Source organism: Macrotis lagotis, chromosome 1, assembly GCF_037893015.1.
Source record: "Macrotis lagotis isolate mMagLag1 chromosome 1, bilby.v1.9.chrom.fasta, whole genome shotgun sequence".
NCBI lineage: Eukaryota > Metazoa > Chordata > Mammalia > Peramelemorphia > Peramelidae > Macrotis > Macrotis lagotis.
The window spans coordinates 831391542-831463630 of record NC_133658.1 but is presented as its reverse complement, the minus strand read 5'-3'; the positions used below and the strand labels follow the sequence as shown (position 1 = coordinate 831463630).

Genomic DNA, 72089 nt, shown 5'->3' with positions numbered 1-72089 from the left:
ACTTAACCCCATTTGCCTTGCAAAAACCTAAAAAGAAATTTAACAATTAGCTCTTCATAAGTTAACTTGGGAACATTAACTTTACCAAGCGTTTTTTGAATTGAATCAGAGTGACTCCCCCCCATTTTTTTTTAGGTTTAGGCAGAAAAATATTTTCTAACCATGACTACTCTGGCTCCCACTGTCTAAAAGATAGCTATGTTACACTTCACCCCTCCCCCAGGACTTTCTGGTACCCCTAAGGGGTTTTCTGAAAATTGGCTGCATCCCTCAATTATATTCTCTCAATTTTAGGGTTCTTTCTTCCCCCAACCTAGTATCACTTAATTAATTAACAGTGAGATTAGTTTTTATTACCTTTATACTCCCAGCACTTAGAATAATGTCTGACACATGGTCAGACACTTAAATGTTTAATGATGGAAAATAGGCACATTGATGAACCTATGGTAGGTATAATCATTCTGGAAAGCAATTTAGAATTATATACAAAAAGTTACTAAACAGTGTTCATCCGTTGATAAAGCTATACCACTAAAAGGTCCATACACAAAAAATGATCAATGAGGAAAAGGTATTTTAAGAACAATATTTATAAAAGCTCATTTTGTTGTTAAAAAAAAGAGGAAATCTGACAATTGAAGAATGACTGAATAAGTTATGGTTATGAATGTGACAAAGTATTATTGTGCTCTGAGGAAAAAAAATAGATGACTTCACAATTCTAGGGGAAATATTGCTAAGATGGTGGGTTAGAGAAACAATTAACTGAACTTTCCCAAATTCCCCTGCAAACAACTCTAAAATAATGCCTCAAATTTTGAAGTGGGAAAAACCAACAAAAAGTCAGGTGAAACAATTTTCCAGTCCAAGATAATTTAGAAGGTTGGCAGGAGAGGTTTGATTCACTAGGGCAATGGTCAGGCTTGGAGGATAGCACAAATCCAAAGCAGAGGTCACACCTCATCATCAGTCACAAGACTTGGAGATGGCTGCATTGGTGGTAGCAGCAGCTTTGGGAACTCTCTGTCCATGAACTGTAGGGAGGGACAGACAACTAGTTGGAAGGAGGTTGCAGGGTACTTTTGGCTGGCACTGGGTTCATGACCTTATTGCATTGCCCATATTCAATTCCTCCAAAAAGAGCAATAGCACTCATAGTCACAGGGAAACATGGTGCCAAGGAAGCAAGGAATACAAAAATAGCTTTTGGCACAATACAACACTTATATCTATTTAAAAATCTAGAAAACATAGTAATAAATTCCTCAAAATGATTAGTAACATCTATCTAGACTGTTCTACCCATGGCCTGCTGGCCACATTTGATCTTCAAAGTTCATTCTTATGTCCTGCATCGCATAATCAGAAAATGAAGGAACATGTGGACACATATGACAACTTTGCAACATCACTGACCAGCTTAACCTTAACTAAAAGGTTCAACTTTTTCATGTAACTAACATTGTGTAGTCTCATATATCACTGGAGTTCTATTTTTGCTTTTTTTTCCTGCAAAAGATATGAATATGAGAATTTATTTTAGAATGCTATATGTCTCATTGAAATTACAAAAGATGGGGGTGGAGCCAAGATGACAGCAGGAGTGCAGCCCCACTTGGGTGCTCTCTCCAAAGTATTTCAAAAACCTTAAAATTATAACTCTAACTAAATTTTTGAGAGACAGAACCCACAGAAATATCCAGTGAGGCAATTCTCTAGCCCAAGGTAACTTGGAAAATAGTGGGAAGGCTCTGTTACATGGAGTTGGAGGGGGCTGGAGCTCACTGGAGACGAACTTCAGCCTCCCAGAAACAGCCCCAGGTAGCCTGGGAATGTCTGCTCCCAGCAGCAGAAGCAGTTTCTTGACCTGCACCCCACAAAACAAGAATAACTTGGAAGATCAGCAGGAAGACCTCTGCCAGAGAGAGCACAAAGCCCAGGCCAGCATGTTCCTCCACTGCCTTCAGCATAGCCCACATCCCAGGAAATCGAAGCAGGTCCATGCTGTGCCTTGAGTGCTCAGCTCATGGAAGGTAAGGGAGTGGAGTGAGTTTGCCGAGGTCTGTCCTCTGTCCATAGGGCAGGACTCTGGAGATTTAACCATATTCAGACCCTGGTCACAGTCTAGGCCCCCCATGAAGCAGTGACCCCCCGCACACACACACAACCCCAGGGAAGAGGGGTGAGTTAGTGGTCATTCAACAGACCAGAGAGAAATCAAAGCCTTTCATAAGACCTTGAAGAAGCTGATGTCCTTGCAGGGGTGTTCCAATAACCACTCAAAAGCTCAGGAAGCACCCCAAAACAAGGCACAGGCTGGGGAAATGAGTAAACAGCAAAAAGGAAACCTGACCATAGATAATTACTTTGATCCCATGGAGGATCAAAATACTCAATCTGAAGATGATTAAGTCCAAGCTTCTGCATCTAAAGACTCCAAGAAATATAGAAGTTGGGCTCAGGTATGACAGAGCTCAAAAAAAGATTATGAAAATCAAGTAAGGGAGATAGAAGAGAAATTGAGAAAAGAAATGAGAGAGATGCAGGAAAAACATGAAAATGAAGTCAGCAGCTTAGTCAAGTAGATCCAAAAAATGCTGAAGAAAATAACATGTTAAAAACCAGCTTAGGTCAAATGGATAAAACAGTTCAAAAAGTTATTGAAGAGAAGAATGCTTTAAAAAGCATAATTGGACAGATGCAAAAGGAGATAAGAAAGCCTCTGAAGAAAACAAATCCTTCAGTTGTAGAATGAAGCTAAAGGAAGCTGATGATTTTGCAAGAATTCATGACACAATAATTCAATACCAAAAGAATGAAAAACTAGAAATGTGAACTATCTCATTGAAAAAAAAACACAATTGATCTAGAAAACAGATCTAGAAAATATAATTTAAAAATTATTGGTCTACCTGAAAGTCATGATCAGGAAAATAGCCTTGATCTCATTTTAAAAGAATTTCTACAGGAAAATTGCCCTGATATCCTAGAAGCAGAGTGTAAAATATAAATTGAGAGAATCCATCAATCTCCCCCGGAAAGAGATCCAAAAAAAAAAAACCCAACCCCCAGGAATATTATAGCAAAGTTCCAGAACTTCCAGATCAAAGAGAAAATATTAGAAGCAGCCAGAAGGACACAATTCAAATATCATGGAGCTGCAGTCAGGATTACCCAGGAATCTGCAGCATTTACATTAAGGGCTCCTAGAGCTTAGAACAATATTCCAGAAGGCATAAAAGCTTGGAATGCAACCAAGAATCAACTACCCAGCAAAACTTAACATCCTTTTCCAGGGGAAAAGATGGACTTCCAGTGCAACAGGGGAATTTCAAATGTTCCTGTTAAAATAACCACAACTGAACAGAAAGTTTGATCTTCAAGTACAGGACTCAGGTGAAGCAGAGAGGGTGGATGAAAAGGGTAAATTATGAGGGACTTAATGATGATGAACTGTGTGAATTCCTGCATGGAAAGATGATCCTGATAATAGTCATATAATCCTTCTCATTTAATAGAGCAAGTAGAAGGAGCTTTTATATAGATGAGGCACAAGAGAGAGCCGAATTTGAAGATATATGGTAAAAATGGGTCAATGGGTGAAAGGGAATTGTACTGGGAGTAAAAGAAAGGAGAGGTAGACTAGGCTAAGATATTTCATATAAAAGATATTTAATATAGATTTTGCAATGATATGGAAAGGGGGAAGGTGAGGGAGAATGAGGGAGTCTGCATTCTCACTGGAAATGGCTCAGAGAGGAAATAGCATACATACTCAATGGGGTATAGAAATATAGAAGAAAAAGGAGAGAAGGGAGATGGGGGAGGGAAGGGGGTGTGTGGTTGATTGAAGAGGGTAGATCATGAGAGAGCATAGTCAAATATAACATATTTCCTTTTTTACTTTTTTGCATGGTGGTGGGATTGGGTGTCCTGTCCGGGACCATGGGGATGGGTGGTTGCTGGGTCTCTGGGGTGGGATGTAGGTTTGGGGCTTTTGGCCCCAGAGCTGGTGCTAGGTCCGCTATGCCACTTGATTTCCCCACAGCACATTTTTGAAGAGTGACAGAGTGAAAGGAGAGAGAGAAAATATAATAGATGGTGGGGGGGGGAGGAATGGAGTGAATTACAATCAGCAACAGCAACTATGGAAAAATATGGAAGTAACTTCTATGATGGACTTATGATAAAGGATGTGATCTACTGGAGACAGAGCTGGTGGTATTAGAACACAGATTGAAACACATTTTTTTCTCTTTTATTTTATTTCTCATGAAGTTTTATAGTTTTTGGGGGGAGTGGGTATTATGTTTATTGTTAAACAAGAATACTTTAGTAATGTGTAAATTTTAAAAAATTAAAAAATTAAATACAGAATAAAAGAAATTACAACAGACAACTTTATTTTATATGGTATCAATTGCTATTTTGTCACAGGACTTTAAGAAAAGAGATCAAGATTTTAGAAAATACCAACTGTATTTCTGTATAACTGCTCCATTCTCAGTTGACATTGACACATTGCCTGAAAAGTTGCAAATAAAATGTAGAGTGGCAGTCAGATATGAAAGTTATAGAAAAATTTATTCAAGTGTCTTTTTTGAACTTTTGTAAGTTGTATCTGCCTGAAGAAAAAAAGCTATTTCTCGAATATGCCCTGGTCAAGACATATCATTTGTGGAGTATGCAAATGCAAGCAACTTTTTTCTCATATGAAGTATACAAAAAGTAAAACTAGAACAAATATTTCAGCTGAGCATCTTGAAAATATTTTCTTCATTACTGCATCCTCCATCAAACCAGATATAGATATAAATAAAAAAGTAGACTCAGTGTTCACATTATTTTTTGTTTAAAATGTATATGGTTTATTATCATATTCATTATTTTTATTATTATACTTTATTAAATTATTCCATTTGATTATTATACTCATCGGTAATGAGTTACATTATAGTCAGATAAATATAAATTCTATTATGTAGCCCTTGACAAGTTTTTGTTGGGCAATGTAGTCCAGAAGAGCTTTAAAGATTGGATATCATGATCCAGACCCATCAATAAACATTATCTAGAAGAAGAATAAATGAAGTTATTCCAATAAGATTAGGGGTGAAGCAAGAATATCCATTATCATTACTATTATTCAGTATAGTTTTAGAAATGTTAGTTATAGAAATAAGTCAAGAAAAAGAAATTGAAGGAATACTACTAAGCAATGAAAGGGAAAACCTATCACTCTTTGTTGATGATATTTTGATGTACTTACAGAATCAATTTTAAAAACTAGTTGAAATAATTAACAACTTCAGAAAAATTGCAGGATTTAAAATACATCCAGATAAATCATCAATATTTCTATATATTATCAATGAAGTCCAGCAGGAAGAGCTTAAAAGAAGAATTCCATTTAAAATAACTCTAGAGCCTATAAAATACAAGGGAGTCTACTTGTCTAGACAAATTCAGGAATTAAACAATCACTTTTCACACAAAGTCAATTCTGGACAACTGGAGAAATAATAATTGCTTATGGGTAGGCCAACTCAATATAAAAAAGTGATAATTCTTTCCAAATTAATTTATTTACTCAGTGCCTTCTAATCTAACTGACAAAAAATGTTATAGAGCTAGGAAGAATATCAACAAAATTCGTTTGAGACAACAAAATTACAAGACAATCAAGGAAATCAATGAAAAAAATTGAAGGAAGGTGGCTTAGCAATACCAGATCTCAAACCATAATATAAAGTAATACACATCAAAATGTTAAGAAATAAAGTGATGGATCAGTAAAATAAGTTAGGCACACAATATACAGTTGTAAATGATCATAGTAATCTAATGTGATAAGCACATAAAATGGTTGTGGAAACCAGAAAACACTTTGGCAGAAACTAGATATATTTATTTCTCACATCATATACCACGATACAGTCGAATCTGATTATCTGTGTGTAGCTCTGGTGACCTGAAGGAATAGGTCATGGTTATGGAGTAGACTGAAGAACTAGGATTTTAGAGTATTTGAGGATATGTAATGTGTATGTATATGCACATGTACATGTTGTGTTGAAATTTCCTGATATATGTGGGCAAGAAATGGTGGTATGCTTGGGGATGGGAAGGATGTGAGGCAGACTCTCCTTAGTAGAGAAGGAAAGAGAATGTCCTGAGAACTTATTGATAATATCTATCAGGATCTGCATGGGGTTAAATTTAGATAACCTATATTTCAAAGGAAGAAAGCTTAATGATGGGGATCAAGGGAGAGTATAGAAATGGCAATGAAAAACAAGGAATAGTCTAATTCTCCTCACAATGAACTGGGGGATATGAGAGAAAGTATAACCAGTACATGAAAGGATAATGAGGGATATGCTATCTTTGAGAGGGAAACCAAAAGGGAACCAGGTTTCAGTGAGGATCAGAAGATGGAAGAAGTGAGGAAAAAAGTTTAAGATAAAAGGAAGTTTGTTAATTAAAACAACATTTCAGAAGGCACTATGGAAAGGCAAGCATACCTTAAGTAGGACAGTGAGAGGGTAAATTTGAGGAGGTTCATAGGTATGAAAGACTATCAAGGCAATGATGGGAAATAGGATTTGTATATTGGTCTCCAGGGGTTCACGTTTACTGAAATAAGAGTGATGAATTTAGGGGGGATGTAATTTAATGATTAAGCATTGAATCTAGGCAGAGTTTTGAAGGTTGGGTATATGTTAATTGAGGCAAATAAAACTATCATGGCATGATCTTTTCTTGAACTCATGAATATCCCCACTATAATTTACCAGAGTTCCATCAAGTGTGTCAGAGGCTGTCATAACTGTGCTTCTTTAGCACAAGAAAGAATATGAGTCACATGTACTGAGCCCACAGAGACATCAACTGCTAGCAAGCCACTTCAGCCAATTTCATGCTTCAATTCAGTTCAGTTTAATTCAATTCAGTTCAATTCAATGAACATTTATTAAACATATGTTATGCCCAGTACAAATTGAAGAGGAATTTCCTATAGATAGTGAGGTCCTTTACATCCTCCTATTTACTTATGAGAGTATGCTGATTGCATTAATTTCTAGAACACTGAAGTGTCACTTGAAAGATCTGCAACTACACAAAGGAATTTTACCTGACCGTCCACACAGGAAAGATCAAATGCATTAAGAATGTCTATTCCCAAATTTATTAAATCATATCAGTGACCTATAAAGCTTTTCCAGCAGTATGCATATCTAAAAAAATAAGAGAACAAATGACCAATAAAATGAACCATTCCATTTCCTTTCTTTTTCATCATTTCCTAAAGAAATGACATTGAACTAAAAAACCTTGTCCATTTGCTTATGCTGAACTTTGCTTGTTTTTGCCATCCAGGATGTGAGGAGATCCTGGGTGAAATGATACTGAAAAGGAACATAAGACCTCAAAGAATCACAGATCACAATCTGGTATTCACACGTGCAAGCATGTAGATTCTCAAATTCAGTGAGATGTGTACCCTGATCAAGTGCAGACCTTACAGGTAATTGTTATTGGATTGATTCACTGGAAGAGTGGAATGGGGAACTTGGTGCAATCAGTGAGTGGTCTGTACTGTGAGCCTACCTCAGTTGGCCCAAGTAAACCATGAGAAGGAAAGTTTGCTAACTTTTGTGCTGGATGAATGAGAAAATAACAGGGAAAAAATGTCTGATCTGAGCATTTCAATATACCAACCAAAGCATGGCAATTGTCCAACAAATCAAGACCAGATGTCCTTAAGTTAGGCCTAGATTCTGAATAAAGGAGAAAAAAGACTTTTATACATTAAAAACAGTAAATCAAATTAAGTTAATTAATTAAAAGGAAACAGTACAACATTAGGTAATCTGATTTCTAATTGGAGGAAAGATTGGGAACTTTTTGCAAGTTGCAAGGGGGAGAGTGAATAGGTATCATTTCCTGAAATCAGAAAAGGAGGTGTCCCACTTCCTCCAAGTGTCTGTTATAAAAAAGTCAAAGAAACATGAAGGTAATAACTGGTTGAGCAGCACAGGATCAGTTTTCAGATAAGATATATGCTTGAAATGTACAATTGTAAGAAAACTCCTTGCATCACTCTTTAACACTAAGGATGTTTCTGGTCAGCATAATGTAGGTCCTTGCTTTAAGTAGCAGGGAAAAGTAATCCAGTTTTCCAAACATACAGTGATAGGTTCATACAATGCCTTGCTCCCAGAGCACAGCATTCTCTCTAATGAGGGCATGCAATGTTAGGCAGTCCTGTGCCAGTGTCTCCCATGTTGCAAAATCAATTCCCAAGTTCTTAAGAGAGATCTTGAAAATGTCCTTGTATAACCTTTTTTCTGACCCTACTATGAGCATTTGCCCTGTGAGTTCTCCATAAAATAAATTTTTTTGGCAAACATTCATTTGGCATTAGTATATCATGGCCAACCCATCATAGCTGCACTCTCTGTAGCAACATTCAAATACTTAGTGGTTTAGGTCCAGACAGGACTTCCTTATCTGGTATCTTATCCTTCCAAGAGGTCTTTATAAACTTCCTGAGACAGTTTAAATGGGAGTGATTCAGTTTTCTGACATGGCCTGATAGACTGTCCAGGTTTCATAGACATATAACAATGACCTCAAGCACAATGACACTGTAGACCTTCAGGTTAGTAATCATTCTAATACCTCTTCTCTCCCACACTTCACTACTGTCCATCTTCCACACAATGTAATTTTTTTTTAAAAATACAGATTTGATTATATCATTCCTTCATCCAACAAACTCCACTGGTTTCCAGTTGTCCAAAGGACTAAATCCTCTTATTTTAAAAAGCCCTTTAAAATCTTATCCCAGTGTAGCTTAGTAATTTAATTATATACTTACCACACTTCATTCAGCAAAACTTATCTTCCTTCTGTTCCTCACACTCAGTTCTCCATCTTCATTCTCCTTGCCTTTATATTTTATTCCCGAGACACACTTTCTCTTCATAGCCACTTCATAGAGTCCTTCATCTCTATTAACACTTAACTCAAACAACATTTTCCACATGGAACATTTTCTGATCCCTTAAACTGCTGGTGTTCTCTTTCCTATCTGTACTTAGTATACACAATGTATTCCATGAATACCTAGAACAGTACTTTAAAACATGTTTTTTTTGGCAAGAGATTGCTGTGATATGGATATGATTTCATCAAGCTGGAAAACCTCTGTGTGGCATTCATCATTCCACATCTTTCCACATTTATTCAGAATCTTCATGTGCTCTTTCCAATAAAATGCCCTGAGGAAGGGAGGTAGAAAAATGCAGAACTCAAAATTTTTCAAAAAGATTAATGTTGAAAACTATCTTTGCATGTAATTGGAAAAATGAAATAATATTAAAATAATAAAATAAAATAAATTAGCAAGTCTTCTACAACTTCTCAGTTTGAAAAGTTGTTTGGTAATACATAGGTAATTTCCCATGGTCAGACATTCAAAATATGGAAAAACTAGGTAATTTGCTCACTTAAGAATTTTTTTGTTGCATTATAATTCATTGAGGGCTTAATATGTCCAGGGTATTCCATACCTCCCTTTCTCATTTGGTTATATGACAGCCTTTTAGGATGAGCTCCTGAAACTACCCCAAGTCTTCTTCCCTGTGAAAAAGTTGATAATGAGTTTGAAGGATCAATGAGCCTGTAATAAAAACCATACATTTAATCAGTCTTTTTCAACTTCATTGATGACTCTCATCAGCTCTCTAAAGATGATACTCATATTTATTGAATCAAAGAAGTGCTCCTGTATAAATTGAATGTCATAGGGAGGGGATGACTTTCAGATCTTATTCATTTGTGGAGTTGCATATCAAAAATAACCATCATTCTGGTGATGTTTAAATTGTACAGACTTATAAGCAGTTTTCAATGGTACAAGAGCAAGTTCTGACTTGATCATAGCCAAAAGACCAATAAGTGACCTCAGTAATATTTGAGAGAGGATAGAAACTCACTAAGGCTTTAACTGGTGGTATTATAATATTTACATGTAGCTATGGTTGTTTCAGTCAGAAATGATATGGATATGCTAAAGAGATAAGGCATCTAGACCATAAGATAATAGAACAATACCCAAGATATCAACATCCACAGATTTATTTTTATCCTTATGATCGTTGAAGGGAAAGAAATAAATAACCCCAGGAATTGGAATCTTAGAATTCAAATATACAGAATAAAAGAAAAACACCACAGCATTAATCACATTTCATAATTCCTGAGATATATCTTAAAATGTACTGCATGCAGATGACAAAGGGTTCTTAATGATATGGATTTTGAAGTAGAGAAAAGTAGAGGGATATGTAGTCCATTCATTAGAAATTTTTGATTGATTTTATACTAAGGATTGTTTTGTCTTAGGTGAACATAAAGCATTCACCTAAAGAAGAAACACATAATGGCTCATATGCCAGATACCAATACACCAGAAAAAGGAAGTACAATATGATGGATAGCTTTTCCCAAATAAGGGTAAAGTCTTAGTAGTATTATGTGGGTTAGTTAACCAACATTTATTAAGCATCTACTATTTCCAGGCCCTGTTCTAAGCATTAAGGATATAAAGAAATTTTTAAAAAATAAATTCTTCAAGGAGCTCACAATCTCATGGGGGAGACAACATATAAATAATTCAATAAATAATAAATCATGATTTATAAAAGATAAATTGGGAATAATCTCAGAAGGAAGGCACAAAGATTATGGATTCTTGGGAAAGACCTCTTTGAGAAGATGGAACTTTGGCTGGGACTTAAAAAAAGTTATGGAAGCTAGGAAGCAGATAGAGGAGGGTAATTTTCTCCCTTGTTCAAGATTACATGGAAGCTTCATGTATTCCATTCCACCCAATCTGAGGAATATTTGCTGAACTATTGCTGAGTTAAAGGCATGGGATATAGATCAATAGAGTTTACAAGATAAATAAAATATATTATTGGCCTTAATGAATTGAAGAAGTCTCATGGACCAATGTCCATAGATACGATTCGTTGGTAAAGTCAATGGAAAACTTCAACCATACAAATCAGGGTTGGGAAATCAAGATTTGAACCCACCATTTCTGATTTCAAATTCAATGGATTTTTTTCTCCTTACTGTACTATGTGACTTCTTATAATCTTATAATTGAAACTATTTCAAACAAATACATAAACAAATTACAGTAATACTTATTAAAATTGAAAGTAAAGATGTAAGAATGAAATCAAAGAAATTATAATTAGTTCCTTGAAAATGATTTTAGAAGGAAATGCTATTTCCATTTCTTAGAAACCAAAATAGAAACTATAGATGTCATAAATTTCCTTATGTTAAAATATCTTAAAATGAATACCTTTTATTATCTTTAAACAATGTTATTTATAAATTCTCTCCATCCAAGGCAAAGATGTGTAAGAGGGCTTTAAGGACAAAGTTCTAAAAAATGGAAATGCTGTGACCAATAGTAATAAGGAGAAAAGGGGGGAAAAGGAGCTAAGATGAATATGAAATATTACTTAGGATGCTTTAAATTATTGTATAGGTCAGGGAAACATGTCAAGTCTTTTTATATCTCTGAGTACAGTGCTTCACATCTGCTAGGAGTTCAATATGTTTGATTAATGAATGAATTAATACCTTCTTTTGTATAGCAGTAATATATTAAATTAAAATAAATCATTGATAATTTGAGAAATGATTTGTCTGTTTTTTTTACCAAAATGATAAATGGATTATAGTTTTTAAAAAGTCTTCTCACTGCTAGGACAACCCTGGGAGACCTGTTGGGGACATCACAATCCATATTCAGAGGGAAAAAACAATTAAAAAAAACCCAGAATCTGAATGGATACTATGTTCACTTTAAAAAAAAAACTATTCATGATTTTCCTGCTTATCCCATTGTTTTTTTTCTTTTACCTTAGTCCTAATTGCTCATACACAAAGTGAATAATATGTAAACATGTTGAAACACAAATATATATGCACAACTTTTACCAGATTGCTTAATAAATGTTGGTTAACTAACTCATATAACAGAAGAGGGGCGTATGAAGGAAGGGTGGTAGAAAAATGTGTAACAAAACTTATACAAGTGGATCAATGTTGAAAAATTTTCATAATATATAACTGGGGAGGAAAAAGTCTTCTCTCTGCTTAAGAGAAATTACTCAGTGTCCAAAGAATAGAAAATAGGGCAGTCTAAGATTCCACTGTCTTTTGGCATGTTTGAGGGTGACCAAAAAAAAAGGCAAAATCCAATTCAATTAAGAATTTATTGGGGAGGCTAGGTGGAACAGTGGATAAAGCACCGGCCCTGGAGTCAGGAGTACCTGGGTTCAAATCCGGTCTCAAACACTTAATAATTACCTAGCTGTGTGGCTTTGGGCAAGCCAATTAACCCCATTTGCCTTGCAAAAACCTAAAAAAAAAGAATTATTCATCTGCTTTATGTTTGACATTATGTTATGTGTTAAAGTAAATATATGATTATGACATTTCCTTAATCTAAGGGACAGATAGATGGCATAAATTGACACAGTAGGGGTGGTGGTGTCTGAAGTCAGAAAGACATATCAGATGGCCTCAGGTATATACTAGCTTTATGACCCTGAAGAACTCATTTAACCTTCCTTGTTTCATTTTCTTCATCTGTAAAATGAGGTGAAAAAGGAAATGGCAAACTAATCCAGTAGCTTTGCCAAGAAGAGAAGACTATGAAGATGAGACTGACAGAACAAAACAATATCCTCATCCTAAAGAAATGACTTGCACATTTAAATAATAAATTAGAAAATAAAAAATAATCAGTAAGTTAAACAAATTAATAAAAATATAAGAATATTGTAGAGAGATCCCTCAAAATTGGGTGAGGAAGAGGGTATGAGTTCCAGTTCTCCTTTATAGCAGTGTCACTCCTATTCCTTTTCACCTCTATTGGTGATGATAGTGGGAGTAGCATTTTAATGATATTGACTAGTATTAAGGGAGCTTTTAATCCTTAACCAAACAAAATAAAACTCCAGCTATTTTCAATGTCCTTTTCAATATATTTTGAAGGGTTGCTTTTTCAAAAATAGATTAATCAGGACAAAGATTATGTTTTCCTCTGATTAGTGTTCTATTTGATAATTGTATCTTCATGGAAGTGAACTATTTGGATCCCAGAAATGCTGTCCTACACACAGTTACTGAATTTTATTTATGGTTATTGCTGGCATAATTAACATTAGGCCCATAAGCAGACATTAAGGGTCCTTCATTTTCACCATCCATTGCTAACCATAATTATATATGTCCAGCTGTTCTAGCTGCAAATTATTCTTATAAATGAGCCTCCATTGGAGTTTTGCCAAATTATCACATACATTTAAAAGAAAAAAATATCTAGAGAGTGGAATTTAGATGGAATTTTCCTAATAAAGAATGAGATTCAAGAAATATCTGCTTCTTAGCATATTGTCACTCACATGAAACTTTTCATTTCAGTTCAACTTAAGCAGTATTTAATGATAATCCACTGTTATCACTTGCTGTGATGCTGTTGATGATACAAAAAACAAAACATAGAATTTGGTCACTAGAATTTAGTCCTCTCTGATCATGCCCAAATTTCTTAAGAAGTTAAAAAAGATTACACTTTTTACTTAGTGATGCCATTCACTATCCCCTGAAACCAATGGAATTTGTTTTCTCCCATACCTAGAGAAAACAGAGAATGGTCCAGTGACCTCTTAATCTTCAAATCCATTGTTTAATACCTTTTTTAAAATTACAAAAACAGTAATTTTGAAGATCTTTACAATCCTGATTATTCTTCACAGGATGCTTTATAATTTATCAATGTGTTTCCTAAAATATGTCATTGAATTGACTGAAGAATTCAGTAGGATTATCAAAGCTCTAGTCCTGTATACTGTCTCTGCAGTCTTCTGTCTTAAACTCTGCAGCTTTTGACCATTTTGACCATTCATTCTACTGAATACTGCATCTTCCTTTGCTTTCTTAAAAGTCATTCTCTATCCTCCTACCTAATTTCTTCTTCTCTTCTCATTTCTTTAACTGGATCTTTAGCTAGTACAGAAGGATGAATCAAGTGAAGGTTTTTTTGAGTATGAAAGAAACATGGGAAAAACTGTAGGTGGCAGGAAAATAACCAATATATGGAGACACTGAAGATCAATGGGAAAGAAGGGGGGGGGATCTGGAGAAGATAGAATATAATGGAATCACTTGTGCAGGTAGAGGGGTTTCTCACTTCTTCATGAGAGATGGGGTAAACAAAGAGATGACTAAAGGCATTTGAATGATGGGGAATGAGCAAAAGAGAAGAAAATATCCTGAGACAAGATTCTCAGATGAGAAGTTGGGGTGACAGGCAGGACTGAGATACATGGGAGGGATGAAAAGGCTTACAAAAGGTGCTATGGTGAATGGGAGAGTGAAATGATTAGAGAATTGTCTTGCCACAGTGTCTACTGGAGGTTATGAAGCATAAAGTCAGTGAAGTCATTCATGATTTCTATGAACTCTGTCAACTGTACACTAGCCTGCACAACTACTACCTGATGATTATTGTTTTGCTCTTCAGTCTCAAGATTCTGTTCACTGAGATATGTTCAGGAAATTATCTTATTCTTCTGTATTACTATAACCTTCTCTCAAACAATAGTTCTGGGCATTGCCATCATAGACATGGTGAATAATATAGTCAGTTCTGTTTCTAATGAGAGTCATGCAAAGGATACTTCAGATGTAGGGGTAATTTATTGGCAGATCTTTTTTCCACCCTTTACTCTCACACCCTCCTTTCCTTCATTTCTTCCTTCTTCCCTTTGTTCCTCCCTCCTTTCCTTAATTTGTTCCTCATCTATCTATGTTTAAATTCTCTCTGAAAATATTTATTACCTATCGAGTTTAATGTGCTCTTCTAGATAACAGAAAATTCACTAAAATATTTGAGGAAAGATACCATGTTGGTATTTAAACTTCAGTAGCTCCTAAAATGTTTACAGTCTAGTATGTGGAGATTAAATATATATTTACATTTAAAGACACTTCCAATTCATATAAAATGAATTCAAATACAAAGTTATGTAATAATGATCATATATACATATATATATATATATATATATAATATAAATAGCACTTTAAATTTGTAAAGAACTTTACATACATACTTACATACTTACTTGAATAATGTATTTAAACTCAAATGGAAAGACCAGTTTTGGGTATGGATTTAAGGGAGAACTTCATTGGCATTTGGACCTGGGAGGGGGAATAGAATGGCAAGTTTAAAGGAAATGGGCATTTCATGATACAGTTAGAAATATAAGAAAAGATCCAGAATAGAAAATGATGGGTTGTGGGTATAATAAATAGTTCATTAGGGCTAGAGTGTTAGATGAGGGAGGGATGTGGTGTAAAGTCAGAAAGGTGTAAAGGAGCCATTGAATTTGAAATTAAGAGATTTGGACTTTATTTTGTAAGCAATGTAAAGTCATTAAATGATTCTCAGCATCAGAATAGCAGAACTCTAGAAAGCTCTAGAGACAGAGCTATTGTAATGGTAAACAAATAAGGAGAAAAAAACATTATATAGACACTGATATGAAAACAAAAGTAACAAAGATTAACTTGTTTTGTTTACATTTTTGCCTGAATTGCATTTACCTATGTTAAGTGAAGTATCAATATAATTTGTACTGTGTACTAATCCCAAAACTATACAATCAACCAATTCATTCCTAAAGGATTCCTACTTGGATGGTCACAATCATTGTATTGTCTGACATGGTGGGGTTTGTTCTGGGAAGATCACTCAAGCCCCAAATCTGATTGTTCTATGATCCACCATCTCACTTATGAACATGTATAAAATATATGGCTCCACAATAAGCTCCGAGGAATAATCTCATAATTTTCAAATTGATTCCTCATAAAAAAAGCAATTAATAAATCACAATCTGCTTAACTGGTACTTGCCTCTGGCCTGCTTTATCATGCATTACAGACTACATGGTAAAAACTTGGTTAAAAGCATCTAGTTTATATTGGGACAGACTGTAATTCAGATTATAGCATCCTTGTTTGACTTTGAATGATTGCTTCCCAAAATAAGATAGAATTTCATGACTATTCACTTCTTGGGAATAGGTAATGACTTATCTAGATGACACAGTGGACGGAATGCTGGACCTCATATATGGAAGATACAAGTGCAAATCCAGCCTGAGAAATTTAAGTTATGTGAGCCTGGGCAAGTAACGACATCTGTTTGCCTCATTTCCTCAAGTGTAAAAAGGAGGTAATAAAAGTACCTATCACATGAGGTTTTTAATGAGGATCAATTGAGACAATATTTATAAGATAGAATTTCATGACTATTCTAGTCATGATATACCTGATGTGTGATTTCTAGTGACTAATCTGGTCATGATATACCTCTAGTATGATAGGCCTGAATTTTTTTTTATTATTTTTTTTACCTAATTTTATTATTTATTTTTACCTAAAAATCTCAATGTTTTGCAATTTAAATATGCTTTACTACCCCTACTCAAGCCTTCCCTCCTTGCCTGCCTTCCCTACTTTCTTACCCAACTCTACCCTACCTGCCAAGGGAAATATATATCTAGATTAGTCTATAGGGAGCTACATTTTCTTTAGCTTATAATGCCACAACTCTATTCCTTGTCTTCCAATCAGGTTTTATGCGTTCCCTCACTGAAATCCAATCCTTGTGCTTGTCATGGCATCACCTGCCCTGATGTCATGGTCTTCTTTGAGGACAATCATCACCATCATGCTTTTTGATGTTCTTAGCTTCTTCTCACACACCCTAGCCTAGCCATATACCTTTTTTATCTTTGGTAAATTGTTGCCTCTCAAATTCAAGTTTTCTTTGCTCCGGATGTCTAAAATTATTCCATACAAAAATGTGACGGAGATCTTGCTTTCAGCCTCTGAGGCTGAAATTCAGCAGAGTCTGAGTCAATGCTCTGCTAATATTGGCCTAACAAGGAACACGGAGGAAACAGAGCTTCTCCGCCACCAAGCCGTCCATCCGCAGGGCCATTGGTTACAGCAAGAGGAGGAATGATGAAACCTGTGGCTAAATGCGCCGCTTTGGCAGTATCCAAGGACGCACACGTGCATCCTAGGCTAGTGTTTGTGAGGCTCCAAGAGGCATGAGGCTGCCCGGCCCCTGCTGTCTGACGCCAGGGAACGGAATCGCTTCCGTTTAAATCGTCTTAAGAAGACTCTGGAAATCATCTGACAAAATGACATTCCAGCTCCTGGGAAAATCAACCGCCAAAGCGCAAGCGGGCCCGGGCTGCCCCGGGACGAGGCGTCTCTCAAGCTCTCTCGGATGGAGGGTGACAATCCAGGCAGCTCTCTAGGGGCCCTGGGCGCCTCAGGTGCCGGGAAAGCAAGCAGGCCTGGTGCTTCCGGAAGGGAGGCGACACCATTGGTCCGGGGGAGGGTCAGAGGACTTGATTGACTTGCCATCAGCCTATAACGGTGCGTGAGTCTCAAGGAACTATGGGATTTCCTCCTTTCTGGTAGGAAAGCTTCCTTCCCCGTCTCTGCATCTTCCGCCTTGGGAGGCGCCAACTGGGGACCCCGCCTCTCTGCGGCCGAGCTCTTGCAGCCTCCTCAGGCGCTGCCTGACCAAAACCAGCCGCGACTTCGTTCATTTGTGGATTATTTTTATCCCGATCCAACCAGGATGCGGATTGCACAATTATGGGGTTATTCGAGTGGCTGTTGCCTCGGGGTAACTTGGAGAAGCCGGATATTTTGGAGCCGCTTGTCACAGGCATTACTGTGGCCAGCCTCCGGAAGCAAAGGTCCTCGAGTGACAGCAGAGGAAGACGTGGACCCTCATTGAGGCTGAAGACTGGGGCGGGCTGAGAGATCCGAGCACCGGGCGGAGATCCCCTTAAAGCCAGCCACGGCCTCACCATGTAAGTGTCGTGACGACTTGCCCCCCACCCCCGACTCCTGGAACTGTTGTCCGGGCAGCCTTCCTCTTAACTCGCCATCTGCTCTCCTTGCAGGTCGAAAGTTTCCTTTAAGATCACTCTGACCTCGGACCCGCGGCTGCCCTACAAAGTGTGAGTGACCTCCCTGCTGGACTGGGCCCTCTCCGGCCCCGAGCCGTGTCGGAGGCGGGGGTGCTCCCTCCTCCGCCTCGGTGTAGCCAGATGTTGGGGGTATCGTAGCCTTGGGCCTCGCAGGGGCCTGCTCGGAGTGTAACTAGTCCGGCTCCCCCGTGGGCCGGGGAAGAAAAATCAACCCCATTCGGGGTTGTCAGTAAGTTTTTATTAAGCACCTATTAGGACTGTGGAGTGAGATGCCATAAACGTGCCCCCCTTAAGACTTAAGACTTTGGGGGGTGCGGTGGAGTCAGGAGGACCTGGGTTCAAATCCGGCCTCAGACACTTAATAATGACCTGGCTGTGTGGCTTTGGGCAAGCCACTTAGCCCCATTGCCTTGCAAAAAAAAAAAAAAAAAAGGAAAAAAAACGAATCAGAGAACCAGCACCTTTTTCATTGATGCTAAGAAGATATTAAGTTACTTCCTTCCAAGTAACATCCTCGGCGATAGTAAATGTAGATGTAAAGATAGATTTCGGACTGTTCTTTAGAGAATCATTTTTTTTTTGCTAAGACTGAAACATAATAGCTATGTAGCCACAGACAAGTCTCCTGGTCTCTCAGACTAAGAAGTTGCTCATCTACAATTTAGAATGCCTAGTATCACTGAAATCACAGCCCTGAGCCATATGTTAAATTCTGCATATACAAAGATTGGTGTTAGTCCCTTATTCTTGAAAAGGATCAATGATATCAGAAAGGTGATGTCTTGGCTTATAAAGTGAACTGGATTAAAGTGAGGCTGATATATCTCCTCTATATTTACACTAGTCCACTGTCTAGGCTCCCATTGGTTGGGAAGCTTACATTTTCCCCACACCAGTACCATCCCAGTCTTTCAGGGCTTTAATCCTTAGCCTTATATAACTTTGACTCTTTTACATTTTACTTTACAAAAGTTAATTGGGTGTCAAACTTTATTTCTACTACCTCAGAGATCTTGATTCTCCTTTCCATTGATACAGTGCCTCTCGGGGTAGTCCATTATTTCTTATCTGGACTGTTAAAGAAAACTCATCTAATTGGTCTCCTTGCTTCCATGATATATATGTAATACATTATGTGCGTGTGTCTGTATATATGTGTGTACATGTATGTATGTATATATGCTAAGCACTTGTCACAGTGCCATTCATATAGTAAATACTTAATAATGCTGACTAAATTGAATTGGTTTCCCCCTTCTATATTGCTGCCTGAGTAATCTTCACATTAAACTACTAGGGTCTTGTCATTCAGGTTCCCAGTTGACCATTGAAATAAAGCAATCCCCCCCCCCCCCAACCAAAACTTTCAGAAGCATCTCTGGGCTACCTGGTCTATCCTACCTATCTACTCTACTTCCTGCTACTGCCTTTAACTTAACCCACATTCCAGAGGAATCAGCCAACTTTCCACCTATTTTTCTTGTTCTATCTTATTCCATTTCCCATCCCTGCCAATCTTCATCTGTAAAAGTCATTCCTTTATGTCAAGGTCAAAATGACAATTCTCCGTGAAATTTTCACTTAAGAATCCAAATGAAAGTAAGAACTTTCTTAATTCTTTAAGTTTCTCATAACACTTTGCTTAGCTCTCTTTTGTTCCCGTCAAATGTTGGTTGTTTTATACATATTTGTTCTGCATACAATATTTGTTCTCCATTATACTACAGGCTCTCTGAGATGAGGGGTTGTACAATTTTTTTTTAATCTTTCTATTTCTATCACCTGCTATAGTTTCTACTATATGTTTAGATAGGTGTTTAATAAATATTTGTTGAACTTAAAGATCCTCTTCCCTAAAGGAAAGCAAAGGATTTCATTTTCAGCCAGACCTCATTCTCCTAAGATATTTTGTTTTGGGCCACACAATATTGTTTCATAGCAAAAAACACTTAATCCAGATCCTAGCTTAATAGTAGGCAGCTATTTAACAAATATCAGATTGAACTATAGAGATATACAGGAAACCCTTGAAGTTTTACTTAGATTCTTATTATATAGAATTGATTATGAGTATATTGTAGGGTTCTAAAATGTGACTTCCTGAAAACATCCATTTGTTATATTATGTTTTACTAAAAATATCTTAATGGTACTACTGATTGCATAAAACATATGTTTTGTCAGATTTGAAAAGTGGTGTTGTCAATTATCAGTAGAGGTGGAATTCTGTGATTCCAATTTTCATCTGTTCTATTTACATTTTTGAGCTGCCTGGCAGAAGATAGGAATATAGTTATTCACTATCAAATAAAACAAAGAAATTGGTTTTAGTGACATTATTTGTACTTTATTCTATTCTTACTAAGAGCCTCAAGGCTTTTGTATGTTTTTTGTTTACTTGTCAGATAATATTTTTTCTATATAAGTTAGGTTGAAATTTTTATACTAAAAAAATGAGATGCCTTTATCTTTTAAGGCCAGAAGTAATGTTGGTTTAGACTATAAACTTATTTGTAAAATTATTTTATTTATTATCTTTTGCTCCGTCTTCCTCCTCTCCTATCACTCATGTTTTCTAAAATTACCTTTTAGCCTGGCTCAGATGTTAAGATGATCTTAATCCTTACTACAAAGGATAACCCCCTCTATCTGCTTAGGTGATTCTGTTCCTTCCTGACTCCCCTAGTTGTCCCTTCTGTCATTCCCACTCAATATCTCATTCTTTTATTTTTTTAACATATATCGTATACAACTTATTTCCATCTTAGCCACATTAGAAAACAAGAAAAATTGAAAAAAATATGTTTCAATCTGCACTCAAAGGTGGATAGTCTCTCTGGGGATGGATAATAATTTTCTTCATGAGTCCTTCAAAATTGTCTTGGATCATTATATTGATTAGAATAATAAAACCTTTCTCAATTGATCATCACAATAGTACACACAATAGTGTGTACAAAGATCTTTTCCTGCTCACTTCACAATGCATCAATTTATATAGTTCTTCCCAGGCTTTTCCGACCATATCCCTTCTCATTTCTTTGGGCAGAATAGTATTTCATCACAACCATATACCATATCTTTGTTCAGCCATTCTCCAATTGATGAGCGTGCCCTCAATTTCCAATTGGCCCTTCTACAATAGGAGCCTCCACCTTTCTCTTCTTTCACTCTTTTTAACCACTAGCAGTCTTGCTTCCAACCTTATCATTCCAAAGTTACTTGCTTCCAACCTTATCATACCAAAGTTACTTAAATGCCAAATCCAGTCACATTTTCTGTATCTTCATTCTCTGAAATCTGCAGCCTTTGACTTTGTTAATCACCCTCTTCTTGATGCCTCTTCTGGAGGGGTTCAAGACAGCAGTCTCTCCTGGTTGTTTTCTGTTTCTGACCATTCTTTCTCAGTTTCCTTTGTTGTCTCCTCCAGTTCACAACCACTAACAATATGTAACCCTCAGAGTTTTGTCCTAGGCTCTCTTCTTTTTTCCTCTATACTACTTCACTTAGTAATCTTAGCTTCTATAAATTTAATTTTCAGCTCTGTTTTGATGATTCTAAAATCTACTTATCATGCCCCAACCTCTCTGCCAAAGTCCAATCTCGCATCTCCAAGTGCCCTTTGGATATCTCACACTGGATTTCCAAGTAGACTTCTTAAATATGTTCAAACCACCTATCTATTACTGTAGGCTCCCAGGATCTCAGAATTGAAACTTAGGAATTATCAACTCACTGTCTCTCACACCCCACCCCCACCCATATCCAGTCTGTTGATAAGTACTGTCAAGTTTACCTCAACATCTCAAAGAAACCTCCTTACCTCTTTTGTCAGTCACTGCTTTGGGGAAGGACCTCATCACTTTATGCATATACTACTGAATTTATCTGCTGGTGGGTCAACCTACTGCAAATCTCTACTCCAGTCCATCTGCCATTCAACCACTAAAATGACCTTGTTAAAGGACAATTATAACCTTGCTATTTCCCATTTAGTAAACTCCACTGATACCCAGTTACCTCCAAGATCCAATGCAAAATCTTTTGTTTGATATTCAAAGCCCTTGATAATAATCCCTCCTCCCTTTCACATACCAACATTAGTTTCACAGATAAAAATTTCATTTGATATAAGTGGCATTTTATAATAGAACATCTCATTTTTAGAGAATACCATTATAAGTGTTAATTCATTGGGACAACAGTGATTTGAGCAAGTTAGTTCTTTTAAATTTGTCTCTGCCCTTCTTCAGCTTATGTCATGATCAATCTCCTGAATTATTTCTTTTCCCTTGGATTTCTTGCTTTTGTTTTTATTTTTTCCTTTATCTTTCCACCTCCAAAATCCTATCTCCTATTCCCATAAACTTAGTGGTTTTAAGTCTCTGTCTTAGCCCTCTGATTACACTTTTCTTTCCACTCTTTTTTCCCACTCACAAGACCTCTACCCTAGTTCAAGGATTGGCCAACTTTAAAAGCCAAATTTGACCTGCTGACTGTTTTTGTATGACCTTACAAGTTAAAAATGTTTTGGTATTTTTAAATAAAATTTTATTGGAGTGCAGCCATGTTCATTCTTTTACATATTTTCTATAGCTGCTTTCATGCTAGAAAGGCAGAGTTGAGTGGTGTGGTGGATAATTAATAATAAGTGAGAAAATAATCCAAGCTTTATGATCTATTAGCATACTAGGCATAATAAGCAGGTCAATGAACTCCCCAACTCATACAAAGAATGTGAATAAATAGATTTTTATGTAAGAAAATAATTTATTAAAAGAAACAACCATATTATAAGCAAGGATACAAAATTAGGTGATCTGATTTCTAATTGGAGGAAAGTTTGAGACTTTGCCTTGATGGGAGGGAGAGAGTGAACAAGTATCTCTGAAATCAGAAAAAAGGAATATCCTACTCCCCCACATTCTGTATCATACACATAAGTAAATAATAACTGCACTTGATCTTAGCCAAGAGGGCAAGAAGCAATGAGTAAATAATGACTGATTGATCAGGACAAAGTCAGTTTTAAATAAGACTTATGGATTGTTTGAGATATATAATTATAAGAAAATTCCTTGTATCAGTCTTTGGGCCTCACTGGATTGCTTACTGGTCTATATAACCAGGTCCTTAGTAATAATAATAATAATAATGTTTGTCTTTCATTTTCAAAGAAGACCACAATATCAGGAAAGATACCATGACAGGTACATGAATTGGATTTGAGTGGGGGAGGCTGTGCTAAGTCACCAGCCTCACTTTCTCCTCTAGAGCCATCTGGGTCCAATGGTCAGATGTAAATCAGGAAGAGTGGAGATAGACCTGAATGCAAGGCAATCAAGGTCACACAACTGGTACGAGTCAGGTATCTGAGACCAGATTCAAACTCCTGTCCTCTGATTCCAAAGCCTATGCTCTATCCACTGTACCACCTAGCTGCCCTAGGACCTTACTTAAAGTTCACTAAGCAATAGGTAGAAGTGGTCCAGCTTCCTAGCCATCCAGGAGTAGGATCAAGCAGTGCAATAAAACTGTCTAACAATTCCCATAATTGAATGAAGTTTTTGTAGGACAGAAGTTGAACTAGAACCATAATCGAACAGAAATAAGCTAGCTCCAGAATTGAATCATAAGGTTGAGTCAGTGTAGTTCACTTAATTCCTTAATTCTCTCCACAACAGAGCCCATATATAGTTCTCTTGATTTTCACTGCTCCTCTGTGCACTACAAATTTAAGTGACACAGTTATAATAGCACTCCATAGCATTTTGAGTGCCACATATATCACTGTATTGTGACATTTTATTTTTCTCTTAGCAGTACATACTCATCACATTGAAACAAGAAGGAAGAAACTTTATTATAATATTTTCAGTTCAAGATTGATTGAAATTTTTCTGAAGATAACTACCTTCAACCACTGTTAGCAAATTTTTAATAGCTTTGGAAATTAACTTGCCAAGGATTTAATAATGTTTCTTAATGAATTAACCTAAAATTAGAAGACAAAATAGCATTTATTTGTGAAACTTATCCTGCAGTAAAGCCAAACAAAAATTAGCATTATTTGAAACCCGAGTAATATCAGCCTATTTTATATGCTTCATTTGCTGTTGAAACTTAAAATAAAGAAGGAACATCTCTATTCCCATTATAAATTTGCAGAGGATTTTTTTTAACTTAGACTACAGTTCCAGGAGAATTTTTCAGATCTTGGTGCAAGTGCAAAAGAAATTTCCATATATTTAACTGTGCAACTGAGGATCTTCCACCTTATTTTCAGTTGAAAGTAATTGATCTACAGTGTAATAACATGCTAAAAGGCATATATCAAGAGAAGACTCTAATAGAGTTCTTTAAATGACTTCTATAGAATGTAAATGTTTAATGATTTTAATTGAACATGATTTTAATGTAATTACATGATTTTAATGTAATTGTGGACTTGACAGTAGTTGTAGGGAAGTATTGTGTAGAAAGATATTTTCAAAGATAATATATAAAATTTTAATATAGTTAATTCTTAATAGATGAGCATTTGCATTTGATTTTGATAACAGGGCATATTAACTTTGGGTCTGAATTTAGCACAATTTTATCCCTTCAAAAAGAAATCCATCCCCCCCCCAATCTTCTTAAATTATGCTTTATTGTTGTTGTTCTCGTTCATCAAGAAAAGATTGGGGAGATGTGTTTGCTTTCTGATAATTTCCAAAGTATTTTCTCTGATTTTTACCCCTTGGCCTATAGTCTAAAATATTTACTATTTGACTCTTGGTAAAAAAAAAAATCTGCTGCCCCTTAACCTAAGTTATTTTTTAAGCTTCCTAATTGGTTTCCTTCTAATAGTCTCTGCCCTATCTAGTCTGTCACCTAGCTGGGAACAAGTCTTAGAAATTGGCCACGTAACTTACCTGATTAAAAACCATCAGTGACTGTTGATGGAACTGTGAATTGGTCCATTCTAGAGAGTATTTTGGAAATATGCTAAGAAAGTCATGGAAATGCTCTTTGACCAGAGATGAGAATTTATGTTAAAAGCCTCAGCTTTATCATGTGAAAACTTTGAATTTTGGAAAACCAGAGTTAACAAATAAAATTGTACAATCATAAATAGAAATGACCAATTACATTAGAACGTACTTTTTTAAAATAGTGCTATAAATAATTTTCAAAATAATGAATTTAGATAAACTTTGGAATATTTCTGTAAACTGACACAAAATAAAGTTGGTAGAATCAGAAAAGTTGCAAAAATTGCAACATTAGAAAAGATCGATTCATTGGATTTATTTTTTCACAAATGCTCTAGCATTGTTTAACCTTCCCCTTGCTGTTTTTTTGATTAGGTTTATGTTCTGCAACAGTAGAGAAGTGAGGATCCTTAATAGACAGTGACCACTGTCCTGACTTCTCAATAAGGCAGGTTGAATTTCATTTATTTATTTATTCATTCATTCATTCATTTATTTATTCATTCAGAGTGAAAGAATAGGGGCAGCTAGTTGTTACAGTGGATAGAATACCAACCTTAGAGTCAGGAGGACTTGAGTTCAATTCCGGCTTCAGCCACTATTAAATTGCCTAAAGTGTGTTCTTGTGCAAGTCACTTAACCCCATTGCCTTAAATAAATAAAATTTTAAAAAAATAAAGTGAAATAATTTTGAGGACAAGTTGGACTATTGAGAGTCATCATTCAAGAGAGCTCCCTGACAATTTATCTGAATATACTGTAACAGCTAAAGTGATCTGTGCATTTTTCCTAATCTTTTGCTTTTTCCTTGCAGACTCAGTGTTCCTGAAAATACTCCTTTCACAGCAGTCTTAAAATTTGCTGCAGAAGAAGTAAGTATAAAATTATTATTAGTAAGCATTAGGTTATTGTCTTCAATTTATGAATTAAGTTAGAGTAAGGGAAAGAGCACTAGATTAGAAAATAAAGATCTATGGGTTCTAGCCCCTGCTGTGCCTATAAGCAAGTCATTTAAACTCTTAAATGTTTCCTCCTTTGTTATATGGCAGTCTTTAAAATTCCTTTCAGCTCCAAAATTCTGGGATAATCAAAGACAATTATTATTAAAGACAACATAGCTAGAGATTGGAAAAGAGGTCATTTTAATTATGTATTTTTTTTTAATTTATATATATATATATATATATCTTTTGACTATATGATATCTTGACCAAAAAATTAACACTTGTTAATATTCTTTTAGAGAAGTTTTGATAATATATTCATTTTCTTACCTAATGAAGAAATAGTCTTACTATATTTATTAAATTTATTAATTTTAACAATAGAAATCTAAGTACTATAATTTATTTTAAATGATAATTTTGTACTTGAGAATATTAACTAGTGCTAACATTTTTTTGTGAAGCAGTGGGTTAAGTGACGTTTCCAATCTCAAAAGCTAGTAAGTGTCAAGTGTCTGAGGCCAGATTTGAACTCAGGATGACCTGACTCCAGGACCAGTTCTCCATTCACTGCATCTCCTAGCTACCCCAATGTGCTTTCAAATAATAGTAAACATATTTGCTTGTTAATGACAAATTTAATTTGGAGTAAAAGGACATTTATTGTTTTCATCCTTTTAATAAAAAAAATACTATAATTTAATTCCTTGAGGACAGAGATTTTTAAGTTTATCCTTTTATCCTTAACACCTAGCATAGTGCCTTGTGCATAATTGGTGCTTAGTAAATGCTAGTTAGATTGTTTTATACAATATGCCCTTTACATTTTCTTCAGTTTGAAATGATTGGTAGTTTTATCATACTGCCATGTTTAGCTTATAGAATATTTACATTTTGGATGTATTGGGACTATTGTCTCTCTAAAAGATACAACTAGGTGGTGTAGTGGATAGCTGGACTTAGAGTCAAGAAGACCTGAATTTTATCCTGCATCAAACACTTCATAGATATGTGACCCTGGAAACTGAATTTTAGTTTCCTCATCTGTAAAATAAGATAATAATAGCACATTCCTCACAGAGTTGTTGTAAATGAGATAATTAGGTAAAACATATAACCCATGTTATTTATGTACATACATATGTGTGTGTGTGTGTGTGTGTGTATATATATATAATATATACATATAAATGTGCCTCATCTATCTGTAGTAGAATATATTGTTATATATGTGAAATTCTTTCACTAATTGACAAACAGCAATAAAACCTGATAAAATTAATTTCATCAACAAATTAAACATGGAATATAGACTGTTAGATACTAGAAAATTAAAAACACTAACATATGAGACCAAATGGTAGAGACTGCTTTTGAAGGTAAACAACATCAGAGTAAATGGGATGCCCTTGGAGAATGGCTTGTATGAAGTGCATTTAAATTCTAGGCAGAACCTCACATTTCCAGTTGTTGGCGATAACTTAATTCCACCAGACATTGAAATCTGATATATAGCAATGTTATTGTGTGCTGCTTCAGTGAGATGGAGGATGTAAGTTTAGTGACCTGAGACTGACAAAGATGAAAATATGGAGGTGTATATAGATTGTCTGACTTCAGAAAACAGGTGATAGAGAAATGTTGATAGAGAAAGCAACTAGTAACTACAGAAAGCAAATCATATGCATAGCCTTCATGGTGGTGTGAGTCACGGATGCGGGACAAATTGGTTACCAGTAGAGTGAATTATAAGCAATGTGGCATCTTTAGCACATTTGAATAAATATTTTATTAAATGCATGGATCAAGTGGGTGAGCTATAATATAGACAGATTTTGTGATAATGGACCCTGGGAGGAATAGAGCTTATTAAAATAGAGGTGATGATTCAGGAAGAGGTGGTTTGGACACATCACAGTATTATAGAGAGTATTGATGGAGATTGGCACAAAAAGCATATTGCTCCTATTGTTCCATGGTACAGTATAAATTAGAAAATAATTTCATCCTCATATGTGTTTCTGCCGATTCCATTTATTCTTTTTTTAATGATCAAAATAAATTTATTTATTGTTGAAATTGACAATTTTTCCCCAAATCTCACTTCCCTCCCCTCACTCCCCACAAAAGGAAGTCTGTTGGTCTTTACATTGTTTCCATGCTATACAATGATCTAAATTGAATGTGTTGAGAGAAAAATCATGTCCTTAAGAAAAAAAATTAAATATAAGAGACAGCAAGATTGCATAATAAGATAACTTTTTTTTAAAATTAAAGGTAGTAGTCTTTGGTCTTTTTTCAAACTCCACAGTTCTTTCTCTGGATACAGATGGTATTCTCCATTACAGATACCCCAAAATTATCCCTGATTGTTGTACTTAATAGCAAGTCCATTAAGGTTGACCATCAACCCCATGTTGCTGTTATGGTATACAGTGGCTTGTGGTTCTGCTCATCTCGCTCAGCATCAGTTCATGGAAATCCCTCCAGGCTTCCCTGAATTCCCATCCCTCCTGGTTTCTAATGGAACAATAGTGTTCTATGACATACATATACCACTGTTCAGCCATTCCTCAATTGATGGACATTCACTCAATTTCCAATTCTTTGCCACCACAAACAGGGCTGCTATAAATATTTTTGTACAAGTGATGTTTTTACCCATTTTTTCATTATCTCTTCAGGGCATAGACCCAGGAGTGGTATTGCTGGTTCAAAGGGTATGCACATTTTTATTGCCCTTTAGTTGTAATTCCAAATTGCTCTCCAACACAGCTCCACCAACAATACATTAGTGTCCCAGATTTCCCATATCCCTTCCAACATTGATCATTGTCGTTTCTGGTCATATTGGCCAGTCTGAGAGGTATGAGGTGGTACAAATTATGATTTAGAGCAATTTTTCATATGACTATATATAGCTTTTATTTCCTCATGTGCCTCCGCATACCCGTTGTGATTCCATTTATTCTTGAGAGTGTTTCTTCAGGTGACAATTGAAGAATTGGCACAGTGGGACAAATAGCTGATCATTTGGAAGTCTTTATGATATTATGAAATCTCAGTCCCAGATGTTTTGTGCCTGTACATTCAATCTTATGAAATTTATAATCAAATACTAAGACTAAGAGAAGTGTTTGGTCAGCCAGAGAAAAGATTCTGGTATCAAGGTAAACTTGAAGGAGAAAGGAAAGAAAAGACCTGAAAAGTGGAGAAGGGAAAGGAGTAGAAGAAGATATCATAAAAATATTATCTATTCAGGATTAAGTTATTTTTTCAAAAGTAGTTATAATGTTTTCTTATTTTTAATTTGACTTTTACTTTCTCATTCCTAAAAAAGAAAAAAGAAGACAATGATTGCTTTCTGTTAAACACTGTAAGGACACATTGTCAAGAACCAGAAACAGCTTCCCACATAGATATGTCTAAGAAATTGAATGACCTTTGCTTAAGATGAATGATTTTAAAAAGTGAGACTTGTTGCTTCTTTTATAATTCAGATTTTGTAAACCCCAAATTGCTATTGAATTTCATTTGAGTATTTGAGCAAATTTCTATGTGACTTTGAAAAGATATTTTGCAAAAACAGTTAAAAGTATTTAAATCATATATTAGATCTATATTAGATTTGACTTTTCCTTTTATATAGTATTTATTGCTTGAAATTTGAGATTTTAAAATGTTATGTTGTAACAAAGAAAAATGTGCAATATTAGAAAATAATTTATATAATATACTGTTCTTTAACACATTTTAAACTTTAATTTACAAAGCAAAAATCTTCATAGCTATAGTTTTTTTTACATGTATACATGTTACTCTTATATCAGCAAATATTAAAACTTTCAGAAATGACAGAAAGAACCTGAAAGTTGCCTGAGCTTTTCCTAATTTTTCTCTAAAGCAATGTTAAATCAAACCTCTAAATGGATTCTGGAGTAACAGAACGCACAAAAAAACCAATTTTCCAGCTTACGATAACTTCTTAAAAGGATTTCAGGAGAAGCCTGTTGCCCTTGAAAGGAGAGCATTTCCCAGTACAGGTGGTATCTAGGCAAGCCAGCTGGAGACTCTTAGCTACAGTACAGATCAGCAACCAAGGTCCCTCAATCCTGACCTCAGCAGGCTATAGAAGAGCAGGAGAGCTGTGAGGCCTCCCCAGTGCTCAAAGAAAACTGACAACTCCTGAACCTGGGGACAAAAGGCATGACCAGACCTCAGCAAAATGGACAAACCACCAGTACCTGAGGACCAGGTGCAGAAAGCCAGTAATCAGTAACCCCCACTGCAACAATATTAAGATACTCGTCTCTGTGCCTCAGGAGCAGAGCTCAACTATAAATGTCAAAAAATAGACTAAATCAGTTATTAAAAAGAAAAATAGAAAAGAGCCCTGACCATAGAAAACTTTGATTGTGGCAGGGGAAATCAGCACAGAAGCTCAAACAAGGACAATAATGTCAAAATGACTGTAGATGAAGCCTCAAAAGGGACTCTCAAGCCCAAAAAAAGCCTTCTTGGAAGAGCTCAAATAGCATTTTTAAAAATCAAATAAGAAATATAGAAGAAAAATTTGGGCGTGTGGAGAAGGTGAGAGGGAACGAGAATATACAAGAATCATCTTGATAAAGAAAGGAGAAAAATGGGTTAAAGAAAATTAGACCTTAAAAATAGAATTGGCCAAATGGAAAAGAAGGTATAAAAGATAACAGAAGAAAATAATTCCTTAAAAATTAGAATTGAGAAACTGGAAACTGATGACTTTGAGACATCAAGAATCAAACAAAATCAAGAGAATTAAAAAAATAGAAGGAAATGTAAAATATCTCTTTGGAAAAACAACTGTTCTGGAAAACAGATCTAGGACAGATAATTTAAGAATTGTTATACTGCCTGAAAGCTGTGATCAAAAGAGAGCCTGGACAGCCTCATTAATAAAATTATCAAAGAAAACTGCCCTCATATCCTAGAACTAGAGGGTAAAATAATCATTGAAAGAAATTATGTAGCTGTGTGGCCTTGGGCAAGCCACTTAACCCCATTTGCCTTGGGAAAAACCTAAAAAAAAAAAATTAACAATTGCCTCCTAAAAGAGATTCCAAAATAAAAACTCTAAATTGTATCCAAATTCCAGAATTATCAGCTCAAGGAAAGAATACTGCAGGCAGCTAGAAAGAAACATTCAAATACCAAGGAACCACAAGCAAGATTAGGCAAGACTTAGCAGCTTTGACATTAAGTAATTGGAATATGATAATCCAGATGACAGGAAGAACTAACCTAGGATCACCTAGCAAAATTGAGCATAATTTTGGGGGGACAAAAGATAGATATTTATAAAATGGAGAGGGAGCAAGGGGACACCTTTCAAACTTCCCTAATGAAAAGACCAGAACTGAATAGAAAATTCAGTCTTCAAATATAATACTCAAGAAATACCAAAAAATAACGAGGAAAGAAAGAACATAATAGGATTAAACTGTTTACGTCCCTACAAACAAAAGTGATACTTGTAACTCTTCAAAATTATTTTTATTAGGACAGTTAATAAGTACATATAGACAAAGGGTATGGTATAAGTTGACTTGGATGTGTTAATGTTAAAAAATGAGTGATAAGAAGGATTGTAATGGGGGTGGCTAGGTGGTGCAGTGGATACAGCATTGACCCTGGAGTCAGGAGGAGCTGAGTTCAAATCCAGCCTCAGACACTTAATAATTGCCTAGCTATGTGTCCTTGGACAAGCCACTTAACCCCATTGCCTTGCAAGAACCTTAAAAAAAAAGGATTGTAATGATAGAAGAGGAAAGGGAGAGGCAGCATGGGGTAAATAACATCACATGAAGAGGCAAAAAAATTTATTGCAGTAAAGAAAAAAAATAGTGTTATTTAAATGATACTCCCCTCAGATTTGGTTAAAAGAGGGAATAACCTACCTACTCAGTTGGGTATAGAAATTTATTTTACCCTGTAGAGAAGTAAAAAAGGGAATTACTAATAGAAGGGAAGATAGAGTGAGAGAGGCAGTAGTCAGGGAAAAAAAATAAACACTGGTGAGGAGGGACAGGGTGAAAGAAGAAAGAAAAGTATAAATGGGGGAGGGGAATAGGATGGAGGGAAATACATAGTAATCATAACTGAATGGGATGTACTCTTCCATAAGATGAAAAGAACTAGCAGAGTATTGATGCAAAAATGAAATATCAGCAAAGAGATTACAGCAATTTATTACTGGAACAATACGCTGTGACCAGGTGAGATTTATACTAAGTTTGCAGGAATGGTACAATATTAGGAAAATAATATAATTGATCATATCACTAACCAAACAAACAGAAATCATAAGATTATCTCTTGTCTTTTGACAAGATACAGCACCCATTTCAGTTAAAAACATTAGAGAGTATAGGAATAAGTAGAGTTTCCCTTAAAATGATAAGCAGCATCTAAAACCATCAGCCAGTCATTATATGTATTGGGGATAGGTTAAAACCTTTCCCAGTAGGATCAGGCATGAAACAAGGAGGCTCATTTATCACTATTGCTGTTCAGTATTGTACTAGAAATGTCAGCTTTAGCAATTCGGGGAGGGGAGAAAATTGAAGGAATTGGAATCAGCAGTGAAGAAACAAACCTACCACTCTTTGCACATGACATGATGGTATACTTATGGAATCTTAGAAAATCAGTCAAAAACCTACTTGAAACTTTTGCACTGTCACAAGATTAAAAAAAAAACCCATGTAAATCATCAACATTTCCATATGTTATCAACAAAGCCTAGCAGCAAGTGATAGAAAGAGAAATTCTATTTTAAAATAACTGTAGACAAAATATCTAGGAATCTTCCTGCCAAGGCAACTTAGAAGCTATATGATATGTATATGTTATATAATTACAAAACACTTTTCACAAAAATAAAGTCACCGTAAAAAATTGGTAAAAATATCAGTTACTAATGGGTAAGCTAAACAAATATAATAAAAATAGCAATTCTACCTAAATTAATTTACTCATTTAATGCCATATCAAATTACCAAAAAAGTATTTTATAAAGTGAGAAATTCATCTTAAAAAACAAAAGATCAAGATATCAATAGGTAAAAATATTTAAAGGAAGGTTACCTAGCCATAGAGGATCTAAAACAATATTATGAAGTGGCAATCATCAAAACTTTTTTGGTACTAGCTAAGAAATAGAGTGGTGGATCAGTGAAAAAGGTGAGGTACACAAGACACAGTTGTAAATGACTGATAGTAATCTATTATTTGATAAACCCAAAGACTTCAGTTTCTGGGATTAAAAACTCACCCTTTGCCAAAAACCGCTGGGAAAACTGAAAATAGTATAGCAGAAACTGGACGTGGACAAACATCTACATCCCCATACCAAGATAAAAGCAAAATGGGTTCATGATTTAGACATAAAATGTGATACCATAAGCAAATTCTAGAGTAAAGAATATCTTACTGTCAGTTCTGTGGAGAGGGAAGGAATTTATGATAATATGAATTAGAGAATATTATGAAATACAAAATGGATAATTTTGATTACATTAAATTAAGAGATTGTACAAACAACATCAATGCAGCCAAGATTAGAAAAACAAAGCTATGAAACGATTTTTTATAGCCAGTGTTCCAAGAGAACATAGTGACAGCAACATTGTGTAATGATCAGCTAAAATAGACTTAGCTATTCTCAGCAATAAAATGGTCCAAGACAATTCCCAAAAGACTTATGATGGAAAACATCCAGAGAAAGAGCTAGGGAATCGAATGAAGATGGAAATATACAATTTTCATTTTTTTTTTTTGTTTTTCTCTCATGGTTTTTCCCTTTTCTGATTTTTCTTTCACAGAATGACTAATATGGAGACATGATTGTACATATATATATGTATATATATGTATATATATCAAATTGCTTGTGGGACAGAAAGGTGAAAGAAAAATTTACAACTCACAATCTTATAAAAATGAATGCTGGGGTCGGCTAGATGGCACAGTGGAGAGAGCAACGGCACTGGGGTCAGGAGTACCTGAGTTCAAATCCAGCCTCAGACACTTAATAATTACCTAGCTGTGTAGCCTTGGGCAAGCCACTTAACCCCATTGCCTTGCAAAAAAAAAAAAAAATGAATGCTGAAAACTCTTTACATGTAATTGGGAAAAAATACTATTAAGGAAAATGAAAAAAAAAATTTGAAGAAAACTAAGACTTTCAAATGTCAGTTACATAACAAGATTAATAGAGAAAGTGAAAAGTCTTTCATTTGCAATTTAAAGCATTTTAATCTTAAGTTCTGAAGTTCTGATTTGCATCATCATAATTAGATTTTAAGGTGATTTAAGTTTGTAAAAATAATTTTTGTCATTTCTCTACTTTAGTTCAAAGTTCCTGCAGCAACAAGTGCTATAATTACTAATGGTAAGAGTTCTTTTAAAAAAAAAAAATCACATAGCAGTGGCAATGAATCTGTAGGAAAAGAGACAAAATTCATTTAAATTGACTTAAAACATATATTCTAATCTCTGAAAGCATTTATGTTTCTTTCATAATTGAAACTTTATCATGAATTATATCAGAAGGTTACTCTCCTTCTGTCACTTTGTCCTTTATAGCTCTATGAGCAAAAGCTACCCAAAAATGTATTAGTAGAGAAGGCTGAAGGGAGTGTTTAAACAGTTTTCAGAATACCATGGAAAATATTAAGGAGTAGTGACTAGTTTAATTTCCACTGAGTACTGTGGTGAGAGAAAAAGTTTGACCTGCCTTTAAAAGAATTTATGTTAGATTTTAGAAAGAATTTCTAGTAGCACTTGAAATACTCTTTGTATTAAAGAGTGAAATCTATTTTGGAGATATTCTGAAAGACTTGACTATTCTTGTAATTCAAGGAATTGAAGACTTTAAAATCTTTTCTATCCTTAAGATTCTGTTCCTAAGAGGAATATTGAAATGATACTTAAATTATCAGAAGTACTTTTGGCTTCTCGGAACAAAATTGTTATGTATGATTTGTTACTGTATATTGCAAGATATAAGTTTAGAATTTCTGTTACTTAACATAATGATTTCTATAATTGACTGAAGCAATGGCTATAAATATATAGTCATAATTAAAATTACTTGAAAAGTGAACATTTGTTTTAATATTTTATTTTTGTTTCATCTTTATATATCTAGTGAAGCTGTTTTAGCAGTAAATCTATTGTAGATACTTAGAAACTTGGTCTAATCTGATTTTTAAAACTTTTATAGATGGAATAGGAATAAATCCTGCACAAACAGCCGGTAAGTCTCTAAAAATTCTACTGGAAAAATGCTTAGTAACTTTACTTTTTGTTGATATCAGATAAGTATTTTGACAACTTTTGTAATCATTAATTCTTTTTATGACACTCTTTTCATCTCTATTAATTCATTATAACCATTATTACATATAGAGAATTTATCCTTTTAATTCCCCCTACATATTTTAAAGAACAGAAAGAAAACATAACTAAAGCATGAAATTCTACACCAAATAAAATTCTTGTTCAGATTATTATCATCTAGGAGTGCAACAAAATGTCACTTTTCATAGCAGGGACATGATCAGAGTTATGTGTGTATATTCATATATCCAGCAATAGAAAGATTTAAATCTATAAAAATTGTCACATGCTTTTAATTTATAAAGAAATATAATAAGTTGAGTAGGTAACTTTGGTAATTGCACATTAAAAAAAATCTAGCTATTGTATTTGTTGTAATTTAACACATCTGATGTTTCATAGTCTGTCTTTGGCAACAGTCATTTAAAAATAATTAGCATAACATAAATGAAATGTTTGGCTTCTTTAAGTTAGATACTGTCCTTAATTTAAATGACTCTTACTAGGTGAATAAAACAAAATTTTATGATTCAAACAGTACAATTTGTAATTTTTAATTATTATTCATTTAGCAACTGCTTTCAATTTTAAGTAAATGATGTTATTAAAATCAATCATTTTTTTATAAAATTGAATGATCTAAATCTGATTTTTCCTATTATATAGCTCTTTTAAGTTATAAGTAGAAATCAATTCATTTCAAATTTTAAACTAAAAATAGTTTATTTGTATTAATATTTATAACAGCTATAATGTATGCTACCTGTTATAATGACATTAAGGATTCAATGGTATATAACATATGGGATTAATAAAAATATTTCCAAAGGCATTCATTCCATAATTGCAGAAATTCTAAAGTCTTTCCATATTTCTAACCATTTAGGTTTAGTTCTTTTCCTACTCTCCAGTTTGGTTTTTGCTGTCATACATAAAAAAGTCGTGATTTACTTTTTCTTTGCTTAACTTTTTGAGTTCACTATAGTTTTTTCATCCATGGTATTTCTGCTTTAAATTCCCAAGTATTTGTTGGGAAGAAATGATAAAATTTCTGGACACAAATCAGTTTTTTAATGTACTAAAATAAAAATGAGACTTTTTTGTATGATTTATTTGACTTACAATGTGATGCTTTTATTAATTATTATAAAATATTTCATTTTAACTTAATAGTTTTTATCTCATATAATATGGAACATAAAACTTTACCATATATTCATACATTACTTTGTTTTTCCTTTTATGTAGGGAATGTTTTCCTAAAACATGGCTCAGAACTACGGATAATTCCTCGAGATCGTGTTGGGAGTTGTTCAATTCTGCTGAATGGAAATTGACCATTATCTTTCTGAATAAACATTGATATTTATTTTGTAATGTTGTTTTTGAACTATCAACAATTTTATGTACCTATTCCTGTAAGGCCATTAATGTAAGGACTTTACATTAAAGAAGAAATATATCCCATGAATAAAACTGCTGCCTTAAGAAAGAAGCCAATTTCTCCACTGCTACCTCACTACATTTATGAAAGGATTTTCGATTAAGTTTTAAAATTTCTTGAATTTCAAATCATGTATCAACCATAGATTAAATCACTTGTCTTGGTTACAAATAAGAACTACCAGACATAGAAAGAGGTGAATAAAAATGCATATTTAATTTAATTTAAGATAAGAATAACAGATAAACTGATTTACATGTCAATATTTGTTTTTCATCATTTGGGTTTTCTAGGTCTCAATTGATAACAGTTTTTCATTTGGATTTCCACTTAACTCAGAAGTACCATCAGCTGAACAATATAAACTTTCTAATTATGAGAAATGGCATCTTACACTAACTAGTCTATTTATATTCATGTACACCAGTATAGTTAGTAGGGGAAATTTGAAGTAAATTTAATGTTTCTGTTGCTAATTACATCCCTTCATTAGTTTAGTCTAAGAACTCTCATATAATCATGATCTTTTAATGTGGATAATTCTGCATGGAAATCTGAAAGGGATTGAATATTCTTGAGAAGATCTGAAATCATGAAAAGCTCAAGAAAGTGCCATGATCACTGTAAATTGGAGACTCAAATTAAAATTGAAGTGGTAGGAAAGAAAGAAAGGAGCAAATCACGAGGTAAGAAGTAACATCAGGATGATCCATAAAATATAGAAGAAATGATAATGATTACCAAAGGGTCAAAATGGTGGGGGGGGGGGGGGAGTGGAGAAGCAAAAAAGTAAAGACTCCATTGTGAAAACAAGCTAGAGAAGACAGCCAAATTTATACTTTTTCATAACTATTCTAAAGCATTCATCTATATCTTTACAAAAATCTATAAGGAAATGAAGACAAATCCCCTAAAGTAAAAGGAAATGTGTTATAATAGGAAAGTGTTAAAGTACAGGCATAATACTTAATATGTTGACTTGTGAGCATTGTATGAAATCAGGATTCAGAAAAAAGGCAGCATAATTTCTTCCACTGGAATAAAACAGCTGAAATACACAACTGTTGTTTGGCAAATGCATAACTTAACACACTTAAACTTAAGTTTTCTATGATTTGTTTTCAACAATCTCATCCCACGATACTTCTGACCTTTATGGTCATTAAAAAGGCAAAAGATTCTTATTAAAAAAATGCAACTTATCCAGCCATGTGTATTTTCTGAAGGATGGTTTTGATATTGTAGTTATAAATGGCATTAGAAACATAGTTTTATTTGAGCTTAATTATGACTAAGGCACAGCTTAATAAAGGCAACAAAATTAAGGCCAAAAAATGAACTGTTATATTTTTTAAAGGTTTTTAGCCTAGAATTAAGCATTAGCCATTTTGTTATACAAATTCAAACCCTAAGCATTCCAATTAACCAAGGTTATACTTTAATGCTATTTATAGGTCAAAATATACTTGCATTTATATGCTGCAGAAAAAATATTATGGTGCAATGAAATAATTTATTAAAGCATGAAATTCTCATTAAAGATAAATTATGTAAAAGAATTGTGGGATTTTTATTGAATATCATTTGTGCTCTTTAATAAGATGTAATTTAGAACTTAAGTAGAATTCTTGTGATGACTAAATTTGCAGTTTTAATTTGCAGGACATTTAATGCCTTCTAAAAATGTTATACTTACCTTCTGTTCTAACAAAGAGAATCCTTTTACCTGGCATATTTATTGAATTATTTAGACCTACTGTTAAGTTACCTCTTGCTTATGTACAGAAAAATGTATTGAATACTGTATTTCCCCATGTATAAGGCCTTAATTTGGGGCCCTAAAATTTAAAAAAAATGTATTACATAAAGTTTTGAACTCGTTTGATTCATCAAAATTCATATAACTCTTCACTTTGAAAACTCCCATCCATTAGCTTGTCCTCATCTGTGCTGATGACGAATCACTGTCTTAGGAGAGGCTCTGACTGCTTTCCTGTCTGTGCTCTGGTCTGGGGTTGACCAATAAGCACTTCTTGGAGCATGTAGATGCATGCTTAGTCCATTCCATTTCATGAATCTGAAGCACCAATTGTGCCCTTTGAAATCAGTCACTTCTTTTTCATCAGCTGAAACTTCTTTGTGGACACAAGAATTCCAGTAGACCTTTATCTTCGATTTCCTCTCTAATTCAGACCATTTGGCTCTCATGGTTTTGTTCTGCCATGGCATTTTCAATAGGGCTTTTTCTGGTAGCCAGGCTTGGTCATTTTCTCATTTGAAGGAAGGCCAAACTTCAGCAGCATGATTTCCATTCACTGTTGGAAACTGGATCACTTTAACTTGAATTCAGCACTGTACGAAAATTTTCCCTGGGCAGAAGGTGGCAAAACATAATGCAAAGCAAGTGCAGAGGCAAGCATGAAAAAGGTGGGAAAGGCAAATCAAAAAATCTGGAACTACTGCATAAAACACCTAGGGGGAGGGACCATCAAGACCTTTCTTCCCTACCTCTCATTTTGAGGAAGACAGTACAAAGCAATAATTTCTATCTATCTTGCCCATCTCCATGCCAATAAATTTGAGGATCTAAGTGAAATTCATGCATATTTAAAGTAATATAAACTCCTTAGATTAATAGAAGATGAAACAAAATGCTTAACCTTTTTTCAGAAATATTCCAGAAAAATGAAATTCAAGAAACATCAATAAACTCCTTAAGAAAATATCTGTAGAGGTAGCTAGGTGGCGCAGTGGATAGAGCACCGGCCTTGGAGTCAGAAATACCTGGGTTCAAATCCGACCTCAGACACTTGATAATTACCTAGACGTGTGGCCTTGGGCAAGCCACTTAACCCCATTGCCTTGCAAAATCTAAAAAAAAAAAAAATGCAGCTCTTGATAGATTAAATTGTGAAATCTACCTAGCAATTTAAAGACCAATTAGCTCCAATTCTATAGAAACTATTTTTGATTGATATTTTATTTTTCCAAATACATGCTATGAAAGTTTTTTCAACATTCGTCCAAATGCATATGTATATTTTTAAGTTACAAAATTTATTTCCACCCTCTCTTCCTACCCCACCCCATCCCCCTTCAGGGGGGAACAATCAAGTTAACATTGTACATACATATTTTTGTTAAACGTGTTTACAAATTAGTCATTTTTCGGTATGAGGAATTAAGATTAAGGGAAAGATACATAAGAGATAATTTTTATAAAGTGTTCAGATTCTGAAGGGGGTTTTTTTTGGTTTGGTTTGGTTTTGTATTGCTTTGTTTTTCTTCCTCTGGATAGGGATAACAGCAGTCTTATAGTTTTCCTAGCACTCTGGATTGCTAAGAGGAGCTGCTTCCATCAAGGGTTATCATCACACAGTGTTGTTGCTAATATGTCCATTCTTCTCTTGGATCTTCTCCCTTTGCTCAGCATCAGATCCTGTAAGTTATTCCATGCTTCTCTAGAGTCCAACCATTTATGGTTTCTTAAAGAACAATAATCCATAAAATTCATGTATCATAACTTGCTTAACCATTCCCCAATTGATGGGCATCACCTCAATTTCCAATTCTTTGCCACTACAAAAAGCTGCTGTGAATATTATGGAACATGTAGGACCTAGTTTTCCCATTTTTAAATGATTTCTAATGGATATAGGCCTAGAATTGAAATTGCTGAGTCAAAGGGCATGAACATTTTTATTTCTCTTTCATCATAGTTCCATATTGCTCCCCAGAATGGTTGAATCACATTCACAACGCCACAGCAATGCATCAATAACTCAATCTTCCCACAACTTCTCCAACACTGATCATTTCCCCTTTTTCTCATTTTGGACAATCTGATAGGTGTGAGGTGATACCTCAGAGTTGTTTTTATTTACATCTCCCTAATCAATAAAGATATGGAGCATTTTTTCATATGATTATAAATAGCTTTAATTTCTTCATTTGAAAACTGTATATTCATATCCTTTGACCATTTATCAATTGTAGAATGACTTGTAACCTTATAAATTTGATGCAATTCTCTATATGTTTTAGATATGAGACCTTTATCAGAACTCCTAGCTGTGAAGATTATTTCCCCAGATTTCTGCTTTCCTTCTAATTTTTGATAGCATTGATTTTATTAGTGAAAAACTTTTAAAGTTAATATTGTCAAAATCATTCATTTTGCAGTTTATAATGTACTCTATTTCTTGTTTGGTCATAAACTTGTCCCCTCTCCATAGACCTGATAAATATAGTATTTCTTGGTCTATTAATTTCTATGGTGTTTCCTTTTATGTATAAATTCTGTTCCCATTTTGACCTTATTTTATAGGGTATGAGATGTGGGTCTATACCTAGTTTTTGCCATACTGTTTTCCAACAAGTTTTGTCAAATAGTGAGTTCTTATTCCAGAAGCTCATGTTTTTGAGTATGTCAAGCATTAGATTGCTCTAGTCCTTTACTGTGGTTTCTTTTGAACCTATCCTCCTAATCCACTGATCCATTACTCTATTCCTTAACCAGTATCAGGCAGTTTTGTTCACTACCACTTTATAGTATAGTTTTAGATCTGGTAGAATTAGGCCACCTTCCTTTACATTTTTTGTTTCATCAGTTCCCTTGCTATTCTTGACCCTTTGTTTCTCCAGATTAAGTTTGTTACTATTTTTTCTTGCTTGGTAAAATAGTTATTTGGTAGTTTGATTGGTATGGTACTGATTAAGTAATTTAATTTGCCTAGAATTGTCATTTTTATTATATTAGTTTGGCCTTTCCAGGAGCAGTTGATATTTGCCCAGTTATTTAGATTTGATTTTATTTGTGTGAAAAGTGTTTTATAGTTGTTTTCATAGAGTTTCCAAGTCTGCTTTGGCAGGTAGACTCCCATGTAGTTTATACTGTCTGTAGTTATTTCAAATGGAATTTCTCTTTCTAATTCTTGCTGTTGTATCATATTAGTAATAAATAGAAATGCTGAGGTTTTTGTGGGTTTATTTTATATACTGAGACTTTGCTAAAGTAGCTAGTTGTATCCAGTAGTTATTAGATGATTTTTAGGCTTCTCTAGGAATACCCTTAGATCATCTGAAAAGAGTGAGTTTCCAAATTCCAATTCCTTTATTTTCTTTTTTGTCTCTTATTCCTGAAGCTAACATTTCTAATAAAATATTGAATAAAGGTGTCATAATGGGTATCCTTATTTCACCCCTGATCTTATTGGGAATGTTTCTAGCTTATCGCCATTGCATATAATACTTGTTGATGATTTCAGATAGATACTGCTTATCATTTTAAGGAATAATCCATTTATTCCTATATTCTCTAGTGTTTTTAGTAGGAATGGGTATTGGATTTTGCCAAAGCTTTTCTAGCATCTATTGAGAATCATGATTTCTGTTAGTTTTATATTTGATGCAATCAATTATGCTGACAGTTTTCCTAATATTGAACCAATCCTGCATTCCTAGAATAAATCCAGCTTGATCATAGTGTATTATCCTAGTGCTAACTTGGTGTAATCACTAATATTTTTTTCAAAATTTTTGTATCCATCTTTATTAGGGAAATTGGTCTATAATTTTCTTTCTCTGCTGTGACTTTTTCTGGTTTAGGTTTTAGCACTATATAGAATGAGTTAGGCAGAGTTCCATCTTCACCTATTTTTCCAAATAGTTTATATAAAATTGGAACCTAGAATGCTTGATAGAATTTACTTGTGAATCCATCTGGCCCTGGAGATTTTCTCTTTGGGATTTCATTGATGGCTTATTGAATTTCTTTTTTTCTGAGATAAGGTTTTAAGGTATTTAATTTCTTTTTCTTTAAATCTGGTTAATTTATATTTTTGTAATTATTCATCCATTTCACTTAGATTATCAAATTTGTTGGAATATAATTGGGCAAAATAGTTCCAAATTATTACTTTAATTCCTTCCTCATTTGTGATGAGTTCACCTTTTTTTAATTTTAATACTAGAAGTTTAATTTTCTTTTTTTTAATCAAGCTAACCAAAGGTTTATCTATTTTGTTTTTTTTCATAACCAAATATTGGCTTTATTTATTAGTTCAATAGTTTCCTTGCTTTTGATTTTATTACTTTCTTCTTTGATTTTTTAGAATTTCTTTGATTTTTAGAATTTCTAATTTGATATTTAATTGGGGGTTTTAATTTGCTCTTTCTCTAACTTTTTTAGTTGCATTTTCACTGAGTTCATTGATATCCTCTTTATTTTTATTTATGTAAGCATTTAGAGATATAGCAGATAATTACTTTGGCTTTATCCTATAAATTTTTGATATGTTTTCTTGTTAAAGTCATTGTCTTGTATGAAATCATTAATTATTTCTATGAATTGTTCTTTGATTCACTCATTCTTTACAATGAGATTATTTAGTTGAACAAGATTTTTCTTGTATTATGGTCTGAAAAGGATATATTCACTATTTCTGCTGTTCTGCATTTGATTATGAGATTTTTATGCACTATTACATGGTCAGTTTTTATGTAGGTGCCATGTACTGCACAAAAAAAAGGTATATTCCTTTCTATCCCCATTCAATTTTCTCTAAAGGCCTATCAGGTTCATGTTTTCCAAATGTCTCTTCAGCTCCTCAACTTCTTTCATGTTTATTTTATGTGTAGACTTATCTAATTCTGAGAGAGGGAGGTTGAGATCTCCCATCAGTAGAGTTTTTCTATGTCTTCCTGTAACTCATTCAGCTTCTCCTCTATGAATTTGAATGCTATACCACTTGGTGCAAACATATTTAGCATTGAAATTACTTCATTGTCTCTGGTACCTTTTAGAAGGATATAGTTTCCATACTTATCCCTTTTAATGAAATCTATTTTTGCAGCTGCTTTGTCTGAGATAAAGATTGCTATTTCTGGGTAGAGCTAAGATGGTGGCAGGAGAACAGCCTTAAAATTATGACTCTAACTAAATTTTCAAGAGACAGAACCCACAGAAAGATACATTGAGGCAATTCTCCAGTCCAAGGTAACATGGGAAATAGTGGGCAGGCTCTGTTCCACAGGGTTGGAGGGGGCAGCTTCTTGCCAGAGTGAAGGAACTTCAGCCTTCTGGGAACATCTTCAGGGAACCTGGGTCCCTGGGAACACCAGCTCCTGTCAGAAGAAGCAGTTTCCTGACCTGCCACCCCAGGGAGCACCAAGCACAACTTGGAAGATCAACAGGGAGACCTCTGCCAGAGCAAGTTCAAAGCCCAGGCCAGTGTGTCCCTCCTCAGTGTGGCTGTGGCCCTCAGCATAGCCCAGATCCCAGGAAACAGAAGCAGTCCTACAGAGCCACCCAGCAGGAAGCTGCCAGGCAGCTGCTCCCTGAGTGCTCAGCCCACAGAAGGTAAAGGAGTGGAGGGAGATTGCCGAGATCTGTCTTCTGTCACTGGGATAGGACTCTGGGACTTTGACCATATTCAGACCCTGATCACAGTCTAGGACCCCATACTATCATAGAACAGGGACCTTGCTCACAGCTCTGGCAGAGGGGTGTGCTTGTGGTCATTCAACAGATCAGGAGAACAGTCAGAGCCTCTCATAAGACCTTGAAGGAACTGAGGTCCTTGTGAAAGTATCCCCATAACACTCAAAAGCTCAGAAAGTACCCCAAACCAGGCACCAGCTGGAGAAATGAGTAAGCAGAAAAAAAAAGGAACCTAACCATTGACAATTACTTTGGTCCTATGGAGGATCAAGACACACACTCTGAAGAAAGTCCAACCTTCTGTATCTAATGACTCCATGAAATATAGAAGTTGAGTTCAGGCTATGACAGAGCTCAAAAAAGATTTTGAAAATCAAGTAAGGGAGGTAGAAAAATTGAGAAGAGAAGTGAGAGAGATGCAGGAAAAATATGAAAACAAATTCAGCAGTTTAGTCAGGAAGATTCAAAAACAATGCTGAGGAAAATCATATATTAAAAATGGTTTAGGTCACATAGATAAAACAGTTAAAAAGTTATTGTTTAACAAAATTGGCCAGATGGAAATGGAGATAAGAAAGTTCTCTGAGGAGAACAAATCCTTTAAATGTAGAATGGAGCTAAAGGAAGCCAATGAATTTGCAAGAGATCGTGACATAATAATTCAATACCAAAAAATTGAATAACTAGAAGAAAATTTGAAATATCTCATTGAAAAAAACAACTGGGGGTGGCTAGGTTGCACAGTGGATAGAGTACTGGCCCTGGAGTCAGGAGTGCCTGAGTACAAATCTGGCCCCAGACATTTAATCCAGCCTAGCTGTGTGGCCTTGGGCAAGCCACTTAACCCCATTTGCCTTCCAAAATCCTAAAAAAAACAAAACAAGACAAAACAAAAAAAAAACATCTAGAAAACGGATCCATAAGAGATAATTTAAAAAGTATTGGGCTACCTGAAAGTCATGATCACACAAAGAGCATTGACCTCATTTTAAAAAAATGATTTTAGGGATTCTTTTTTTTGCAAGGCAATGGGGTTAAGTGGCTTGCCCAAAGCCACACAGCTAGGTAATTATTAAGTGTCTGAGGCCAGATTTGAACTCAGGTACTCCTTACTCCAGGGCAGGTGCTCCATCCACTGTGCCACCTAGCCACCTCTGTTGACCTCATTTTTTAAAGAATTAATACAGGAAAAAATTTCCCTGATATCCTAGAAGCAGAGGGTAAAATAGAAATTGAGAGAATCTACCAATCTCCCCTAGAAAGCGATCCAAAAAAAAAAAAAAAACCCAACCTCCAGGAATATTATAGCCAAGTTCCACAACTCCCAAGTCAAAAAGAAAACATTCAAGCAGCCAGAAGGAAACAATTAAAAGATCATGGAGATCCAGTCAGGATCATGCAGGATTTTAGCAGCATCCATATTAAGGGCTCGTAGGGCTTGGAATATAATATTCTAGAAGGCAGAAGAGCTTGGAATGCAACCAAGAATCAACTACCTAGCTAAACTGAACTTCCTCTTCAAGGGGAAAAGATGAACTTTCATTGAAACAGGGAAATTTCAAATATTCCTGTTGAAAGGAACAGAGCTGAACAGAAAGTTTGATCTTTAAGTACAGGACTCACATGAAACATAGGTGGACAAGAAGGGTAAATTATGAGGGACTTAATGATGATGAACTGTATACATTCCTGTATGGAAAGATGATACTGTTAATACTCATATAAACCTCATTTAATAGAGCAGTTAGAAGGAGCTTATATAGACAAGGCACAGGAGGGAGCTGAATTTGAAAATATGTTGCAAAAATGGAGTCAATGGGTAAAAAGGAAATTTAGTGGCAAAAAAGAAAGAAGAGGTAAATAAGCTAAGATATTACATATAAAAAATATTTAATGTAGCTTTTGCAATAGTATGGAAGAGGGGAAGGCCAGGGGGAATGAGGGAGCCTGCATTCTCTTTGGAAATGGTTCAGAGAGGAAACAGCATACACGTTCAATAAGATATAGAAATCTAGAAAAAAAGGAGAGAAGAGGGATGCGGGGGCATGTGGGTGATAGAGGAAAGGGTAGTTCATAGGAGAGGATAGTCAGATATATAATACATTTTCTTTCTTACTTTTTGCAAAGTTATGGAATTGGGTGGCCGTCTGGGACCATGGGTCCAGGTGGTTGCTGGGTTTCTGAGGTGGGACATAGGCTTGGGGCCTCTTGGCCCCAGGGCTAATTCTTTGTCTGCTGCACCACTTGGCTGCCCTGTATCCCATTTTTGAAGAGGGCTGGAGTGAAAGGAGAGAGAAAATATAATAGATGGTAGTGGGGAGGAATGGATGGATGAAAGGAATTACAATCAGCAACAGCAATTGTGGAAAAATGTGGAAGTAACTTCGATGATGGACTTATGATAAAGAATATGATCCACCCAAGACAGAGCTGGTGTCAGAACACAGACTGAAACACATTTTTTTTCTCTTTCCTTCTACTTTATTTCTCAAGTGGTTTTATATTTTTGTGGGGGGAGGGGGTAATATCATTCCTCTTACAGCCATAATATTTTAGTAATGTGTAAATAGAGAAATTTTTACAAAAGATTGCTACTCCTGCCTTTTTCACTTCAATAGAAGCACATTATATTGTGCTCTACCTTTTTAGCTTTACTAGGTATCTCTCTCTTCTTCAAATGCATTTCTTGTAAGCAGCATATTGTAGGATTCTGGTTTTTGATCTACTTTCCTATTCACTTACGTTTTATGGGAGAGTTCATCTATTCCGATTCAAAATTATAATTACTTACTCTCTATTGCCCTCCATGCTACCTTCCCTACATTTGTATTTTTCACCTTTTTTTTTACTTTATCCCTATTCCCCAGTATTTTACTTCTGAATACCACTTTCTTCAGTGTTTGCTCCCTTCTATCCAATCCCCTTCCCCTTTCATTCCCCTCTCCCTTTGCTCCTTCTGCCTGCCCTTCCTTCTGTCAGTTCCTCTTTTCTTTCCCTCCCCCTTTCCTTTCTTAATACTTGAAAGGTAAGATGTTTCTAAATTTAAATTTTAATTCCTCTTTGAGCCAAATCTGATGAGAGCAAGATTCAGGTAGTTCTCACCTCCTCCTTCTTTCCTTCTATTGCAATAGGTCCTTTGCACCTCTTCATGTGATGCAGTTTACTCCATTCAGTGTCCCTCTAATAGTGTTACAGTTATCAAGCTTTATGAGAATCTTTCTCCCAGCATGGGATAGATCCAGTTTTATCTTATTGGATTACATTTTTTTTCTTTTCCCCTTTTTTGCCATTTTATGAATCTCTTGCGACTCCTGTTTGAAGACCAAATTTTCTGTTTAATTTTGATCTTTGTATCAGGAAAAGTTAAAAGCCTCCTATTTCATTAAATGTCCATCTTTTTCCCTGGAAAAGAAGGCTCAGTTTTGCTGGATAGTGATTTCTTGGCTGCATTCCAAGCTCCCTTGCTCTCCAGAATATCACATTCCAGGCCCTTCAATTCCTTAATGTTGATGCATCCAAGCCCTATGTAATATTGACTGTGGCTCCTTGGTATTTGAATTTTTTCTTTCTGCTCATTTGCAGGATTTTCTCCTTGATCTCATAGTTCTGGAGTTTGGCCACAATATTCCTTGATGTTTTCATTTTGGGATCCCTTTCAGGAGGGGATCTATATATTCTTTAATGACTATTTTACCCTCTGGTTCCAGGATATCTCAGCAATTCCCATTCACTAAATCCTAAAGTATGGAATCCAGGCTTTTAATATCTTCAAGATTTTCATGGATTCCTATGATTCTTAAACTGTCTCTAATGAATCTATTTTCCAGATCTGTTGTTTTGCAGATGAGGTGTTTTACCTTTTCTTCCATTAAATTTTTTTTTAAATTATTCCTGTGTCTCATGAAGTCATTCATTTTCACAGATTCCAATTATTTTTAGAGAGTAGTTTTCCTTATTTACCCTTTACACCTCTTTTTCCATTTGCCCAATTGTGTTTTTGAGAGAATTATTTTCTTTGGACACTTGTCCAATTATATTTTCAAATGATTTGTTTTGTTGTAAAATGTTAGTTTTTTCTTGCATTTCTTTTCCTAGTCTTTCCATTTGATTTTTAAACCCCTTCCTCATCTCTTCTAAGTCTTTCTGGGCTGGAGACCAATTCGTATTCTCTTCTGAAGTTGTAGTCTTCTCTGAGTTAGGATCCTTGTCTTCAATGTAACATTCAATGGACCATCCTTTGTACTGACCTTTCTTCACTTTGGGTTCTCTCCCTATGGTCTTGTGTTGGGGAAGGGGCTGTTCACAGATCTTTGGTGTTGAGCTCCCTAGAAGCCTTGCCCAATTTAAGGGGTGTGGGTTCCATCTGTAAAGAATGGGAGAATCTTTCTGTGAATTGCCTGTGATGTTAATTAGAGACCCACTCCCTAGGCCTGGGGGGAATGGGAAGGTGTCCTTCAACAAAGTGGGCTGGGCCCTGGAGCTAGGCAGTTAATCAATTTAATCCGCAATCAATGCTGGGGAGATCTGCCACCCACACATAAGCCTTGGGGCAAGTTGCAAATACCTGGGGGGTGTTACTACTTTGTTCTGGAGAAATTCAGGCCCTCCCTCAGGAAGAGGGGGGATTACTTCACTGGCAACAATGGGACTCTGAAAACATGGGGGCTTGAGCCCAGGTCCTCCTGATCAACTGAGCTGACTGATAGATGTCTAGGCTTAATGCTGGAATTCTCCCACCCGCCATACACAAAGCAAATCCTTCCAAGTCTGTTCCCAGGTCAGTCCATAGGCCTCAACCTTGCCCCTGCTATGTCTGTGCTCTTCTCTTTGGGCTTGCCCACACTCCCCTGTGGCAGATCTTTCTGTGGGATATTCTCTTTGGTACTTCTTTGGGTTCTGTGGATCTAAAATCTGTTAAGAGACTTGGTTCATGTCAGTTTTGGGGAAAATCCAGGAGAGCTTGAAACAGTGCCTAGCTTCCCTCCACCATCTTGGCCAAAAGTCAAGAAGTTTAGAAATTCCATTTTAAACTGTCAACAACATCAAATAATTGGGACTCTACCTCCCAAGACAAACCCAAAAACTGTATGAAGACAATTACAAAATATTTTTCACACAAAATCATCCTATCTAAACAATTGGAAAAATATCAATTGCTCATGTGTAGGCCTAGTTAATAGAATAAAAATGACAATTCTACCCATATTAAATTATTTATTCACTGCTGTATGAAACAAACTAACAGAAATATTTTACAGATCTAGAAAAAATAGTAACAAAATTCCTTTGGAGCAGCAAAGGGCCAATAATACCAAAGAAATTGATAAAATAAATCAAAGAAATGTGACTTTGCTGTAGCAGTTTTAAAACTATTTTATAAAGGAGCAATCATCACAATTCCCTGCTACTGGCTAAGAAATAGAGGGATGGTTTAGTGGAACAGATTAGGTATAAAAGAAACATTAGTAAATGACTACAGTAATCTACTGTTTCATAAATCCAAAGATGCAAACATCTGGCAGAAGAACTATTTCACAAAAACTGCTGGGAAAAATAGAAAATTGCATGACCAAAACCAGGCACAGACCCATTTCTCACACACTATACCAAAATAAGTTCAAAATGAGTACATAGAAGGTGATACCATAGACCAGTTAAGAGAACATGAAAAACTTACTGTCAAATGTGTGGAGAGGGGAGCATTTTATAAACAAATAAGAGAGAGAACATTATACATTGAAAAATGGATAATTTTAACTACATTAAATTTAAAAGGTTTTGCACAATGAATACCAATGCAACCAAGATTAGAAGGGATGCTGAAAGCTCAGAAACAATTTTCATAATCAATATTTCTGAAAAAATATTCATTTCTAAAATATATAGAGAACTGAATCAAATTTATGAGATTACAATTCAAGATTAAAGTTGATAAATGGTGAAAGTATTTGAATCACGAGTTTCCAGATGAAGAGATTAAACTATCCATAGCCATATGAAAAAAATACTCCAAATCTCTATTGATTAGAGAAATGCAAATTAAAGCAATTCTGAATTGCTACCTCATAGCTATCTGTCTAGCTAAGATGACAATATAGAAAAATGATCATTATTGCAGAGGGTATGGAAAATTTGAGACAGTAACTGGTGGTGGAGTTGTGAACTATTTTACCATTCTGGAGAGCAATTTGGAACTATGTCCAAAAGGCAATGAAAATTTTCTATCCAGCAATAGTCTTTCATCCAGCATTAACATTACTAGGTTGATATCCCAAAGAAATCATTAAAAAAAATTGGGAAAAAGTCCCACATGTTCAAATATAATTATAGCAGTTATTTTTGAAGTGACAATGAATTGAAAATTTAGGGGATGTTCATCAGTTGGGAAATGACTGTAAAAGTTATGATATTGAATGTTATCGAGTACTATTATTCTATAAGAAATCATTAGCTACCAGAATTTAGAGAAGTGGAGACTTGTATGAACTGATGCTTAGTGAAGTCAGCAGAACCAAGAGAACATTGTACATATTAGCAACAACATTTTGAGATGATCAACTTAGATGGATGCAGCTTCTTTCAGCAGTGATCAAGGACAATCTTGAGAGAGCTGTTATGGAAAATGTCATCCACATCCAGATAAAAAAACACCATGTAGTCTGAATGCAGAGCAAAGCATGCTAAATCCATTTATAAAAACTTTTTTTCTTTCTCACTCATATTCCCCCCCCCTTAATTATAATTCCTCTTTCACAACATGGTTAATAAGGAATTTTGTTAAACACTATTATTCATGGACAACTTTTATCAGATTGTTTGCCTCAATGGGGAGGGGAGAGAGAAGGGAGGGTAGTAGAAATATGTGCAATTCAGAGTGTTGCAAATAGATGAATGTTGAAAACTACCTTTGCATGTATTTGAAAAAATTAACTAAAATTTAAATAAGAAAATATGCATAATAATGCCTTTTGGGTTTGCATTTAGGTACACTAATGGAACTGTTAAATGGCACAATGAGTCTAGAGTCAGAAGGACCTGAGTTCAAAAGTTCAAATCTTGTTTCAGGCATTTAAGCAGTTGCCTGATTCCAGGCAAGTTACTTAACCCTGTTTTCCTCATCTGGAAAAGGAAATTACAAACCATCCTAAAACTTTGCCATAAAAACCCTAAATGGAATCATAAAGAATTGGATGTGACTGAAATGATCCATCAGCAACAGGAATATGATTTTGGTGTTATGACCTGCTCCAACCACTCTGGAGAAAACTTCAGTATTATACCTAAAGCTCTATAAAACTGTCTATATCATTTGACCCAGAAATACTCCTATTATGTTTGTTTCCCAAGGAGATCAAAGATAAATAAAAGAAGGAAATTTATAAGTGCAAAAAAAAAAGCAAACTTATTAGAGCAACTCTTTTTTTGGTGGCAAAGAGTTAGAAATTGATGGGATACCTGTTAATTGGGCAATGGATAAACAAATTGTGGTATATGATTGTGGAAGAATACTATTATGCTATAAGTAGTCACAAGGGTTAAGGTTTCAAAAAACATCTGATAAAGTCTATAAGAATTGAGATAGAGTGAAAGAGCAAAAGCAGAAAATTTTTGTATACAATTGGATACAGAGGAGAGGTGTGTTATGTGAAATTTGTATTTGAATAATAATGTAATACTATTACACTATATGCACAATGTTCGTATTAACTCAGTGCTGAAAATTAAATTTGTTTTCGACCTAGTGCTGAATATTTTGTGCCAAATTTAGGCCAAAATTTGAATTTCACAAGGGAATAATTACAGTTGCAGTTTATGTTAGTTTCTTCCTAACTACCATATAAATGAACCTAAAAACTAAATAACAAATAAAAGTTGTGTAACCATCATCCCACATTGAATGAGTTAATGCTTAGAAGATGAGCTGCTTTTGTCAGAATATCCTTGAGTGCATAATATTTGAAGGGCAGGGAAAAGGTCAAGGGTAATTCTTTCCTATAGTATCCAAGATCAACTGAATTCACCTGCCCTGCCTGCCCTCTGTGAAAGTCTATATTCTGAGACAAAAACCCTGAGTGACAAGTTACCCTTACCATTAATGCCCTATATGACCTTGGGTGAATTATCTCAACTTTCTGGTTTACAGTTTCCTCTTCATAAAATAAGGGGATTGGATTAGATGACCTTTAAGTTCCTTTCCATCTCCAACAATTTTTGGTTCTACCATTTAAAAAATTAGATGCATTTTGAAGGGTGTTTCTATGTAGAAATATTAGGAATTTCAAGACTAATTTCAACTCTACTGTCAAAGTCTTGTGATCATAGATTCATAGTGTGCTATATTTTAAATTGAAAATGATCATAGAGATCAATTAGACTAGATCTCTCATTTTATAAGTGAGGAAATTGAAGTCCTAAAATTAAAGTGAATTATCTAAGGTCTTATAGCTAATAAAGTGTCAGAGACAGGAATCTCAAACTGTCTCCTGAAAAATCTATATCTATAATGGAGTCTCTACCTTCTTAGAAGTCATAGTTCTGAAGAAACAGAAAGGAAATTCCCCAAGGTCTAAGTCTTTGACAATGTCAAATGGCTTATCATCAGAAAAGGATTTTTTGTTTGTATTTTAATAATGGAAATGACACTGAAGATGAGTTATCATTTGATATGCCACTTTAAAGTCCATTATCTGACTTGTAGATGAAACCTCATATATATTGCCCTTCCTCTCTTTATTAGAAGGTGCATTTCTGGAGAGAGAGGATTATCTTGCTTTTTTATTTGTATCCCCAGTATGCAACACAATTCTTTGCACACAACAAATTCTTAATACATGGTTTTTGACAATTCATTCATTTATTCATAATATGATTAGAATATGTTTTACAAATTAAAAGCAAAAATATTACAATCAGTTTTAAATGGTCTATAATAATTTGGAACTGGTAAAGAAGAGGATAATTGTTATTATTGATAACTCTCCCAACCTCCTTTTAATCATAAACAACAGATATTAATTGGACTTGCAAATTTCATGATTTCAGGATTCTGTGAATTTATTTTTCTAATATTTTGATAACTGTTTTAATATAACTGATTTCTCAACCAATCCTCTGCAGTTGTAGCTGTGGTGACATTGGGACAGAATAGAACACAGAGGATCTTCTTGGTAGATCATTGTAGTGGAAGGCACATTGAAAGTGGCCTTTCTAGAGCTAGGTTGAGATTGTTGTGCTTACCTCCTTGACTTTGGACAAGTCATTAAACCTTTTTAGGCATCAATTTCCTTGTCTATAAAATAAGAGAGTTGGATGAGTTAGTCTTTAAACCCTTCTGGGTCCAGAATGTATCCTAAACCAATTTCTATAGCTACTTTGCTTTCTATAGGATTAAAATATAAATGAATTTGTTATTCAGGCCAGGGACCTCTGGTTTTCTTTTGTTTTTTGTATTAGACTCATGAATTTATCTGTATAACTGGTGAGAAAACTCCCTCTGAAATCCTCAATTTATTGTCTTAGAGAGTTGCTTGGGGCACATCAAGATAAAGTAATTTATCAGCATACTCACATAGGCATTTGGTATTAGGGATTCACTTGAAATTCTCACAGCAGCTATTTCCCCACCCAATACTTCATGTTCTTTTCAGATACTTTGACACAGTTCACAACTAACAAACAAATAATCTTTTGCTCTTTGTCCAGAATGTCAATTCTAAAGCAATTGTCAATTTGAAAATATGTGTTTGCATCTTGATCTGAGGCAGCTGGAAAGTGACTGCTTTCTTATCTCCTATGAGGAATATATGGGTATTTGGGCTCCACAAGAATGTGAAAGGAGGATTGTTTGTTTACATTATAAAGACTGGGCTCTGCCTATATTGTTGCCTAATGGGTGGGTAGCCTCAATCTGATCAAAAACTAAGATTAGGCCAAGTCTGCCCCATGTATTTTAAAATTAACCTAAGGTCTTGACCTCCTTTGTCCATGCTCAAGGAGATAGATGTTCTTGTACATTAAAGAAAGGGGAATGTATGGGAACCAATGTATCAATTAGATTATGACCCTAGCCTATAATTGGCATGAAGGGGCAGGAACAAAACCTTTCAAAGTACATAAAATACCATCCTTTCTGGGATTCCTGGTCCCTCTCCCACCTTGAAAGAAGTGTGCCACTTTGTTAAGATATCTTAATAAAAAACCATTTGAGTCACCCTGGACTAAGTATTCACAAGCCATTCATAACAATTTGGGGGCTCATTTGGGATATTATAATGTAAATCTCTTTTCCTGGTATTTTCCATGAAGAACAAAAGAAAATAATGCATGCAAAAAACTTGATTTCAAGCTCACTTTCTTGGGTTTGAAATCTGAGGAGAAATATCTCAGAGATTCCTAGGAAGATTGGCCCAGATTTGGAGCTGAGAGTGATTAAAATGTCTGGGGGTTAAGAACTGTATAAAGGGTGAAATCCAGGGTTGGTAGGGTTGGTGGCCAGAACTGCCCTGGCTGACTGAGCAGTCCTCCAGGTGGGAGATCTATCCTGAAGGAGAGGCCTGAGGATAATAGGGTGCCCCAAAGGAGTAAGGGGGATTCAGTTTCCCCTCTAGGAATTTCCCCAAAATCTTAAAGGGGGAAGGTTGCCTCCAGACTTGGGGAGTAAGGGAGTCACTTGGTATGTAGCTGGAAGCCAAGGAAGTCAAAAGGAAGGAAGCCACTTGGATCAAGTCTGATATAAGAGTGAGTTTGAGTGTTCTGGGGTGTGTGGGGGGGTGGGGGATGAGGAATGTGTTTTCTATGTCCTGTCCTATATAAGTGGTCTGCAGTAAGTATTTCTGGGTCTGGGGACGCACTCTAAGTTTTAAACTGGGGGAGCTGAGAGTTGGGCAAGGAATTTCAGAAGGTGGGGGAGGAGGAAGTAGGTCTGCAGTACCCCTCATGGAGCACAGCCCCCTCCCTCACTGAGCCTTGGTAGCTGTGCTGGTATGGGGAGTTAAAGAGAGAAAAAGGAGGGGGACTCTTAAAGAGAAAAGCTGCGATTTGGGAGAGTTTAAGAGAGAGAGAGAGAGAGAGAGAGAGAGAGAGAACTTTTAAGAGAAAGATTGAAAAGTTAAAGGATGGAAGATTTCTTATTCTTATGAGTATCTGGGAAAGATCCCATATTTTCTCCTTGGGTTGGGGGAAGGGGGTGGGGGGTTGGACACATGGTGGTCTTGATCCCATCTGCCATCTTGTTAAGAGTTGAACTCCAAACTGAGTTCAGCTGAGGAGTCCCCCACCTGCCTTTGTGTGTGTGTGTGGGGGGGGGGGCAGATGACTTCCTCTGCAAGATGGCAGAGGACTTCAAGTGCTTAAGCCTTAAAGGGAAAGAGCTGCTATCATAGGTGGGGTATGTGATTGGGAAAGGAATAAAATCTAAAATCCAGGGGTTAGGAGAAACATTTATTGAAAGGAAATCATGTTTAATGAATGTCTCTGCTCTGACCACATGGTCTAAATGTGCTGCACTCTTGATTCTCACTCTGTTTTTAAGGTTTCTAAACGAGTTTTGGGAATCACTCTGAGTATTTTAAAAGAGAGCTATTAGTATTGTTACATTCTGACAAAATTTGTACAGAATGGGAGGAATTAAATAACCTAGATGGTTAAATTAGTTTGGGATTTTAAACTCTAATGTAACACCTTTGAGTTAAAGGAAAGTGGTATTTTGTTACTAAGAGGAAAATGCGTAATTATGTTATCAGGGGCATTTATTAATTTATTTTGGGAAAAATCAAATTCATTTTAATGTTAGCCTAATAATGATAACAATTATATTTTTATTTTGGCAATTGTGTGGTTCTACTGTAAGCTAACTTATTGATAAGTAAGATGTATTTATCAGTTATGTGATATTCTTTTGTAACTGCAGAGATTATATTTACAATATTTGTATATCTCTTGTGAATATATAAGCTGTTTAAACACTGTAATGTTAAAGCTTGTAATTAACATGTGATTGCTTTGAAGGGGAATAAAGGAAATATAAAAAATTATGATCCCTTCTGGGATAGATCTGTGGGTTCATGAATAATATAATAATGGAAGAATTGTTTTGTACAATCTAGTAATTTGTATGTTATTCTTATTGCTGTTTTGTTCTATTGGAATTAATAACATATGATGGAAATTTAAAGCCACCTAAGATGTTCTAGTAGTTTTAAAGAATTCTGAAAGTAATTTATATGTTAGGGGGCAGATAGGTGGAGCAGTGGATAGAGCACTGGCCCTGGAGTCAGGAGGACTTGAATTCAAATCCAGCCTCAGACACTTAGTAATTACCTAGCTATGTGACCTTGAGCAGGTCACTTAGTCCCAATTGCCTTGTAAAAACAAAAAAAAGTGATTTGTATATTAAAGACAGCTAGTAGCTAAACTCATTAATGTATAGAAGTTTCCAGTTATATATGTGAATTGGGAATATTATATATATAATATATATTATATATCATATATATCATACATATTCCAAAACTAGTTGTTTGCTTTGAAGTAAAAGCACCTATGTAATATGATAAAGATAGATAGAAGAAAGATAATTTGAGATTTTTCTGTGACAATATTTAGCTTAATTGTTATGTGAGAATTTAGGAGATGAAACATGCAGGGCCAGTCATAATTATAATTCCTGGTTGTAACAAGGACCCAGGAAGGACACACAGTGTTTTAGATAGGGGAATTCATTAATTGGGGCCCCATTAAGACTATAATTGGAAATTAGTGAATTGGACTCACTGGAAATTTTAAATAGGTGAAAGAACTATTTTAGATCATGGGACTTTTAAAGAATTTTCTCTTTTTATGTCAGCTACCAGAATGATCAGCAAAAAGAAAGTACTACTAAGTCAATGTGTTCTTGGAGCCAAGGAAGCCAATGGGCTGAAGATGTGAGGTGACAAGAAGTATACAGTTGAAGGGGCTGCTTTTCATTATGGCTAAGGCTGGACTTTTTTTTACTTGATTTCCCCAAAGTGACATATGGATAGTGTCTCACCTGTAGAATAAATCTGACCTAAGATATTTGACACTACCAACATCACCTCTTCCTGTACATTGACATTCAATAATTATATATATAAAGGAATTTTCCTTTTATATCCTAGATCTTTATAGTAAATAAGCAAACCAGAAAAAGAAGTTTTAGGTGAATTGGATTTAATAATCAGATAGGTTAGGTGTGTGGCTTTGACACCTGCTGTCATCTACATGTTAAGATAAGAATTAATTTTCCTTAATTTTTCTGATAGAGGGGATATTTAGGTAAGAAGAAGATAGGAAAATTCTTAGAATAATTACCAGGTTCAAGGTCTAGTTTAAGGAAAGGAATGTGAGTCGGATAGGTACATCTGGAAAAAGGAAAATTTGATATATTTGGGAATATTTTGGGAAAAAGAAATTCATTTTGGTTAAATATTTTTGAGTTATTATTGTAATGAGAGTAAAAGATTAAGAAATGTATATCTACAAGCTTAAGCCAATGTAATAATTCTCATTGGGAATTTATTTGCTCTTGTAGTAAAACACTTATGGAAGTTTACTGTGTTAAAGTGCAGCATGTATGTCAATATGGCAGTGAATAGGGCAAACTGTAAATTGCAATAAACTCCAGAATCTCATTGTCTTTTGATGGAAACATGTGTTTTGGTCTGAGTAAAATGTTAGGTAATTTCTTTACCAGAATAGAAGTCTCAACAAGTCATCTGAGTTGGAGAGAACTTTTTAGAACAGATTCAGAAGATGTAGAAAGATGTTGCATGTCTCCAGGGAAGAAGAAGAGAAGAGAGGAAAGACACTGGACCAGTTCATCTCCTCCATTTCTTGCCTGTGTACATTGTTTAGTTAGGGAGTCTTTACCTTTAACTTCCCCTTAATTCTGTGTGACACCCCTTTCCTCTCCTTATAGATAATGAAGGTTCTGATGAAAAGGGGGAGGAGAGGTCAGGGTGAAGATGTTTTCCAATGAGAGAAAAGGAGGTTGAGATTATTGGGTGGCATGCTTATATCTGTATATCCTGTCTAGGGAATGGGTATTAATAATAGTGGGAGAAGAATCTAGCTGACAGAAGTCATTGCCCAGACTTGTGGTGTGACTAACAGGTGGTCCACAGAAGTTTGAGAATTGACTTTGAGTGACAGTCCCCCTGAGTTCAGACTAAATTCTTAGTTCCTGGTCAGAGGTACACTGTGGCACAGGATTCTGGTCCAGAGGAGAAAAACACCAGTGGCATATGACTTGAGTCAGTTCAGGGTGACTATTGTCTATATTAGTCTAGCCAGGATATTTTTGTGGGGAGTGGCAAATGGCTGGACTTATGCCCAGAAGCAGGGTAGAGTATTCTAGACTATACAAATTAAAGAGATAGGTAGACTGAAACTCATGTGAGATGTAATGATGGTACCTGGATCCCTTGTCAGGATCCATTATGGTAAAGAAAACTGTGATTACTACTGAATATACCCTATCTGCCAAGGATCGGTCAGGGAATTGCTATCCAGACTTAAGGGCCTACTACCTGGGCACAGAATGGGAGTTAAGGCTTTGGAACTCCAATTTATATCCTGACAGTTACCAATTAGACAACTTGGGTCTCCACTTGCTGGCTGGTTAAGACATGCAAACAAGAGAGTTATTCAACATAGAGTTGTATTACATAATCTGTTGGTTGGAGAATGAGGAGTTTGTGGTAAATTGAATCTATCAAGTGGCTGCCTAAAGATAGATGACAAAAGGCAAGTAGTAAAAGACATCAGAAAGTTGGCATGTGCTCTCTGGTAATGAGGAAGTAAAATCTTGATAGAAGAAAGTCAGTAGTTATGTCAATGACAAGGATTATGATTCAAGAAAGAAATAACTAATAAGGGATGGAATCCCAAATTCTTATTATAAAAGAAAAGGAGAAATTGTGAGGAATATGTGAGTGTTTGGGTTCTATAAGAATATGCGTGTTTGAGTTCCACAAGGAGGATTACAAAGACTGGGCTCTGCCTATGTTGTTGCTTTATGTACAGATGGCCTCATTCTGGTCAAAAACTAAGAATAGACCAGGTCCACCCCACCTATTTTAAATTAACCTAGGATCTTGACCTTTTACTTTGGGTATGCTCAAGGACATAGCTGTTCTTTCTCATTAATATAGTGAGAAGGATGGGGAAAATGTATGGGGACCAATGTATCAATTAGATTGTGATCCCAGCCTATGATTGGCATTAAGGGGCAGAAACAAAGTCTTTCAAACTGCATAAAAGACCTTCCTTTTTGGGATTCCTCACCCTTCTGCCACCTTGAGAGAGATGTGACATTTTGTTAAGATATCTTAATAAAAAACAATTTTAATCACTCTGGGCTAAGTATTCATGAGTCATTTATAACATCTCTTTTCCTTACAGCCACAGAAAAGACATTGTGCCAGTCTTTGCAAATCTAAAAGAACCATATCACCAAAATGTCCCTGGATCAGATTGTAGGCATGATTGAAGCTGTTAACTTGGAGAACCCATATTAAATAGAAAACTGAATCGACATGACAATTGCAGATAAGTTTTTTGCTTCCTGAAGTAACCTCAAAATAGATGATTTCTGAATTGCCTCAAAAAACTTATTTAATGTTAAAGGAAAATGGGAAAAGAATTGCAAGCCTTGTATTAAAGAAGATCCTACTTGTCAACCAGAGTGATTCTTTTCCCCTCCTAACATTTTTAAGATGCAAAGCAGAGGCTAATTGTTTTTCTTTGTTGTTTATTCCAGTGTTCTAAATAAATCAAATTTCAGGTGGCATGATTCAGAGCTGAGTCCCAGAAATATCTTGGAAAGCCTTGAAACTATAATTTGTAACCTTCTAACTTAAACACATTGTTTTCCAGTCCATTAACTTGTTGACTAGATATATACAGTTACATTTTTTAAAAAATTGAATGAAGTATCCAGGTGCAAAGACAAGGACAATAGCTTTCTCACTTTTATCAATTTATTCCCAGCACCTATCAGAATGCTTGGCACTAACATTAAATATGTGCTTGTCAACTTGCAAATGATTTCTGCCAGGAATGTAGAATTTGATTTATTCTCTGTTCCAGAACTTTAATTTAACAACCGATGAGGAAAAAACCACAACAAACCACTGTCTTGCACTACCTGTCCTTTTGTTATATGAACTTTGTAAATGAAAGAGAAAGCTTTCTGTGCTTTGACCATGCGATTGACCATAGAATCTAGATTCTAGAATTCTAGATTAAGGAAGACATTGTCTGCAGAATATAATTCAAAATCTTTAGCATAATCTTCAGGAATTTCCAAGATTTGATCTTAACTCATCTTCCCAATCTTATTTATTAGCATGCCCTGACATAGACTCTTGACTTTTATAAGTGCTAAAATCCTTTTAGGAATATTATTTCATTTAATTCTCATAATAATCCTGTGAAGTAAGCAGATATAACATAATTATTCCATATTATTGTCAAACCTTTTTTATGGACCCAGCTCTCCTCATTAATGCAATATTCCTTTTCCTCCAGCTTTTAAGAGATCCCCATTATATTTTGTTTTCACTATTAGAGTGTCAGCTGCTTGAGAGTACAGATTTTCTTGTTTGCTGCATTTGTGTATCCAACACTCAATATCTATCTGACTATTCTCTCTCTCTCTCTCTCTCTCTCTCTTCATTCATTCATTCTGTCTTTCCTTCCTTCCTTCTTTCCCTTCTCTATAGCATCCAGAACTCATGCCAGCAATGCTCACTATAAACCTGGTCCAGCTCATGACTCACCACCTTCCTCATTAGAATGTAAGCTCTTGAGGGCAAGGACTATCTTTCTTTTTGCTTTTATTTTTATTCCTTGCACTTATGACAGGTCTTGTACATAGTAAGCACTTATCTATCTTCATCATTATTATCTAGTATGTTGTCTTGAACATAGTCATCACATAATAAATGTTTATTTCTTGTAAAATCAGATCCTGCATAAAAGATCCTCTACTTTCTGATGATTTCGACCATACGAGATAAGGAACTAAATTGACTTGGGTAGAAGCAGAGAGTACTGAATGAATGGTAACTTTTGTTATTATTTCCAAGCCTTTTTCCAATGGCATTTCTGTCTCTATTTTCTCGGAAGTATGTTGATATCTTATGGACACATAATCCTTCCACTTTCCTGAAATGAATGAATGTTGATCTTACTTCTTCTTTTAAGGAAAGACTTGTCATTCTGATTGTAATAGTTAATTTTGTTATTTCAGAGCAGATCTGCTTGTGTATTTAGTTAACTTCCCCTATGTGTCCCATAGATGTCAATAGAATTCCTAATTTGTAGCTGACAGCTGATTCTGGCCCACTTTTCTGTGTAATTAGTATGGCAGGGAGCAATTCAGGACTTAGTAGGCAAATGAGAACCATCAATTTGTATTAACAATGTCTGATCAACATGCAACTCAGTAGGTTATATGAAAGAAATAATGACTAGTAGAACAGCTTGTGCTCTTCTTCCACTTTCCCCTCCTCTAGGAAGAGGGTTTGGGCTGAAGAAAAATTGTGTTTAGAAAAGAAAAGGCAGGTGTGTGTGTGTGTGTTTGTGTGTGTATGTATTTGAGCAAGAATATGTGTGTACATGTGCAGTCATGTGCACATCTGTTCATGTATATGTCTATATTTGTGTATGTTGAAGGAAAAAGGCAAATATAGAAAAGAGGAAATTCAGTAACAAAACAACCTTGATTTGCTCTGTTTTAAAGTCCTTTATTTGAGTTGCCAGTAGATCTTCATTACTATCACATCATAGAAAGGTCTTTATGAATCAATATCATTCTTCATGTCATTTCACTTATCAATGTCTTCAATATGAGGTTATTTTCTTAATACCACGTATCAGAGTGATCCAATTTCAAGTATATGAGATTTTTAACATATCAATGATGATAAACTTCTGCTTCAAACACTGGATGTGGAAGAGAATGAATGAAACAAATATTCTCCAGTGAAATGTGAGACCAGGTTTTCAGCCAAAATAGTAGAGTAAGAATAGATGTGGGGGACATAAGGAAGAGTGAAAAGATTGTAAAAATTGGAGTGATTTAGTGATTTGATTAGGGAGATAAAAAGCATTACTTTTCTTCAATGAAGACCTAGTAAAAATTATGTATTATAAATTTTTTATTAACCCATTTGGCACAATTTTGTGATTTTTCTTTAGCTTCATTCAATAGATTGTAATTAGGAGAAACAAACTGGGTCCAGGTCTGAGCCATGACATGGCAAGATCTTTAATAGGATAAGGGGGAAAGGGATTCAAGGGAAGACAATAGTGTAGAGGTGATCAAGATCACCATGAATGAAGATGTGGAATGGAGGAGAGTATAGCTAATGTAGGGATCTTGTCCTAGAAAGGACTAATGAGCAGAGAAATTTGGAAATAATGTTGATGACAAAGGATAGGTTTAGGACTTGTAAGGCAGAGGTAGAGGTGGAATGGCAACTGAATGTCATCAGAAAAAAAGAATCTCAGAGTTCTTGAATGTGGAAATAATGACAACTTCAAGAATGTTATCATCTCTAGGTAGTTAAGGTGATGTGTAGTAGAACATGAAAAATGGGTAAATTGAAAGCTATACAATTAGAGTGTATATTCATGTGTATTTCATTCTGTATATTTAGTCCTATTCAAATCCTTTGGCCATCTATCTATCTTATTCTTATCAGTTTAAATCACCTCCTTATATAGGTTCAAAATGAGATCTTTATCAAAGAAAATTGCTGCAAAAAATTTCCCCAGTTGATTATTTTCCTTTGCTTTTAAATACAAGTGTTTGTTCAAAACATTTTGCATTTTATTTTATCAAATATGTTCATTTTATTTTTTGTGATCTCTCCTATTTTACATCTGAGCATGATATTTCCCCTTATCTACGTATCTGAAATTTTCCCCAAATTACCTACCAGTTTCGTAACATTTTTTCCCCTGAGTTCTTGCCCTAGGAACTGTGACCTTTGAGTTTATGAATGCTAGTTACTAGGGTCATTTGTTTCTCTATGTTGTATAATTAATGGGTTCTATTCATATTCCAGTAATATTAAGGGAAATATTTTGTTATTGTATTTATAGGCCCCATCACTTCCTAATAAAATAGGTTTCACATCATTTGAAGCAACTCAGTCTCTTTTGCAAGTTCCTAGGGCTTGTTTATTCCATAGTACAAAATGAATACAACATAAAATTCAGCCATTTAAAAGTTGATGAGCCTCAAAAACTTCATTACTTTCCTAAAAAGAAAGTGCTTTGAATAATATGAGACCAGAAGATGGCATACTTATTAAAAAAATAATAGGTTTGTATTTATGTAGATGTTGAAAGTCATTGATTAGACATGGCTTGGAATTACTTTTAGATGTTAAATTCTCATCTGGTTTCACTCCTTAGGATTTCTATATCATGCCCCCAGTAATATCACCATTAGGAAAATCTTCATCCTTCCTAACTAAAGCATTCTTGGCATTCATGCCTTATATACCCCAACCTTTCTGATGGAAGGGTTGCAGGGTGAAACAAAGAGATTATCTCAAATCTTCCACTTAAAAAATGATCCCAGACCAGCCATCTCTTAATTTCCAACTTAAGTATACACCTTTGGACTGAACTCTATCACCTCCTTTACCCTTTCTTGGCTTCCTTTTATACATTGTCATCCTCCATTAGAGTGTAGACTTCTTGAGGACAGGGACTTTCTTTCTTATTATTTGTATGATCAGAATTTATCCCAGTGTCCAGTCCATAGTAGGTGATTGGCCAGACAAATGCTTAAAACATCTTAAAGCATTATATTAGTCTTAGGTAATAAATCTAACCTGTTGGAAAGAACTTTCAACCAAACACATATAAATAAAAACCAAATAGATCATTGTGTGAATAGTCAGGACTAACAGAATTATTTGACAGAAGTGATCAATACAGTTTCACATTTAGATGAACCTCAGATAAGACTTTATGGAAAATATGGAATTTGGAAACGATTTCTCATATATTGGCCATATTTTATGTTTACTGAATGAAAGCTTTTAAAAAAAGAAATCACATTTCTGGTCAAGAATCTAGTCTCTAATATATTATATTATATAAAGATATAGATTAATATATAGATATGTATACATAAATGTCATTTATACGAATGACTGTAAGACAAAGTGAAGTGTATAGATGCCAGCATTAGAATTAGAAAGGCCTGGGTTCAAGTGTTGCCTCTCTAATTTGCTGATACTGAAAATTCCAAAAACTAAATTAAGTCATAGGTCCAGACCAAAGCACTAGGGCAAAATTAAGAATTCTTTGAATTGGTTGTTTTGTCTATACAATAAGAAATGAACACGTTTAATTATTTCACCAAATTTATTGAATAGTTTATTTGCTTCATTATTATGTAGACACAAACGACTATGTCATAATTTGAAGGCAGATTTGGGTACCTAATGCTTTATACATCATTTCTGATGCATGCTATCTGTCATTCATTCTTTTGTCACAACAATCTTAGGGAAGGATAGGAAGTATAATATCATCCTTATTTTACAGAGGAGTAAACAAAAACTCAAAACAACTTAAAATTCTTGGCCCATATCACACAGCTTACTGGGATTGAACCAGGTCTTTGAATGAAATCTTTTAATTCTAATTAATTTTAGACCCTTTCCACTATGATCTTGATCAGAGGATTTTTAAAAATATTTTATTTATCTTTCCATTAAATGCAAAGATAGTTTTCAACATTCATTTTTAAGTTCCATATTTTTCCCCTTCTTCCCTCCCCCCTCCCATTGACAACTAATAAACATATTTATATATTAGTCATGTTGTCAAAGAAGAATCAGAACAAAGGGGGAAAAACATGAGAAGGTAAAAGGAAGTATAAAAAAATTTTAAAAACTGAAAATGGTATGCTTTGGTCTTTATTCAGTCTCTATAGTTTTTTCTCTGGACATGGATGCCATTTTCCTTCACAAGTCCTTTAGAATTGTCTTTATTGATTAGAGGTTCTTAATTTTTTTTGTCATTGATCCTTTGTCTCATTCATGATGCTTATGGACTCATCCTTAAAAAGACTTGAACTGCACAAAATAAAATATGTAGTAGCATGAATTAAATTGAAATACAGTAAAAAATATTAAATAAAAATTCCCATATCTATGACTAGGAAATCCGACTCTAATGAAAGTCTCTGCCATTTCTTTGATATCTAAAACACCTGTCACAACCAAAGGGTACTCTCATCTTTCAAGAGAAAATTCCTTCATTAACTAAAGGGGAAAAGGGCTGCTTTTTCAAATGTCACAAAGGTAGAGATCAGTGGTGCCTTCCTGATCTAGGCTAGTTTTGGGTGGTCCCTCAGACTTAAGCTGTGTTTTCTTTTCCTTTGAACTGATAATATGAGGTAGCTCTAAAAGAACTTTTGCATTTTAGTCTGTCCAGGATTGGTGAGTGTGGATTTCCTAGGTAGCTCAAGAAAGGGGTGGCTTCCAAATGCTTTTGGCTAAGAGTCAGTCTTGTAAGTGCCATGATAGGATGCATGACCTTTAAAGAGGCAACTCAGTGGCCAATATTTCATATTATACCAGGAGAAGGGAAACGGAATAATTTTTGTTTTTGGCTTCTGTAAGGACTTTGCTATGCCAAGCAATCATGATAATATGTGGAAAAAGCACAGAGACTCATCAGGGCCTCAGAAGACTTCTAGGCTTAATCTATAATTTCAGTGGAGGATAGCCAAGTTAAATGTCCTCCTTGGGAATAGCCACTGTACATTATTGCCTGAATGGAGGCCATGGCTATACCCCACAATGGAGTCAGGTTGGGACCAATGAGTCCTAGGTCAAGAAACAATTGGTCTTTTTAGGCAATATAATACAATGCCTCTTTGGTTCATTCCTGCCTACTTCCCATTGGGTATTCACAGGTTCCACGAGGAATGAAGTATAATTCCAGATTTTCTACCTCTGGACTCGGTTCACAATCAATCAACCCTCTGGAAGTTGTACAATATTACAGACACCTTACTAAATACTGAGGATACAAAAAGAAGGCAAAAAGTCTCTGCTCTCAAGGAACTCACAATCTAACATGAATAATAAATAAGAAATAATGAGAAGGAAGGCATTAGAATTAAGAGTGATTGAGAAAGACTTTCTATAAAAGACTTTCACCATCTATATCCCAAATTCATTTAGGATCATGATTCTGGAGATTATGGGAAGTCACTAGTGTCAATGAATAGGGAGGTGACATAATTGGATCTACAATTTAGAAAAATCACTTTTGTGCCTGGGTGAAGGATAAATTAGAATTGGGAGAGACTTGAGACAGTTAGATTCACCAGCAAATTACTACAATAGTCCAGGCATGAGATAATGATAGTTTGCACTTACCAGAACAGAAAAGGGGAAGCACTGAAGAGATGTGGCAAGAAATGGATCAACAGATCCTGGTAGCAGTTTAGAAAGGAGGAATCCTATATCTTCACTACTCTGGGACATCTCTGACCTCTACCAAGAACATTGTATGGAAAATCACATCAGCCTGCAAGATCCCATCAATCTTGATACTCTCTCATCAATACCCCCTACTCCTCTGATGGGTGGAAACTTGAACATTAAAACCTTCAGTTAAAAAGAGAATTCAGTTCAGAATATTCCATTTCCCTCCTTCCTGCGCACTACTCTGGGGCATTTCTGATTTCTTCAACTTGACCTTGCCTTTTGGGGACCTCTTTTCCTATCTTTTAAGTTTCTTTTTGTGCTGTACCCCATTGGATTGTAAGTTTTTTAGAGTAGAACCTCTTGTTTTATATTTGTATCTCTAAGGTTTAGCACACTGTCTAGTACATAGTGGTGCTTAATAGGTATGTTATTGAGATTATGAGCCTGTGCAAAGATTTAAGGAAACTAGAAAAGTAGATGGGGTACAGGTAGTCAGATTGTACCCTGCTGCTGAGACATAACTAAGAAAAACAGTATTTTGTGGTAGAAAAAATAGAGGAAATGGATTTCAGTTCCCCTTCTGCAATCCTATATACTGTCATTTTTCATTTAGAAGTCTCAGGGGCAGCTAGGTGGTACAGTGGATAGAGCACTGGCCCTGGAGTCAGGAGGACCTGAGTTCAAATCCAGCCTCAGACACTTAATAATTACCTAGTTGTGTGACCTTGGGCAAGTCACTTAACCCCATTGCCTTAATAAATTAAAATAAACAAAAAAGAAAGAAATATTAGTTCTGCTTCCTATAAAGTAGAATGATTTAAAAAAAGGAAAGTTTCTTTAGCAAACTAGTCATGTAGCTAGTAAGTATCTGAAGCCAAATTTGAATTCAGGTCTTCTTGATTTCAGATTTGATACTTTCTCCACTGCAACATCTACATCCCAAATTCATTTAGGATCATGATTCTGGAGGAGGTACAGGGGATTTGGGGTTTTGCATCTCTCCCTTGAGATAATGTAACTTTTTGTAAAGATTTGTTGGGTGAATGCATCTTAAAAGTTTAGATTGAGGAAATTTTCTTCCCCTATGAACCAAACAAATCTTATATTCCTCAGAACTTGAAAATATGCTTGACCTCATATTTCACACTGCTTGTTCCTATTTTGTCCTTATTTCTATCTCCCCATGACTAGTTAGAAATTAATCATGTTAAAATAGTTTCCATCATGAGAATACATAGTTAATGGAGTCCTATAAGTAAAAGAAAAGTTGTGTCTTCTGATAGGAACATTTATTTCAGTCAATAGGACTTCAGTAAGTTTTCAAAGAGCATTTATTTGAGAGACTGACAGTAGCATGAGAATACTTTTATTGTCAAAGGAAGAATGGTCCACATTTCTAAAGTGCTAGGTGAGATGCAGAACCTCAAATGCCCTGTATCTCCTCTAGAATCCATGATCCTTAAATGGATTAGGTGGTACCATAAATAGAGCATCAGACCCAAAATAAAAAATAAATATTTGAATTCAAATCTGGCCTCAGATTCTTACTTGCTATGTGACCCAGGCAGGTCACTTAATCCTGTTTGCCTCAGTTTAATGAGCTAGAGGAGGAAATGGCAAACTACTCATTATCTTTGCCAAGAAAACCCCAAATGGGATCATGAAGAAACAACTAAGCAAACAACTAAAGCAACTAAGCAAAAAAATATTTTACTCTTTGTTTGAGTTGCTGGTGTTCAGGGATGGCCTCATAAATAGTTTTATTTATTTTTCCATCATTAGACCCAGAAAGTCCAGCTTATAACAACCTACTTCCAACTCCTATTAATTCAAAAAAATAGACATTTTGCACCAGTTATTGTCAGGGAAATATCTGAGAAAAATGATGGAGAAGAGGATGTAATCTTCTCTACCTCTTCCAAAATACCCTATCATACAATTTTAAAATTAGACTTCAAATCAAGTTCCTGAGTGATGCAGCCAACAAGAGGTTGAGGTGAGACATTTTTTCCAACCCAAGAGAACTTTTGGGGAAGTGAGTTGGCCCAGAGTGAACATGTCAACAAAGAAACTTTCTGCACAGAGATGGTAGGGGACTGGAGACCTTACCAGAAATAGATTGCAGGGAATCCATATGCTATCACTAAGACTAGGGTATGGTACTATTTGACAATTCCAAAAATAACATTTCCTAATAGAAAATGACAGAGTGCAAAGAAGAACTAGATTTTGAGTTCACAAAAGAACAGGGTGTCCAAAAGGAGTAATAGTACTTGTAGCTACAAGGAAGTAGAAGCCTTTCTGGGTAAAGAGAAGAGTTCAGATAAGTAGAATAGCAACAGTATCCTTCCCCAGATCACAATTTGAAAAACCAAAGATGTCCAAGTTCCCAGAACTAGCTGTGAAAATGGCATCTCCCAAAAACCTGAAACCTGGGACAGTGAAGCACAAAATGAACAGAGTTCAATTTTAATATGAAATTCAAAGTCAAGAAATAGGCTAGAAAAATCATCATATAACAACAACAAAAAGACTATACCACAAAAAAGTTCCAGTGGTGAAAGGGAAAATCAAGACGAGCTCAGCATGAGACAATAATGTGGAAAAGTAGCTTCAACAAAAGCTTGAAAGGAAAATTAGCTTGTACATAACTGTTAAAAGAATCCATAGAAGAACCAAAAAAGTGCAAAAATTTATTTGAAAATGTAAATAAAAATGGTAGAGGAAAAATAGAAAAAGACATTTGAGCAATTCCATAATATTATGGAAAGAGGATTTTTTTAAAAATTTGATTGAATTTTTACATATTTTGAAATTCATTTACACATTACTAAAATAGTCTTGTTGTAAGAGTAAGCATAATCTCCCCATACCCCCCCCACAAAAATAAAAAAAAATAACCTCTCTATGCTTCACCTGAGTCCTGTACTTGGAGATCAAACTTTCTGTTCAGATTTGGTTGTTTCAACCGGAAAGTTTGAATTTCCCCTAATTCAATGAATCTTTTCCCCTGGAAGAAGATGTTCAGTTTTGCTGAGTAGTTGATTCTTGGTTGCATTTCAAACCCTTTTGTCTTCTGGAATATTATATTCTAAACCTTATGACTCCTTAATGTAGATGCTGCTGAATCCTGTGAAATCCTGATGCAGTGCCATGATATTTGAATTGTTTCTCTCTGGCTGCTTCTAATATTTTCTCTTTAACTTGGAAGTTCTGGGATTTGACTATAATGTTCCTGGGAGTAATTTTTCTTTGAATCTCTTTCAGGAGAAGATCGGTGGATTCACTCAATTCCTATTTTGCCCTCGGCTTCTAGGATATCAGGGTAATTTTTCTGTAGAAATTCTTTAAAAATGTGGTCAAGGCTCTTTTCAGGTAGCTCAATAATTTTTAAATTGTCTATTCTGGGTCTGTTTTCCAGGTCAGTTGTTTTTCCAGTAAGATAATTCATATTTGTTTGTTTCTAATTTTTCATTCTTTTAGTATTGTTTTATTGTTTCTTGGTTTCTCACAGTTATCAGCTTCTTTTAGCTCTGTTCTACATTTGAAGGAGATGTTTTTTTAGAGAGTCTTCTTATCTCCTTTTCCAACTGACCAATTCTACTTTTTAAGGCATTCCTCTCCTCATGAACTTTTTGGACTGTTTTTTCCATTTGACCTAAACTGGTTTTTAACATGTTGTTTTCTTCGGCTTTTTTTGGTATCTACTTGGCCAAACTGCTGACTTGGTTTTCATGTTTTCTTTGCATCAACTCTCATTTCTCTTCCCAATTTTTCCTCTACCTCCTTTATTTGCTTTTCAAAATCTTTTCTGAGCTCTACCATAGCCTGAGTCCAACTCCTATTTTTCTTGGAGGCTTTGGATACAGAATCTTGGACTTTGTCTTCTTCTGAGTGTGTGCTTTGATCCTCCATGTGACCAAAGTAATTATCTATGGTCAAGTTCTTACCTATGATCAGGTAATTTTTCTGCTTACTAATTTTCCCAACTTATGCCCTGGTTTTGAAGTATTTCCCAAGCTTTTGAGTATTATTGGAACACCCCCACAAGGACCTCAGTTCCTTTAATGTCTTATGAGAGACTCTGACTGCTCTCTTGGTCTCTGCTCTCGTCTGTGGATGATCACAAGCATTCCCCTCTGCCTTGAATCTGTAAGGAAAGTTCCTGCTTTATGGCAATGGGGGGCCCCAGATTGTAACTAGGGTCTGAATATGGACAAAGCATCAAAGTCCTGTCCCAGGAATAGCAGAGAGATCTTGAAATTCTTCCCCGCCCCCTTACCTTCTATGGGCTGAGCACTCTGGAAGCAGCTGCCTGGCAGTTCCTGTTGGGTGACTCCACAAGCCTGTTTTCTTTTTCTGGAAAGGGACTATGCTGAGGGCCAGGGCTGCTCTGAGTGCCACACTGGTCTGGCCTCTGCTCTCACTCTGACAGAGTTTTCTCCACTGTTTTTCCAAATTGTGCTTGATGATCCCTGGATGGGGAGGTCTGGATACTGCTTCTGTTACATGAACCAGCACCCCCACAGATCTAGGCACCCCCTGGGCTGTTGCTGGAAGATTGGAGCTCTCTGGCATAACCATGAAAAGAGTATTAAAAGCCTTGGTAAAAGAAGCACCAAAAATACTGAAGAAAGCATACCATTAAAAACAGAACCAGAATTTGCCACATTGTAAAAGAAAAAAAAAACTTCACTGAAGGAAAAAAACTCCTTGATTAAAAATAGTTAAGTTAAAAACTTCATTGATAACAGTGATCCCTTTAAAAGAATAATTGAACAAATTGAAATCCATTAGAGGTACAAAAACTCACTTAAGGAAATAATTCCTTAAAAATTAAATTGAACAAACAAAAGCTAATGACAAGAGACATCAAGAAAAAATGAAAACAAATTCAAAAGAATGAAAAAAATAGAAGGAAATGTGAAATAACTCATTGGAAAATTTCTGACCAGGAGATTAAATTGAGAAGAAATAAATTAAGGATTATTGTACTATTAGAAATTCATGATAAAAAAGAGCCTATCATATTTCAAGAAATTAGCAAGGAAAACTACCCTGTTATCTTAGAACCAGAGAACAAAATAGAAGTTTAAAAATTCACTGAAAAACTTCTGAAAGACATCTGAACATGAACTCCCAAGAATAAAATTCTTGAACTCCCAGGATGAGAAAATACTGAAAACACTCAGAAAGAAACAATGACAAATCATTGGGTCAACAGTTAAGGTGATATAAGCTTTAGCAACCACCACATAAAGGAGCAGAGGACTTGAAA

The 72089-nt window shown here is 35.2% G+C and overlaps 1 protein-coding gene across 1 annotated transcript; it reads left to right on the top strand.

The window, feature by feature from the left end:
- Positions 1-17830: 17830 nt before the first annotated feature.
- On the top strand, positions 17831-36935 carry UFM1 (ubiquitin fold modifier 1). Its single transcript, XM_074217232.1, has 6 exons — positions 17831-18011; positions 18105-18161; positions 25923-25980; positions 34444-34483; positions 35318-35350; positions 36682-36935. Coding segments are annotated over exons 1-6 (279 nt in total). The 5' UTR covers positions 17831-18009; the 3' UTR covers positions 36771-36935.
- The last annotated feature ends 35154 nt before the right edge of the window (positions 36936-72089 follow it).

Coding starts and splice junctions, on each gene's coding strand:
- UFM1 (XM_074217232.1), top strand. Junction 25,981..34,443: donor TAAAATTTGCTGCAGAAGAA/GTAAGTATAAAA, acceptor TCTCTACTTTAG/TTCAAAGTTCCTGCAGCAAC. Junction 34,484..35,317: donor AAGTGCTATAATTACTAATG/GTAAGAGTTCTT, acceptor AAACTTTTATAG/ATGGAATAGGAATAAATCCT.